This window comes from Neoarius graeffei, chromosome 10 (genome assembly GCF_027579695.1).
Source record: "Neoarius graeffei isolate fNeoGra1 chromosome 10, fNeoGra1.pri, whole genome shotgun sequence".
Taxonomy (NCBI): Eukaryota; Metazoa; Chordata; class Actinopteri; order Siluriformes; family Ariidae; genus Neoarius; species Neoarius graeffei.
The window spans coordinates 48,608,218-48,669,165 of NC_083578.1; the positions used below are offsets into that span (position 1 = coordinate 48,608,218).

The 60,948-nt window shown below is 41.4% G+C and overlaps 1 protein-coding gene across 1 annotated transcript; it reads right to left on the reverse strand.

Moving 5' to 3' along the window:
* Nucleotides 1-46,210: 46,210 nt before the first annotated feature.
* Nucleotides 46,211-60,440, reverse strand: znf367 (zinc finger protein 367). The gene is made up of 5 exons (XM_060931837.1): nt 59,864-60,440; nt 58,985-59,135; nt 58,790-58,909; nt 58,427-58,565; nt 46,211-47,984 (listed from the first exon to the last, which is right to left on the reverse strand). Exons 1-5 carry the CDS (start codon nt 60,140-60,142, stop codon nt 47,738-47,740), a joined length of 936 nt encoding a protein of 311 aa, XP_060787820.1. The 5' UTR covers nt 60,143-60,440; the 3' UTR covers nt 46,211-47,737.
* Between the last annotated feature and the right edge of the window lie 508 nt (nt 60,441-60,948).

Genomic DNA, 60,948 nt, shown 5'->3' on the forward strand with positions numbered 1-60,948 from the left:
AGAATAACAAACGAACGTCCAGGCTGATTAAGTTTAAGCCTTATACAAGAAATCAAAGCTAACATGAACCTGAGTAAGCTATCGATAGCTGGCTAGACTCCAAACTAACATTCATTATGATAGCTGTGTTGTTATCCGCCGCCCACAAATTAGGCTACATATCGGTAACCTTACAGCATGATAGTGGGCTCACAGAAAGTGTGACTGATATTCGTATCTGTGAAGAAACTCAGTCGTCAAGGTACATAGTAATCTGTGGTTGGTTGAAGAGAGCAACTGGACTTGCTTGACGATTCTTGAAAACGTTTCGCCTCTCCTCCGAAAGGCATCCTCAGTTCTGTCTGACTACTAGGGAGTATCCAATATTTATTCTCTCATGGATCATCATAGAATCCGAATCAGAATGCTGATGGCTGCATTGTGGGTGGCTGATAAGATGTCATAGACACCCACCTCTGTTCAATGATGGTCGTTCCAGGTTGACAAAGATGAACGATCCACTCTGGCCAAGATGTCTGCCAGTTTTCTGGAAGTCCTCTCATACTCCCGCACCAGTCGAAGGGATCTCATCCCAAAGTGCGTAGAAACATATCTGTGAAGAAACTCAGTCGTCCAGGTACATAGTACATAGTCCAGGTACATAGTAATCTGTGGTTGACTGACTGATATTCATAACTCTTGACTTGCCTCCTGAAATGTTTTTTCTTGCGATCTTAAATCCGAACTTGCTTAGGTCTTGCTGTCCACTCCGCTTGGCCATGATGCTGCAATCCGCTGCTGTCACTGACGCCGAATGAAATAAAAAATAACGGAACCCCAACTGAATGTCACCTCCTCAAACGCTTCACTTGCGCGTGCCCTCTCTCGCAGTAGCTTATTGTATGCTCAGTTTCAGCAAAGCTATGTGGAATGGCATTTCTAATTCCAATGTTAAATAGAAGTAATGTCCACATTTATTGATAAAATTGCTCAAGGGAAGGATCCCCGTTTTAGAGGGGGGATGATTTTGACCATTTTTTATTTCAGGGGGGGATGGCATCTCCCCCATCCCCCCTCAACTCGAGTACAGTGTGCTACTTTGTGTTGGTCTATCACATAAAATCTCAATAAAAAACTTTTAAATTCGTGGTTGTAAGGTGGAAAAATGTGAAAGTTCAAGGGGTATGAATACTTTTGCAAGGCACTGTACATTCTGTAGATGGCTATATTGAAAGTCATGTTCTCCAGATTTTTTTTAAGGAAAGAAAAGTACATTTTCCTTAAATAGTGGAAAGTATTCACCACCCTTGAACATTTTTCCATTTTATAACATGGAACTGAAATGGATTTTACTCGGCTTATATGTCATGAATCAACACTGATAACAGTCCTAATAATACTGATGTGGGCAGAGAAACCTATATAGAGTGCAATAATTATTTTTCCTTTGAAAATTAATTTACAAGTTGTGAAAACCCTAAATTAGTTATGGTGAGCCAATTGCCAACAGAAGTCAGATGATTAGTTGAATGGAGCCAAGTTTGTTAGAAAACATCTCATTCTCATCTCATTATCTCTAGCCGCTTTATCCTGTTCCACAGGGTCGCAGGCAAGCTGGAGCCTATCCCAGCTGACTACGGGCGAAAGGCGGGGTACACCCTGGACAAGTCGCCAGGTCATCACAGGGCTGACACACAGACACAGACAACCATTCACACTCACATTCACACCTACGGTCAATTTAGAGTCACCAGTTAACTTAACCTGCATGTCTTTGGACTGTGGGGGAAACCGGAGCACCCGGAGGAAACCCACGCGGACAACATGCAAACTCCACACAGAAAGGCCCTTGCCGGCCACGGGACTCGAACCCGGACCTTCTTGCTGTGAAGCGACAGCACTAACCACTACACCACCGTGCCGCCCGTTAGAAAACATACCCCAAAAAATCATGAAAACCAAGGAGCCATCAAAACGAGTCCAGCACAAAGATCTGGAAAAGTATCAATTAATGTTTATCAAAAAATCTCAACCTTTGAACATCCTGCTTAGTACCATTAAATCTATTATTATTATTATTATTACCACCACCTGGGGGTAAATAGATAAATATAAAAGGATTTGTTGCAGCTACCTAGTTAATAAAGCCACAACCAGGAGTCTCAGTAATGAACGTCTTACTAGTAACTATAACTTCAGTGGTCCATATCACACCAACTGCAAAATAACTTTTTTCAATTTCTGAATTTATTTTTTCCATTTTCTTTTGCATGATTCTAGCTGGGTGTGACTTTTTGGTAGAAATGATGCCAGATCTACAAAAGTACCCAGTCAGAATTAGTAATTTGTGTCGTCAGCTTTACCCCAACACAGGAACAGGAACTTTTTGTGCTCGAGATTGAACAAAATTGCATCTAGTTTGATCTAAATCACTCAATCAAACAAACCATTTTATATTCACTATTTTAGAGGAGTGAGCTTATGTACGGTAATAGATAGATCTCACAGCCTCAATTTTTTTTTAACAGTAGAAAGAATGAGAAATAGGCTAGTGACTTCAGTTTCTGATAATGTAGTTAGTGTTTGGATGATAAAGGCTCACTACACAGCAAAACTCCCAACCCAAAAAAGTTAATAAGTTACTTGCAGCTGCCTGAGAATTGACAGTTGAATGAGGGAACAGTAAAGCTAATTTTAATCTCTTTTATTAAACCAGATGCAATATGCGAGTGCTTCTGCACACTGCACTGCCATTTTCTATGTAGGAATTTAAACTAGCTGGAAGGAGGACGTAGCAGTGGAGTGCACATACACTTTATCTGCCCCAAGTGCTGTGCCACTACAAATTTGTACAAAATACAGGGTATTTAAAAAAATTTGATATAATTTCACAATCTAATAACTTTGCCAATTCTCGTTCAGTTAACCTCAAATTTTAACAGCATGTGTGGAAACAGGTCAAAAATTTATGTTTAATGCTTTTTGTTTTTATTTTTTAGGTATAGAAATGTCATTCACTGGAAAAGAAAAGGTGTTTTGTGTGTTAGAGTATGCTCGAACACAGTCGAACAAGACTGCAGAGTGCATTTATGAGAGAATTCTCAAAATGCACCAACTGCAATGCAGATTTGGACATAGCACAAAAAGTTCAAAGAGGAAGGCTGTCTGTGTGTGTGTCTGTGTCTCAGGTGGTGCACATATTGAAAATTTGTGAAATTGTTCATGGAATCCACATACCTTTTGAATTTCTCATTCAAATTTTGAGGAAAAAATCTTATATTGCTCAACATTAAGCCTGTTCAGTTTCATTTGCCTAGCCCTAGACTATGTAATTTCTGGGATATTTACATCACAAATAATATCAAATTTTTTGAAACACCCTGTGCATGAACATGCCACACAAAGACTTGTTTTCTCCATGCTTTTCTACCACTAACATTTCAAGAGTTGTTTACATTGCTGGAGAGATGCCACTCTCAATTAGTTTGTGATCTGACACATCCACATCGTTCTGATCAGACACAAAGTAGGACTTTTTATAGCTTTTGATTATAATTAAATTGTAGTTAGGGATGTACACTGATCAGTTATAACATTGAAACTAGACTAATATTGTGTAGGTCCCCCTTGTGCCACTAAAACTGCTCTGACCTGTTGAGGCTTGAACTCCAGAAGACGTCTGAAGGTGTGCTGTGGTTTAAAGCATGTCCTGTAAGTTGCGAGGTGGGGCTTCCATGGATCATGCTTCCTCGTCCAACACATTCCACAGATGCTTGATTGGATTCAGGGCTGCAGCACTGGGAGGCCAAGTCAACACCTTGAACTTTGCCATGTTCCTCAAACCATTCCTGAACAATTTCACAGTGCGTTAGAGCACATTATCCTGCTGAAAGAGGCCACTGCCATTAGGGGATAATACCATTGCCATGAAGGTGTGTCGTTGGTCTGCAAAAAATATTTTAGGCATCTCAAAGTAACATGCATGAATGCCAGGACATAAAGTTTCCCAGCAGAACACTGCCCAAAGCATCCCACTACCTCTGCTGGCTTGCCTTCTTCCCAGTGTGCATCCTGGTGCCATCTCTTCCTTCCTTCCTGTAAGTGACACAGCCATCCACATGTACGTAAATAAAAGAAAACATAATTCATCAGATCAGGCCACCTTCTTCCATTTCTCAGTGGTCCAGTTCTGATACTCACATACCCATTGTAGGAGCTTTCAGTGGTGGTCAGGGGTCAGCATGGGCAGTTTGACCAGTTTAAGGCTACGCAGCCCCATACATAGCAAGCTGTGATGAACTGTGTGTTCTGACACCATTCTGTCATAGCCAGCATTAAATTTTTCAGCAATTATAGTAGCTCTTCTGTGGGATTGGACCAGATGGGCTGGCCTTCGCTTCTCATGTGCATCAGTGAGCTTTGTTGCCGGGTTCACTGGGTGTCCTGCAAACTGGGAACACCCCATAAGACCTGCCATTTTGGAGATACTCTGGCCCAGTCATCTAGCCATCACAATTTGGCCCTTGTCACAGTCACTCAGATCCTTATGCTTGCCCATTTTTCCTGCATCCAAAACATCAATTATAAACTGACTGTTCTCTTGCTGCCTAAGACAGTGGTGCCTGAAAGTTTGTGAACCCTTTAGAATTTTCTATATTTCTGCATAAATATCAAGTCAAGCCAAGTCAACTTTATCGTCAAATATGCTATACATGCTCGACATAGAGCACAGATGAAATATCAGTCCTCTCTGACCCATGGTGCAAACATGACCTAAAATATGACCTAAAACATCATCAGATTTTCACACAAGTCCTAAAAGTAGATAAAAAGGACCCAGTTAAACAAATGAGACAAAAATATTATACTTGGTCATTTATTTATTGAGGAAAATGATCCAATATTACATATGTGTGTGAGTGGCAAAAGTACGTGAACCTCTAGGAATAGCAGTTAATTTGAAGGTGAAATTCGAGTCAGGTGTTTTCAACCAATGGGATGACAATCAGGTGTGAGTAGGCACCCTGTTTTATTTAAAGAACAGGGATCTATCATAGTCTGATCTTCACAACATATGTTTGTGGAAGTGTATCATGGCATGAACAAAGGAGATTTCTGAGGAGCTCAGGAAAAGTGTTGATGCTCATCAGGCTTGAAAAGGTTACAAAACCATCTCTAAATATTTTGGACTCCACCAATCCACAGTCAGACAGATTGTGTACAAATGGAGGAAATTCAAGACCCTCCCCAGGAGAGGTCGACCAACAAAGATCACTCCAAGAGCAAGGCGTGTAATAGTCTGCGAGGTCACAAAGGACCTCAGGGTAACTTCTAAGCAACTGAAGGCCTCACTCACATTGGCTAATGTTAATGTTCATGAGTCCACCATCAGGAGAACATTGAACAATAATGGTGTGCATGGCAGGGTTGCAAGGAGAAAGCCACTGCTCTCCAAAAAGAACATTGCTGCTCATCTGCAGCTTGGTAAAGATCACATGGACAAGCCAGAAGTCAAGTCAAGTTTATTTGTATAGCGCTTTTAACAATAAACATTGTCGCAAAGCAGCTTTACAAAATTTGAACGACTTAAAACATGAGCTAATTTTATCCCTAATCTATCCCCAATGAGCAAGCCTGTGGCGACAGTGGCAAGGAAAAACTCCCTCAGACGACATGAGGAAGAAACCTCGAGAGGAACCAGACTCAAAAGGGAACCCATCCTCATTTGGGCAACAACAGACAGCATGACTATAACATTAACAATTTTAACATGAAGACAGTTTCATTGATGTTATAACTCTTCATTGATGGAAACTTGAGTGCAAAACTGTTCATGATAACTGCAGTCTTAAAGATAGCAAGTCAACTGTAGTCCTCAGCCATAAAAGCATTACTGTAAGAGTCCAGAGCATCCTCCAGGTATAACCCTCAACTGTCCTCATGGGGCCATCCTTCACAGGAGCGATGCGATAAAACTCCGACCAGACACCGGGCACCAGGATGGACCAAGCAGGTCTGAGGGGCAGAAGAGGCCAGCATCTCAATCCCAGGACCAACATGTAACTCAGAGGGACAGATTGGGGGGGAAGAGAGAGAGAAAGAAAACACATGTTGTTAGGTATGCCCTAAAAATGACAAGTATTAAATCTGTGTGGTAGGCTCACAGAGACGAGAGTCTTTACATCAGGCATAACACACATGGCATGTTAATATGGTTAAAAAAATATCATGACCTGCTCTGGCTGGATGCTTGATTGGGTGATGGGAGCACACTCCTCACCAATGATGAGATGCAGATGGGACCCTTAGGGCTGGCCAAGACAATTCAGCTACATTTCACCGGGTCTGGGACATGCGGCAGAATGTCTGACGGCCGATTCCCTGCAGGCTACGATAGCCAGTCGAGGTCTCCACCCTCTCCACCAAAAGATTTCCTGTTGACTCCATGTAACTCAGAGAGACAGATTTGGGGGGGGGGGGGGGGGAATGCAGGTTGTTAGGTATGCCCAATGTCACCTGAATAAGTAGGAACAGTATGCATATTGCACCGAGTACAAGCAGGGACTCCGGCAACTAACTATGACAGCATAACTAAAAGGAGAGAGCCAGAAGGTAACACAGGCATGAGGGAGCCCCGGGACATAAAGCAGCCAGCCACTACACCATCAACAAACTCGAGTGAGCAAGCGAGTGGGGACTGACAGCATCCATACATCCCAGTTTACCAAAACACTCTATGTCTGAGGACCCTCTAGATCTACACCTTTACCTCATAAACACCATTAACAAAAGGCTTGACTAAACAGATATGCTTTCAGCCGAGACTTAAACGCTGAGACTGTGTCTGATTCCCGAACATTACTTGGAAGGCTGTTCCATAACTGTGGGGTTTTGTAAGAAAAGGCTCTGCCCCCTCATGTAGCCTTCACTATACGAGGTACCAGCAGATAGCCTGCACCTTTTGATCTAAGTAGGCGTGGCGGGTCATAGAGGAACAGAAGTTCATTCAGGTACTGTGGTGCGAGACCATTTAGTGCTTTAAAGGTCAATAGTAGTATTTTATAATCAATACGAAATTTGATTGGGAGCCAATGCAGTGTGGATAAGACAGGCGTGATGTGGTCATATTTTCTAATCCTAGTAAGGACTCTTGCTGCTGCATTTTGAACTAATTGGAGCTTATTTATGCACTTATTGGAACATCCAGACAGTAAGGCATTACAATAATCCAACTTGGAGGTAACGAAAGCATGGACTAGTTTTTCTGCGTCATGCAATGACATTAAATTTCTTATCTTTGCAATATTTCTGAGATGAAAGAAAGCTATCCGGGTGATGTTATCAATGTGAGTTTTGAATGAAAGACTGGGGTCAATAATCACTCCGAGGTCTTTTACTGCTGCACGTGAAGAAACAGAAAGGCCATCCAGAGTCACTGTGTAATCAGAAAACTTACTTCTAGCTGTATGTGGTCCTAGCACAAGTACTTCAGTCTTGTCAGAGTTAAGCAGAAGGAAATTAATAAGCATCCAGTGTCTAATGTCCTTAACACATTCCTCAATTCTATAAAGCTGGTGTCTCTCATCAGGTTTTGCAGAGACATACAACTGTGTCATCAGCATAACAGTGGAAACTAATACAATGTTTACGAATAATATCACCCAGAGGTAACATATATAGAGAAAAAAGCAGTGGACCCAAGACTGAACCTTGTGGAACACCAAACTTTACCTCAGTACATCTAGAAATATCACCATTTATATCAACATACTGATAACGATCAGTTAGATAAGACCTGAGCCAGGAGAGGGCCGTTCCCTTAACTCCCACAACATTTTCTAGTCTATCCAGAAGGATGGAATGATCAATGGTATCAAATGCTGCACTAAGGTCAAGCAACACAAGTAGCGAGACACAGCCCTGATCAGACGCCAACAGTAGGTCATTTACTACTTTAACCAGAGCTGTCTCTGTGCTATGATGAGGTCTAAATCCTGACATACATTTCATGGATGTTATTCCTATGTAAATATGAGCATAACTGTTGTGCCACAGCTTTTTCAAGGATCTTGGAGATAAAGGGGAGGTTTGATATTGGCCGATAATTGGACAGCTGACAGGGATCAAGGTCAGGTTTTTTAATCAGGGGTTTGATAACTGCTAGTTTAAAGGATTTGGGTACATAGCCAATCGTAAGAGAAGAATTTATTATTTTTAGAAGCGGTTCAATTACTCCAGGTATTATCTGTTTGAATAGACATGTAGGTAAGGGATCTAGTACGCAAGTTGAGGCTTTTGATGCCGAGATTAATTAAAGTAATTCAGTTTCTTTAAGGGGAGTAAAACATTCTACTAATGATCTGATAGTTATATAGTTTACTACAAGGTCACTTTCATTGTCTGACCTTAAATTAGTAGTTTGAATTTTTTGTCAGATATTCTCAATTTTGTCATTAAAAAAATTCATGAAGTCGTTGCTACTACATACTGCAGGTGTGCATGTGTCAATAGTGGACTTATTCCTGGTTAATTTTGCGACAGTATTAAATAGGAATCTAGGATTATTTTTGTTATCTTCTATTAGGGAGGAGAAATATGTTGATCTAGCAGCACGAAGAGCTTTTCTATACTTCAGGAAGCTCTCCTTCCACGCTAATTTGAACACTACCAATTTTGTTTGATGCCATTTACGTTCCAATTTTCGAGTGATCTGTTTTAAAGTGCGAGTGTCATCATTATACCAGGGTGCTAATTTTTTGTCTCTGACCATTTTCCTTTTTAGAGGAGCTACATTATCTAAAGTATGGCGGAATGTTGACTCTAAGCATTCAGTTGCCTGATCAAGTTCTGCAGGGGCTGACAGTGACCCAGTCAAAGTTGACAACTCTGGGAGATCATTTATAAAGCTCTGTGCAGTAGTTGACGTGAAAGTACGTTTAATACACCTTTTTCTTTCAATTACGTTCATTATGTCATATTAAATATAGTTAGTTTTTTTTTCTTTTTTATCAGACATCTAGTTTTTAGGTTTGTTTACCTGACATGTTTCGACGTACGACTGTCATCTTCCTCAGAGTGGGTGACACTCTGAGGAAGACGACAGTCATACGTCGAAACATGTCAGGTAAACAAACCTAAAAACTAGATGTCTGATAAAAAAGAAAAAAAAACTATACATTTAATACAGTAGTGTGGTGAGGTGCATATATTATTACTCAGACATAGTTTGAATGAGATGAGATAATGATCTGAGATAACTTCAGACTGTGGAAGTATGACTATATTGTCTACGTTTAATCTGAATGTTAGTATTAGATCGAGGGTGTGACCACCATTATGGGTCAGTCCTATGACATTCTGATTAATCCCTACTGAATCTAAGATGGACACAAACGCTGTTTTTAAAGGGTCTTCTGGGTTATCAAAGTGAATATTAAAATCTCCGACAACTAAAGCTTTGTCTAAGGAAATAACCAGATCTGAGATAAAATCTGCAAATTCAGAAAGAAACTCAGAATATGGCCCCGGGGGCCTGTAAATAATAAGCAATGGAATTAACTGGGTAGACTTATTTTTCGAGGCTACATACATTATATGAGTATGAAGAACTTCAAATGTATTAAATTTATAACCAGGTTTTTGTGTTACACCTAGATAATCGTTATAAATAACCGCAACGCCTCCTCCTCTGCCAGTTAGACGAGGCTGGTGTATATACCTGTATCCAGGAGGACTCGCTTCATTTAATGCTATATATTCATTTGGCTTCATCCATGTTTCAGTTAAACAAAGTACATTAAACTCCTGATCAGTAACGAGTTCATTAACCATTAGCGCTTTAGATGTAAGAGATCTAATATTTAATAGCCCCACCTTTAGATCAAAGGTGCTGGCAGCAGCTGTACAGTCAGTATGATCTAATTTTATATTGATTAGGTTACTGGAACAAACTCTCTGAAAATTTCTACCTTTTTGTTGAGCTCGGGGAACAGACACAGTCTCGGTGTAGTGGACCCTGAGTGGCGACTCTGTGCAGCTAGCAGACAGTCGGTTTAGCCTGTTCGTCTGCTCCCTGGCCTTGGCTCTGGATTGTCAGGAATTAACTAGGCCTGTTCTGAGACTATGACCTATGCTGCAGGAAATGAGAGCAGCACCTTCTCGAGTGGGATGGATACTGTCCCGCCCTAACAGGCCAGCAGTGTCCTCAAAATTAGCCCAATTATCTATAAAGCCCACACTGTTTTCAGAGCACCACCTGGACAGCCATCTGGACAGAGTATAAATCATTGTGCAGTGAGCTTTCACCAATAGACCCACATTCTGACTCAGTTTCATAGTCCATGTTCTCCACCTGGTTCAGCGACCATAACCTGCTGTAAGCTACATCGCCACGCCGCATTGGGATGGGGCCAGAGCATACTACAGCATCAGACATCACCTTCGCTAATTTAAACACCTCTACAAAGTTACTCTTAGTAACCTCAGACTGACGAAGGCGTATATCTTTAGCTCCTGCATGGATAACTATCTTTGAGAACCTGTGCTTGCCTAGGACCCTAAGATTACCTGCTATGTCCGGCACCCTGGCTTCCGGTATACACCTGACTAAAGCTGCTGGTGCCCCTAAAGGCTGAGCTAATTTCACATGCCGTATGATAGAGTCCCCTATAACCAGAGCTCTTTCAGGTTTCTCAGTGGGTGCATCACTAAGGAGAGCAAACCTGTTCGACACGTGATGCAGAGAGGAGTGGTGCTCCCGTGGGTGAGCCTCAGCGGTAGCTTTGGCTCTACGCTTATGCCGCCGAGCTGTCACCCATTCACCCTGCTGTAAGGGCTCTAATGCCGGAGTTGGGGGATTACTAACTCCACCTAGGGCATCCAGACTTTCCCCTACAGAAACTACACTGTTCTCATGCTCACTGGCCTTCTCTAAAGCCTGGACACGCGCTTCTAGCACTGTAATCTTCTCCATCAGAGAGCTAACTAATCTGCACTTATCACAAATAAAGCTATCGCTAGTGACGGAGGAAGAATGACTAAACATCCTGCACTCAGCACACTGAACAGGCTGAAGGTGTGCCATGATGAAAAGATTCATGTACCTTAAACGAAGATCTGTTTATATTAAAGCAGATCCGATTTGGATGGCCTCCGCTTGTGGTCTTTACACAGGAGGAGAGAAAAAGAAAGCTTCCGGTCTCTGCATTCTTCCGAAAAAAGAGAGAGAAAGGGGAAAAAAAACAGAAAAAGGAAAGCGAAAGTGAAAAGTACAAAAAGGAAAGCGACAGTACAATAAAAATGAAGAGGATACTGGAAATTTATTTGTAGAAAAAAGTTTAAAAAGGATCTGTGGAAGGCTATTGGAAAAAATGTTTTGTGGACGGATGAGACCAAAATAGAACTTTTTGATTTAAATGTGAAGTGTTGTGTTTGGAGAAAGGAAAAACACTACATTCCAGCATAAGAACCTGATCCCATCTGTAAAACATGGTGGTGGTAGTATCATGGCTTGGGCCTATTTTGCTGCATCTGGGCCAGGACGGCTTGCCATCATTGATGGAACAATGAATTCTGAATTCTACCAGTGAATTCTGTAGAACAGGATAAAGCGGCTAGAGATAATGAGATGAGATGAGATGAGAATTCTAAAGGAAAATGTCAGGACATCTGTCCATGAACTGAATCTCAAGAGAAGGCGGGTCATACAGTAAGACAACGACCCTAAGCACACAAGTTGTTCTACCAAACCTTGCCATGCACACCATTGTTGTTCAGTGTTCTCTTGATGGTAGACTCATGAACATTAACATTAGCCAATGTTAGGTTAAAGAATAAAATTAATGTTTTGGAATGGCCAAGTCAAAGTCCTGACCTTAATCCAATTGAAATGTTGTGGAAGGACCTGAAGCGAGCAGTTCATGTGAGGAAACCCACCAACATCCCAGAGTTTAAGTTGTTCCGTACAGAAGAATGGGCTAAAATTCCTTCAAGCCTTTGTGCAGGACTGATCGACAGTTACCGGAAACGTTTAGTTGTGGTTATTGCTGCACAAGGGGGTCACACCAGATACTGAAAGCAAAGGTTCACATACATTTGCCACTCACAGATATGTAATATTGGATCATTTTCCTCAAAAAATAAATTACCAAGTATGATATTTTTGTCTCACTTGTTTAACTGGGTACTCTTTATCTACTTTTCGGACTTAACATATAAAATTCTAAAGGGTTCACAAATTTTCAAGCACTACTGTATATCTCACTTTAACAGGTACCACTGCAATGAGATAAACAATGTTATTCACGTCACCTGTCAGTGGTTTTTATGTTCTGGTCGATCTGTGTGTGCTCTGTGAACCTAGCATTGGTATATGTTAATGTAATGACAGATACTATCAAGGTGGTATGGTGGTGTAGTGGTTAGCGCTGTTGCCTCACAGCAAGAAGGTCCGGGTTCGAGCCCTGTGGCCGGCGAGGGCCTTTCTGTGCGGAGTTTGCATGTTCTCCCTTTGCCCGTGTGGGTTTCCTCCGGGTGCTCCGGTTTCCCCCACAGTCCAAAGACATGCAGGTTAGGTTCACTGGTGACTCTAAATTGGCCGTAGGTGTGAAGGTGTCTATGTGTCAGCCCTGTGATGACCTGGCGACTTGTCCAGGGTGTACCTTGCCTTTCGCCCATAGTCAGCTGGGATAGGCTCCAGCTTGCCTGCGACCCTGTAGAACAGGATAAAGCAGCTACTGATAATGAGATGAGATGAGATCAAGTTTAAAAAAAGTTGCTAGAGACTTTAAGAATACTGGTTAAATGTAGGATTCAGGCTTTTTATGTTCTTTGTATCCGATTAACATGTCACTTCTGTCCTGCAGGTTTGGAAGTAGCTTGTATCATATGGTATGGTATGTTATTTAGGATATCTGCAGATACTTACCCTTTAGAGTCTAAATGTATTTTTGTGAGTGAAGAATTGAAGCCAGAATTTTCTGATAGGTCCTGGGAGTTTAAGGGTCTTACTTTGTTTAAAATTGCATTTTATAGATTGCCTTAATGCCTTCATGAGCATTAAGTTTCTTATATACTTGAATATTATTGAACATGTTTTGAAAGTTTTTCACAGCAGATCTAACAGACATGCAGTATTGTGGGGTACAATGCACTGGTATGTATAATAATACAGTGGTATGTATAAAATATGTTATGGGAAAATTTAGCCAAAAGTGGATGGAGAACAACAAATATACTTTCACTGGAAAAGCTGGTGTTTGCCAACACATTGACGCTCACTGCATGCATACTATGCCACAAACATTTTTGAAAAGAGCCGTATTTATTACATGATTGAACAAATATAAGCACACATACCCTCAAAGACGACATTTAGCACATTAACTTCATAGTCACCATTTTAAATACAGTGTTCTACAAAGTTGAGTCAAAATATCGTAAACATTTAAAATCACAAATTACAGCTTCAGTAAAATACCGATATAAAAAATAGACTGTAAATTTAGACTTTACGTATACTATACATCAGTATTGTCTTTTCTCAGAGATATTATGGGGCTCCTCAACATCATGTTTCAGTTCTTCCTCCTCTTGGTTTGCTGTCTGGAGCTACTGCTGCGCTGAAACGTCAAGTATGAATAGAATAGGCCACCAGAAATACTGATGAGGTGAAGCAGAATAATTTTAAAAATTGTGTTCAAACTGAGTTCTTACCATATATTCAACCCTACAAAGTTTGGCAAGGAAAATTAATAATCCCCTCCGATGAACATACCAATGTAACAATTCTTTCAGAAGAACAAGTAACAAATGAACCATGAGAGTGAGTCATGAATGTCCAGTCAGCTCTTTACAACCCCGATTCCAAAAAAGTTGGGACAAAGTACAAATTGTAAATAAAAACGCAATGCAATGATGTGGAAGTTTCTAAATTCCATATTTTATTCAGAATAGAACATAGATGACAAATCAAATGTTTAAACTGAGAAAATGTGTCATTTAAAGAGAAAATTAGGTGATTTTAAATTTCATGACAACAACACATCTAAAAAAAAGTTGGGACAAGGCCATGTTTACCACTATGAGATCCCCTTTTCTCTTTACAACAGTCTGTAAATGTCTGGGGACTGAGGAGACAAGTTGCTCAAGTTTAGGGATAGGAATGTTAACCCATTCTTGTCTAATGTAGGATTCTAGTTGCTCAACTGTCTTAGGTCTTTTTTGTCGTATCTTCCATTTTATGATGCCCCAAATGTTTTCTATGGGTGAAAGATCTGGACTGCAGGCTGGCCAGTTCAGTACCCGGACCCTTCTTCTACACAGCCAAGATTCTGTAATTGATGCAGTTTGGCATTGTCATGTTGGAAAATGCAAGGTCTTCCCTGAAAGAGACGTCGTCTGGATGGGAGCATATGTTGCTCTAGAACCTGGATATACCTTTCAGCACTGATGGTGTCTTTCCAGATGTGTAAGCTGCCCATGCCACATGCACTAATGCAACCCCATACCATCAGAGATGCAGGCTTCTGAACTGAGCGTTGATAACAACTTGGGTCGTCCTTCTCCTCTTTAGTCCGAATGACACGGCGTCCCTAATTTCCATAAAGAACTTCAAATTTTGATTCGTCTGACCACAGAACAGTTTTCCACTTTGCCACAGTCCATTTTAAATGAGCCTTGGCCCAGAGAAGACGTCTGCGCTTCTGGATCATGTTTAGATACAGCTTCTTCTTTGAACTATAGAGTTTTAGCTGGCAGTGGTGGATGGCACGGTGAATTGTGTTCACAGATAATGTTCTCTGGAAATATTCCTGAGCCCATTTTGTGATTTCCAATACAGAAGCATGCCTGTCTGTGATGCAGTGCTGTCTAAGGGCCCAAAGATCATGGGCACCCAGTATGGTTTTCCGGCCTTGACCCTTACGCACAGAGATTCTTCTAGATTCTCTGAATCTTTTGATGATATTATGCACGGTAGATGATGATATGTTCAAACTCTTTGCAATTTTACACTGTCGAACTCCTTTCTGATATTGCTCCACTATTTGTCGGTGCAGAATTGGGGGGATTGGTGATCCTCTTCCCATCTTTACTTCTGAGAGCCGCTGCCACTCCAAGATGCTCTTTTTATACCCAGTCATGTTAATGACCTATTGCCAATTGACCTAATGAGTTGCAATTTGGTCCAGCTGTTCCTTTTTTGTACCTTTTAACTTTTCCAGCCTCTTATTGCCCCTGTCCCAGCTTTTTTGAGATGTGTTGCTGTCATGACATTTCAAATGAGCTAATATTTGGCATGAAATTTCAAAATGCCTCACTTTCGACACTTGATATGTTGTCAATGTTCTATTGTGAATACAATATCAGTTTTTGAGATTTGTAAATTATTGCATTCCGTTTTTATTTACAATTTGCACTTTGTCCCAACTTTTTTGGAATCGGGGTTGTACAAAATTGAGCCTGTGTTTGAGTTAAAGATTTTTCATGTAGGCTTTACAAGAATTTCATCTCATAAGGCAGCCTAAAATATAGACCATTCTGATTCAGTAATGGCTAACAATTTGGGGTTAATGCAATAATATTTAGAAAACACAATAACAATGTTGAAATTTAGTGAATTAAGCAATTAGGTTGCAGTTTTGACAAAATATTTACAGTACCACCACAGGCCAGTGGGTGGCAGCTGCCTACATGCTGAAAATCACAGCTATACTAGAAAATACATTGTCAAATCAATATCAAAAACACTTGCAAGCATAAGTACACTCGTGTGAGCGAAATCACACATGTGCACAGAAACGCATTTATGCTCATGGAGGAAAAACAAAACAAAACACTGAATCACTTTCAGAACTTGCAGGAGTTGCACCAGGGCTTGTGTCTCAGTTGGGCCCTGGTAAAAAGCTATTTTGTGCCACTAAACACGTTTTGCTTTTTGCTTTTATTTTACCTTAAAAGTGGCATTATGACAGTTACTACTTCTAAAACTTTTACTACTACAGGGTGTTTCAAAAAATTTGATATTATTTGAGATGTAAATATCCCAGAAACGGGGCGGCACAGTGGTGTAGTGGTTAGCGCTGTCGCCTCACAGCAAGAAGGTCCACGTTTGAGCCCCGTGGCCGACGAGGGCCTTTCTGTGCGGAGTTTGCATGTTCTCCCCGTGTCCGCGTGGGTGTCCTCCGGGTGCTCCGGTTTCCCCCACAGTCCAAAGACATGCAGGTTAGGTTAACTGTTGACTCTAAATTGACCGTAGGTGTGAATGTGAGTGTGAATGGTTGTCTGTGTCTATGTGTCAGCCCTGTGATGACCTGGCAACTTGTCCAGGGTGTACCCCGCCTTTCACCCATAGTCAGCTGGGATAGGCTCCAGCTTGCCTGTGACCCTGTAAAACAGGATAAAGTGGCTAGAGATAATGAGATGAGATCCCAGAAACTACATAGTCTAGACAAATGAAACTGAACAGGCTTAATGTTGAGCAATATAAGACTTATTCCTCAAAATTTGAATGAGAAATTAAAAGGAAGGTGGATTCCATGAACGATTTCACAAATTTTCAATATGCGTACTGCCCGAGACACAGACACACAGAGACACACAGACAGCCTTCTTCTTTGAACTTTTTGTGCCATATCCAAATCTGAATTGCAGTTGGTGCATTTTTAGAGAATTCTCTCATAAATGCATGCTGCACAGTCTTGTTCGACTGTGTTTGAACATACTCTAACACACAAAACGCCTTTTCTTTTTTATACCTAAAAAGATAAAAACAAAAAAACATAAAACATAACATTTTGACCTGTTTCCACACATGCTGTTAAATTTTGAGGTCAACTGAACGAGAATTGGCAAAGTTATTAAATTGTGAAATGATATCACTTTTTTTTTTAAACGCCCTGTACTACTACTTCTTTCAGGATGATACTGACTGATGATGAGTCTTGATGATATTTTCACAGTTAAATGACAATGAACAGTTCCATAAAACATTAACAGTTTACATTAAAATTTTTAAATAGTAAACAAATTAACAAAGTAGTTATGATGCATAGCCTTAAATACCTACTTACTTACTTATCCCGTTAACGTCTGTGGGACACCTATGGTATGTCAGACGGTGCATGGAAATTATGAAGCGCACGCTTCCAACATTTTCTATCAAGTGCATCTTCCGCCTGAAAACCCCAGGCTCGCAAATCGCTAGCCACTAACTCCTCCCATGTCTTCCTGGGCCAACCCCTCTTTCTCGTGCCCACAACCTGATGGCACCGGATGGTGTTGATGGCATGTGGACTGCATTTGACATGGCCAAACCATCTCAAACGCCTTAATCTGAGTACAGTATCAAGGTCAGTAAGACCTAAACTCCGGCGAAGGGCTTCTGTGCTGATGTTGGTTGACGGGTTAACGTGGCACATCCATCTGAGCATTGATCTTTCGTTACGCTCAAGGCGTTTGTAAGGATTTATTCTTAATTGTAAGGATTTATTCTTAATGATAATTGTAAGGATTTATTCTTGATCTCAGTTTAACCAAGACTGACATGTGCAAATATTTTGTTTAATCTTATGTGGAACATTCTGCTTATTATTGATAAGAAAAGGCCTTTGATATCTGTCTGAACATTCTATCAGAACATTCTGCTTATTATTGATGTAGATAATTTGACCTGCCCAGACCAAGGTCTCTTCACTTGCACGTAATCTTTCTTCCTCCCCCCACACTCACTCTCACTCTCACACACACACACACACACACACACACACACATGCATATAAAATCTCCTGTTTTCTCTTTGCCTTTTGGCAAAGCTGTGAATAAAAGACAGTGAAATTAATTTCTGGGTTCCTGTCTTTTTCACGAATCGCCCCAGAATTCTGGGTGATACGAGGGGACCTATCTGCGAGAAGTGTGATCACTCCGGTTGGGGGGCAAGAGGGAGAGACAGTGGATCTCTGTCCTAACAGCTTTGGGGGCTCGTCCAGGATACTCCTGATCAGGTAAGAAAGCTCTTTTATTTTAAGGGACTTCCGCCTGGTTGGTAGTATCCGAAAACCCATTTATCTCCGTGTGAGTTGCCACGGAATGATTAGTATATCCCCATGAAGAGTTGCCACGGGATGATTAGTGCGCACGCGTCTGTGTGAGTTACCACCGAATATCTCAAGACGGTCCTTTCGTGTCACCATGGGGGGGAAGTTGTGTTAAGGTACCCAGACCGGACCCCGAAGAAACTCCACAGGATTGGATGAATCGCTGTGGTTTAGCATTCTACACCAGTCTGTGGTTAGACAATTTGGCCGGCTGGACCGAATCCCAGCCTCAGCTTTTGACTCATCCTCGCGCAGGCACTTTTAAACCAAAATACCTCGCTTCGGTACATAAACAAATATACAAGGGACTGGGTGACCCAGAATGGGATTATGATTATATGATTAAAGGCTATTTAGAATGGGTCAGAATGAAATCAATATGGGATGATTTTCATGGAATTAAAGAAACTAAGGAGCAAAAAAATCAGTACCATGCCCTAAGCCTGAAGATAAGGCAAAACCCGTTTCGTCTACATCTGTTACTGTTACACCTGTTATCACACCACTTACAACCTCTGCTCTACCGCCACTGTATGAGGGATCAAATAACGTTCCTGCATCCACACCGGTCCCAAAACTATATCCGGATTTAAGTAATCATTCATGCCCTGCTGATAGCGCTCCCAGCGTGCCTGCGTCTCTTGAGACAGGTGCTAAACCTGAGAAACCCAAGGCTGGTAAAAAAAAAAAAACTCTCTGTATTTACAAATGTAGTCAGCGTTTTCAAGATAAGCTAGCGTATGCTTTGTAACATTATTAGAAAGTTAAATTTATCCAATCGTGTTTTTAACGGCAATCAAACGGGCCTGTAATTTCATCATTATTATTACCGTATATTTGGGACTATAAGGCGCACTTAAAATCCTTAAATTTTCTCAAAAATTGACAGTCCACCTTATAATCCAGCGCACCTTATGTATGATTACTTGTTGTGCTTACTGACCGATTTTATGTGGTACAATGCGCTCAAAAATTTGTCGAAATGTGTAAGTACGACTTTGGTAAGCAACGAAGCCGCTCCGCTCAATGGATATTCGGAGCATTACGGTACGCTGTGTCACTACCTGATCGGCCTCGTAACAGTACCCCTGAGCAGTCTACAAGACTGCCTGACTGTAATGTCTAAACTAGAAATGCATTCATGTAAGGCAGCCCAGGCCTGGAGTATACACTAGCAATAATAAACCAATCAGAGATATTACAGTACATTTGTGTGTATGTAAAAGGACCCCCAAAATGGCACCTGTTAAGAGGCATGCTTACGAAGTGTGTTTCAAGCGGGTTGGAAGAGGAATGAATCAATAAGTGAGTGTATTTTTCTGTACCGGTATTTGTTGTTACAACTGAGTGGAATAAAGTTTGATTTACCGGACTGTGTAGTTTTGCTTAATGCGCCTTACAATCTGGTGCACCTTATGTGTGAACATAGACACGTTAATTCAAACAGGCAGGCAGACCTGAAAACAAGCAAACGAAAATTCTGAACATATAATAGGCTAATCCTAACTAGCTCGTGTTCATGGCGATTTTTTTAATTTACTGAAAGTGAAATAACAAGGATGGAGAAGTGGCTGACAGGTTCAGTTAGTATGCATCAGCACCACTCCTCCCATTAAGAAAAGAGTCAGTTTTGAGCAGAAGACAAGTAAGTGTAATCTGTTAAATCTAAAATTTTTGTTCATTTCAGTTCATTCATGTTCCTCCTAATTTTGAACAATTTTGAACTATTGATATGAAATGTTCTGATTAACTGTTTGCTGAATTTTAAACCTCCATGCTTTTGTCTTTAAAAACCACGGAGGATATGGAATGGATAGGCCTTTAATGTATTTAGTTAACCATAATTTTTTCAGCAAGAAACAGAGTTAACAAACGTTTACTTGAAGAATGTTGAAAAAATATATATTTTGTCCTTCCAGTGGTGTTTAAGAACATCATAAATTATCATGAAATCACAATTTATTATGATACATTGGCTTGTATAAGTATTCATTGTCCTTGAACCTTTCCACATTTTGTTGCACTGCAACTTAGAACTGAAATGGAATTGACATGAAACTACACAAAACATGATTCAATATTCATGTGCATCCTGTTTATGTTAAACAGTACCCTCTCTCTGAAACTAAGGCTCAGGGGATTGATGGCATCCTACAGTCTCTTCTCGAGCAAGGCGTGGTGAGACCGTGTACCAGCTCGTACAATACACCTGTCAATCCAGTACCTAAACCTGATGGTACCAGGCGTTTTATGCAGGATTTATGTAAGATTAATGAACTGATTGTCCCTGTTGCACCCATTGTACCTGACGTTTCATCTGTAATGTCACAGGTTCCTGCTCATCATTGCTGTTTTTCTGTTATTGATCTCTGTTCTGCCTTTTTCAGTGTTCCTGTTGAAGAGCAGACACAGCCTTTGTTTGCCTTCACGCACAGGGGGAGACAGTATACTTGGACACGTTTGCCTCAAGGTTTTATTGACTCTCCTGCTGTTTTCTCAGCCGTAGTTCATGACGCACTCTGTGACCTCTCCCTCCCCCAGGGCTCTGTGGTCCTGCAGTACGCAGACGATCTTCTGATATCTGCTGAGTCACCAGAAATCTGCCAAGACGCTTCCTTACGCCTGCTCCAACATCTGGCGCACAAGGGCTTTAAGGTTTCCAGGACCAAGCTGCAATATTGCATGGACACTGTTAAGTATTTGGGGTTTGAACTTTCACAAGGTTGTCGTAAGCTGTCATCTGATCAGGTGCAGGTGATTCTAGACACAAAGCGCCCTGCAACTAAACATGCACTGATGGCTTTCCTGGGTCTTATCAATTACTGCAGACAATGGATCCCTGACTGCTCTTCATATGACAAGATTCTCCGTTCTGCAATCTCTCATCACGATCCACTGCAGCACCCTTTGACCTGGACTGACGCTATGGTGGACGCTTATCACTCCCTCAAAAGCGTTCTTTGTTCCGCCCCGGCCCTGGGTTTACCTGATTACTCCATGCCCTTCCATCTCTATGCCTGTGAACACCAAGGCACAGCCTCTGCGGTGTTGGCCCAGGAGCATGGGGAGGGGATGCGTCCTTGTGCGTTTTTATCTAAAACGTTAGACACTGTTGCTCAAGGCTTACCTGCGTGTCTAAGGGCTGTCGCCGCATGTGCTCTGATGGTTTTAGATGCGGAAAAATTGGTTTTGTCTCACCCATTGATTTTACACTCGTCACATGAAGTTAAACAGGTGTTGCAAAATTTACAGACCCAACATATGACTGTGCAGCGCCACTCCGGATACGAAACCATTCTCTGTTCTACTAACAATCTCAAAATTCGTGCCACATCCTTTTTCGATACTGTGGGTCACGCTTTCGCACGCATCCTTAATTCTCAGGATGACACTTTAGATGACATTGACCATGATTGTCTGTCTGAAATCGTACATACTCCAACCCCGATTCCAAAAAAGTTGGGACAAAATACAAATTGTAAATAAAAACGGAATGCAATGATGTGGAAGTTTCTAAATTCCATATTTTATTCAGAATAGAACATAGATGACATATCAAATGTTTAAACTGAGAAAATGTATCATTTAAAGAGAAAAATTAGGTGATTTTAAATTTCATGACAACAACACATCTCAAAAAAGTTGGGACAAGGCCATGTTTACCACTGTGAGACATCCCCCTTTCTCTTTACAACAGTCTGTAAACGTCTGGGGACTGAGGAGACAAGTTGCTCAAGTTTAGGGATAGGAATGTTAACCCATTCTTGTCTAATGTAGGATTCTAGTTGCTCAACTGTCTTAGGTCTTTTTTGCTGTATCTTCCGTTTTATGATGCCCCAAATGTTTTCTATGGGTGAAAGATCTGGACTGCAGGCTGGCCAGTTCAGTACCCGGACCCTTCTTCTACGCAGCCATGATGCTGTAATTGATGCAGTATGTGGTTTGGCATTGTCATGTTGGAAAATGCAAGGTCTTCCCTGAAAGAGATGTCGTCTGGATGGGAGCATATGTTGCTCTCGAACCTGGATATACCTTTCAGCATTGATGGTGTCTTTCCAGATGTGTAAGCTGCCCATGCCACATGCACTAATGCAACCCCATACCATCAGAGATGCCGGCTTCTGAACTGAGCGCTGATAACAACTTGGGTCGTCCTTCTCCTCTTTAGTCCGAATGACACGGCGTCCCTGATTTCCATAAAGAACTTCAAATTTTGATTCGTCTGACCACAGAACAGTTTTCCACTTTGCCACAGTCCATTTTAAATGAGCCTTGGCCCAGAGAAGACGTCTGCGCTTCTGGATCGTGTTTAGATACGGCTTCTTCTTTGAACTATAGAGTTTTAGCTGGCAACGGCGGATGGCACGGTAAATTGTGTTTACAGATAATGTTCTCTGGAAATATTCCTGAGCCCATTTTGTGATTTCCAATACAGAAGCATGCCTGTCTGTGATGCAGTGCCGTCTAAGGGCCCAAAGATCATGGGCACCCAGTATGGTTTTCCGGCCTTGACCCTCACACACAGAGATTCTTCCAGATTCTCTGAATCTTTTGATGATATTATGCACTGTAGATGATGATATGTTCAAACTCTTTGCAATTTTACACTGTCGAACTCCTTTCTGATATTGCTCCACTATTTGTCGGCACAGAATTAGGGGGATTGGTGATCCTCTTCCCATCTTTACTTCTGAGAGCTGCTGCCACTCCAAGATGCTCCTTTTATACCCAGTCATGTTAATGACCTATTGCCAATTGACCTAATGAGTTGCAATTTGGTCCTCCAGCTGTTCCTTTTTTGTACCTTTAACTTTTCCAGCCTCTTATTGCCCCGTCCCAACTTTTTTGAGATGTGTTGCTGTCATGAAATTTCAAATGAGCCAATATTTGGCATGAAATTTCAAAATGTCTCACTTTCGACATTTGATATGTTGTCTATGTTCTATTGTGAATACAATATCAGTTTTTGAGATTTGTAAATTATTGCATTCTGTTTTTATTTACAATTTGTACTTTGTCCCAACTTTTTTGGAATTGGGGTTGTACTAGTATCAGGTCCGACCTCTCCTCCAGCCCTCTAGGAATGGGGGAAATACTTTTTGTTGATGACTCTTGTTCTAAACCCTCAGACGGTGTTTTCCTCTGTGGTTACTCTGTGTGCTCACTGCCTGATATTGTGCATGAGGCATACGCTCTTCCTTTCTCCTCGGCTCAGGCAGCTGAGTTGTATGCTCTTACGCGTGCCTGTATTTTGTTTCAGGGTAAGGATGTCACAATCTACACAGACTCTCGTTACGCCTTTGGTGTGGCTCATGATTTTGGGAAGATTTGGCAGTCTCGAGGCTTCCACGCCGCAGACGGGAAGCCCATTTCTCACTCTACCTTAGTACAAAATCTCATTGATTCTTGTCATCTCCCTAGGTCACTCGCCATAGTTAAAACTAAGGCGCCTGCCTCGGGAAACACACCTGAAATCATGGGTAATTCTCTTGCCGATCGTATTGCAAAACTTGCTGCTGCCTCTGGTGTCATGTCTCCTGGCCTAGATCCTTCGCCGTGTAATACCTCTTGCCCCCCAACGTTTTCTCTGTGTCCCTCTCTAGTCTCTCTCTCCTCTCTAAACTCTGTACAGGGATCCTGTAGGAGCTGAGGATCTTCAGATCACTTCCTGCAAGAAGCCGTGAACAAAGAGGGGAAGAGATCTCGTGCCCCGTCTGGGACCAATCATCCTCACTACAACCATGAAAATCCTCATCACGAGCTTCGTGGCCACTCTACTGCTGCTCGGAGCAGGGTTACCCGCTCAAGCTGGACCTCGAGACAACATCTTTTGGCAATTTGCTAACTGGACTGCACGAGCGCACACAAATGAAAGTTGTTATGTATGTCATCTGATGCCATCTTCTACTATTATTACACGTCCACCTTTGCCTCTATGCTCTGAAGCTCTGTATTATGCGTTATCGGAGAATCACAATCCAATTTTTAACGTTTGGGGCCCCTTCTGTAATTACTCTCCACACCCCTCTGTGGCAGCAATGTTAAACCAGACTTCTTCAGTATCTAGCAAGGAAACCCCTGGCATTGTCTTACAGGACTCTGTTCTCACTACTCTGCAGGTCGATATGCCCTCTAATTTCATTTTCCCGCACTGTTTTAGAACAAATTACTCTGAAGGAAGTAGCGTGTATTTGGGACAAATTAAGAGGTTTTGAGTTTCTCTAAGCTCCGGTGAGGTGGGACAAGGGCTGATAGGGCATGCCCACCCTCTCAGCACCAATACACGTCAAGAAGAGCAAGGATTAACTCAAGCATACATCTAATCCTAATTCTCGATGTAATCACATATATGATCAGAATTCCACCACCTCTCCATGTCCTCGCTGGGTCCCAAATTCATGCCAATGTAACCCTCCACTAACTAATTGCACACGCAACAGCATCGGGTATGTCAATAATACGTGTAGGGCTCATCCTGCTTGTGTTCCACCGCACCCTAATAATTATCCTGGTGTTAAATTAGCATTAAACTGGTACTGCGGTAATAGATCTGACCTCTTTGTTTCGTTTCCCACCAATTGGTCAGGCATTTGTGCTCCCATACAACTCAAGAACGCGATCACTGCTTTCCATCCCCTCTCTGCTCGTCGCTCAAAACGAGATGTCTATAGTACTTTCCTACCCCCGGCATATCAGCTTACTTCTAAATGGCACCGTTTCTGGACATCGCTGTTTCCTCAGTTTGGCATATCTGATCTGTGGAGGGAAGTAGAAATAACACATTATCACTTAGCCAGCTTTGTTAATGAAACCACTAGAGCTGTAGACGGTATTAGGACTGAATTAACTGCCCTGCAACTAATGACTACTCAAAATCGTATGGCCCTTGATATTTTGTTGGCAGAAAAGGGGGGTGTTTGTGCTATGGTCGGAGAAAGCTGTTGCACCTTTGTCCCTGCTAATGACAGCCCAGATGGCGAAATAGGTGCAGCCGTACATCAAATGAAACGGATCGCTCAACAACTGGAGCATGACGAGCATGGAGACTCAGCTGGGTGGATATGGTTCTCTAAACTGTTTGGGAAATGGACTGCAACTTTATCTATGTGTGTACCAGTGATTGTGGTTTTCCTTTTGTTTCTTCTTTTTGGACCCTGTATTTTTAGATGCTTGGTGGATAGGATATATAATATGATGAATGTTTTTACCTATACTCCCCAGCGCAGGGAAAACCCCAATGTACATTATCGTGCTATTACACAGAATACCGGGGTGTGATACTAGTTGTAATTTCTAGTATCAAAGAGGGGAATTGTAAGGATTTATTCTTAATTGTAAGGATTTATTCTTAATGATAATTCTAAGGATTTATTCTTGATCTCAGTTTAACCAAGACTGACATGTGCAAATATTTTGTGTTTAATCTTATGTGGAACATTCTGCTTATTATTGATAAGAAATGGCCTTTGATATCTGTCTGAGCATTCTATCAGAACATTCTGCTTATTATTGATGTAGATAATTTGACCTGCCCAGACCAAGGTCTCTTCACTTGCACGTAATCTTTCTTCACACACACACACACACCACACACGTGCATATAAAATCTCCTGTTTTCTCTTTGCCTTTCGGCGAAGCTGTGAATAAAAGACGGTAAAACTAATTTCTGGGTTCCTGTCTTTTTCACGAATCGCCCCAGAATTCTGGGTGATACGAGGGGACCTATCTGCGAGAAGTGTGATCGTTCCGGTTGGGGGGCAAGAGGGAGAGACGGTGGATCTGTCCTAACAGCGTTTCATGTCTTCTTTTTTAATTGGTCAGCATTCACTTGCATACAGCATAGCACTTCTCACATACGTACTGTATGCCTGACCATGAGTGCCACACGAAAGTGCCCTGTACGAAAGGAGGGGTAGCAACTCTTTAAATTTCTTCCATGCTGACCTTGTTCTAGTTATTGATGCAATCTTACATCCACCACCAGCACAAAGATGATCTCCCAGGTAACAAAACGAGTCAACTGTCTCCAGCTCATGTGGACCAAGAGCCACCTGGTCAAATTGCCTGCCGACAATAGGGTGAGCCAAGCTAAGACAATGGTCACATCTGAAGGAGGGATCTGCAGAGAGCCTGCCACGGGTTCTTGTACACTTCTTATGTACCCAATGTTGGCATCCATTGCAGAAGATGGAGTTGCAGCCAACACCTTTTCTGCAAACACCACAAGGATGTTTACCAGAGTCCCTTAGAGAATTAAGGTTTGTGCCAGATATCATGACCTTCGTTTTAAATGGAAAAATAAAAAAAGAGGGGTAGGGAAAGGCCAAGGCTTGGATTTAACCATATCTCTTGCCAGCCAATTAACAATAAAATGTACTTAAAAATAATTATTAAAAATAATTTGATTAATATGATATGACAGTCTATGAATAATGTGGAATTTATATTTTGGACAAATATCCATTTTTTTCCCTAAAAGAAAATCTGCAATAATGCTATCATGGTCAGCTCCTATAACAGTTATATTATGCAATGACATTATTGGACTATATTCTGCTTTGTTTGTAATTTGTTGTTGATTAAAAAAACCTGCCAAACAAACAAAAAAATAACAAACAAGTACTATAAACTTTAATGGCACCAACAACTGTAGTGGTTAAGTCACTGTTATGATGATTGCATAGAACAGTGGAGTACATCAAAATGAATCTGTAATAATAAAAGATCAGAGATCTAGGATCAGCATTATTAAGGTTCAGTCAGAAAACTGTGAGACTTTCTCTTAAAACTTACTTCAGACTTACTCCATAACACAAGACAAAAGAAAATAAAAAATGAACCCTAGAGATACCCATCCTTTAAAAGCAATAGCCTAAAAGGAAAACATACTGAATTGAATCTATTCGTTTTATGCAGCCTCATACCCTCTTTCAAAGATGTATTGAAGGATTAACATGCGTATGTCTGTTAACGTTCACGAGCTCTCAAAAGGATAGTTGCATAGTGGCGTGGTGGTGCTGCATTCATGAGAGTATGCACCTAGTTGTAATGCGTACTTTTGGAAAACATGCTTATTCTTCTTATTATTTAAGGCTATTTGTCTAGCTTTAACATAAATATTACTCATTATATTGAAGGAAATTAGCTTTATTTGTGATTAAATTATAATGATGCTGCATTTTTAGAGACTCCCACAGATATATGATTTTACTGTTTCATGGTAAATAATTCAAACCATGAAAATAATTAACTTTGTTGCTGACCCATAATTTTTTTTATTTCTTACATGTTATACAGTTGAGGTCAGAAGTTGATATGGACATAAATGTCATGGCAATATTGGGCTTTCAATTATTTCTTTGAACTGTTCTTTTTCTGTGGCACAATGACTGTACAACCTATATCTTTAATAGAAAAAAAACCTTAGGAATTTGAGACACAAGTTTTTAATTTATTTATGGTTTTCCAAAATCAATGCAGGATCAAAATTATACTTACAGGGTCAAAAATTTACACATGCCCACTTAGATTACTAATTCAGTGGTGCTGACACATCCAAAATGACTTTTAAATTGCCAATACTTTTTAACTTCCTGTTAGTGATTGTGATTGACTACACATGGTAGCTCTTCTGTGCCAACATAAAAAAGGGTTTGTTTGACAGTACTTATTGGACTCACCAACATACGGGACAATGGGAAAGTCCAAGGATCCCAGTGCAGTTCAGAGAAAGAGGATCATAGATTTACACAACTCAGGAATGCCTCTTGGAGCCGTTTTTAAACAACTGCAGGTTCCAAGATCAGTAGTTCAAATAATTTTATCTAATTACAAGTTATTAGGAGGTGTAGCCACTTTGCCAAGGCACTTTGCTGGCAGAAGACCAAAATGTCACCCTTGGCTGAAAGGAACTTGGCTTAGATAATCAGAAACAACCCAAGAACCACCAATGTACAGGCCTGACATGAACTGGAAGCTGCTGGAACACTGTCTACAGTCAAGTGAGGTTTACATTGGCATGGACTGAGAGTCTGCCATCCAAGAAAGAAGTCCTTGCTCCAAAACCAATACATTCAAGATCAATTAAAGTTTGCAGCTGACCACATGGACAAAGAAAAAGCCTTGTGGAGGAAAGTTTTTTGGTCAGAGGAGACAATGATTGAGTGGTTTGGCCTCAATGACCTGAGGAACACTGTACCAACTGGTAAACATGGTGGTGGTAGCATCATGGTCTGGGGCTGTTTTGCTGCTAGGGGGACTGGTGCATTGCACAAAGTGGATGGAAAACTAAAGGAGGACTACCTCATAATTCTTCAGCATAACCTCAAACCATCAGAAACTTGGACACAATTGGGAGTTCCAACAGGACAATGACCCCAAATACATATCAAAGCTGATTGTGGAATGGATAAAGCAGGCTTAAAACAGCATTAAGCTTAAAACAAGTCCTGACCTCAACCCGACTGAAAATACACTGCCTAGCCATAAAAAGTTGCACACTAATATTTGATTGCATCACCTTTACTTTTGATTACAGTGTGTATTCACTGTGGCATTGTTTTGACAACCTTATGCAACATCACAACATTTATTTACATCCAGAGTTGGATTAATTTTTTGGTCAAGATCTTGTATTCACAAAAGGAGAGTTGAACCATGCTGTATAACCTCTACATCCCATAAACTTTCAATGGGGTTTATTGTCAGGACTCTGTGGTGGCCAATTCATGTGTGAAAATGGTTCCTCACGCTCCCAGACCACTCTTTCACAATTTGGGCCTGATGGCATTGTCAGCATTGTGAAGTCATCCTGGAATATGCCCATGTCATCAGGCAAGAAAAAAATCCACTGATGGAATAACCTGGTCATTCAGTACATTCAGGTAGTCAGCTGACTTAATTTTATTGCCACATAACATTGCTGAGCCTAGATCTGACAAACTGAAACAACTACAGATCATAACACTGCTACCAGAGTACAGTGGCCACTATGCATGATGGGTTCATCACTTCTTACCCTGACATAACCATTGCTTTGATATAGGGTAACTCTGGTCTTATCAAACAACATGATCTTTTTCCATTGCTCCAGAGTCCAATTGTTATGCTCCCTAGCAAATTGAAGCCTTTTCTTCCAATGTGCCTCACTAACAAGTGGCTTTCTTATGCCCACACAACTGTTTAGTCCCAATCCTGTGAGTTCCTGTCACACAATATGTGTGCAAATTATCTTACTTTTACTATTAAACAAAGATGTAAGTTCTACTGTTGATTTTTTTCCAACTTGACTTCATCAAGCATTTATGTGATCTCTGATTACAGTCAGTCAAGATTTGTTTCTGACCACATTTCTTCCGCAAAGTTGACGGTTCACCACTATCCTTCCAGGTTTTAATAATGCATTGGACAGTTCTTAACACAGCTACAGTAATTTCAGCAGTCTCCATAGTTGTTGTCTTTGCTTGATGCAGGGCAGTATTTTGACCCATCTGAAACACAGTAACATCTTTTCCATGACCATAGGAGATGTCTTCTGACACGATTGTTGAAGAGATGAGAAGCTACTCACTGCAACATCACACACATCACATCACATTATCTCTAGCCGCTTTATCCTTCTACAGGGTCGCAGGCAAGCTGGAGCCTATCCCAGCTGACTACGGGCGAAAGGCGGGGTACACCCTGGACAAGTCGCCAGGTCATCACAGGGCTGACACATAGACACAGACAACCATTCACACTCACATTCACACCTACGGTCAATTTAGAGTCACCAGTTAACCTAACCTGCATGTCTTTGGACTGTGGGGGAAACCGGAGCACCCGGAGGAAACCCACGCGGACACGGGGAGAACATGCAAACTCCGCACAGAAAGGCCCTCGCCGGCCCCGGGGCTCGAACCCAGGACCTTCTTGCTGTGGGGCGACAGCGCTAACCACTACACCACCGTGCCGCCCCCTCACTGCAACAGTTAGGATTAAAAGATTTTTGCCAACTGAACCATATTAATCACTGCAGTAATTATCTAATTAAAGGCTCTTAAGTATTTGCCTAGTTAAACTCAAATGCCAACTTTTTTCTTGGTCAGGCAGGGTTTGTTGACTGTGCTTAAAGGGGTACAAAATATAATATATACGGTTGCTGATGTAACAAAGTAACGTATTCTTAAGTATTCTATCAAATTTATGTACTAGAAAACAACGAAATATCTTGGTAATTGTAAATATAATACTTTATACGCTAAACCGCACAAGAGTCGCCATTTTTAAAAGACCGTGACGTCAGCGCTACCCACTGCACTAGCGGAACTCTCCGAAATAGAGGAGAGAAGCGTGTAATCATGGCGTCAGGCGCATCAAGTGAAAGCGACAGCTCTGTTGAATCATACGAAGAGATCCCGCAAGACACACTGCAAGCAGGCTATGGCTTAGAAGGGTACTCTCGACTCCGGTGATGAAATAAGAGAAGAAAGCTCGGATGATGGCGAGGATGAGACTGATGCTGACCATGGGCATGGCGAGCGTGGGGCAGAGCGTCTGCGTGCAGGTGACACAGCGTGGTGCTCGTGCGGAAAATGTAATGTGGAGTTGCTCACGAGTCCAGCAGAATTTATTTGCTGCAATGAGATAGGCGCCACCCGTGGACTTGCGAAATCGTCGCAAGAGGCAGAAACAGGTATTTCACACGTGCTATTCCCAACCTCAATGAACCAACACAACTGGGCACATACATACGTCATGAGTGTTACGCAGAGAAAATGAACGTGCATTCTGATTGGATAAAATTAATATCATGGCGGGCTGTTCAAACTGCGGAAATAGTTTGCTCAAGCTATTTTCAAAACACTATAACTTTCCAACCTTAGAACAAAAAACTTTTGTAAGTCTTGAATAAGGTTCATCAATGTGTGTTTTATTGTTATATTTACTCTATATATTGCCCTCTGTTCCCCTTTAAAAGTTGGGTCAGTGCCAGAAAACACACATAAACTCTACCAATTTTTACAAGAGTGGTCAAATATCCAACCAGCATTCTGTCAGAAGCTTGATGATTGCTACCAAAAGCATCTGGTCAAGGTGAAACTGGCTAAGGGATCTTCTTCTTTTGGCTATTCCTGTTAGGGGTCACCACAGCGGATAAAGTCCCTCCATCTCCTCCTGTTCTCAGTATCTTTTTCTATAGCACCAACCATTCTCATGTCCTCCTTCACTGTATCCATAAATTTCATCTTTGGTCTTCCTCTTTTCCTTCTGCCTGACAACTCCATCTCCAGCATTCTTTTTCCAATATACCCTGGCTTTCTCCTCTGTACATGTCGAAACCATCTCAATCTTGTCTCTCTCACTTTGTCTCCAAGCCATCCTACATGTGCTGTCCCTTTAATATTCTCATTTCTAATCCTGTCCAACTTTGTCATTCTCAGTGAAAATCTCAACATCTTCAACTCTGCTACCTCCAGTTCAGCCTCCTGTCTTTTTTTCAGTGCCACTGTCTCTAAGCCGGTGGCACAGTGGTGTAGTGGTTAGCACTGCCGCCTCACAGCAAGAAGGTCCTGGGTTCGAGCCCAGTGGCTGGCGAGGTCCTTTCTGTGTGGAGTTTGCATGTTCTCACTGTATCTGCGTGGGTTTCCTCCGGGTGCTCTGGTTTCCCCCACAGTCCAAGGACATGCAGGTTAGGTTAATTGGTGGCTCTAAATTGACCGTACGTGTGAATGGTTGTTTGTCTGTGTGTCAGCCCTGTGATAACCTGGCGACTTGTCCAGGGTGTACCCCATAGTCAGCTGGGATAAGCTCCAGCTCGCCTGCGACCCTGTAGAACAGGATAAGCAGCTACAAATAATGGATGGATGGATGTCTCCAAATCATACAACATAGCTGGTCTGTCTTGTACATTTTCCCTTTCACTCTTGCTGGCAACCTTCTGTCACAAATCACTCCTGACACGCTCCTCCATCCATTCCAACATGCCTGCACTGTCTTCTTCACTTCTCTTGCGTACTTGCCATTACTTTGTACAGTTGACCCCAGATATTTGAACTCATCTTCTTTGACCACCTCTGTTCCTTGCAGCTGTACCATTCCACTGTCCTCACCCTCATTCATGCGCATGTACTCCAGCTTGCTCTGAATGACTTTCATTCCCCTTCTCTCTAGTGCATACCTCCATGTCTCTAAGTTTTCTTTCACTTGCTCCCTGTTCTTGCTACAAATCACAATACCACCTGGAAATATCATTGTCCATGGGGCATCCTGTAGTCTGTCAACCTGCCCATGGTGGTGTAGTGGTGAGCATTGTTGCCTCACAGCAAGAAGGTTCTGGGTTCAAGCCCAGTGGCTGACAGGGGCTTTCTGTGTGGAGTTTACATGTTCTCCCCGTGTCTGCGTAGGTTTCCTCTGGGTGCTCTGGTTTTCCCCACAGTCCAAAGACATGTGGTTAGGTTAACATGGGGCAGACTTGGGCTGAAGTGCCCTTGAGCAAGGCACCTAACCCCCAACTGCTCCTGGGTGCTGTAGCATACCTGCCCACTGCTCTGGGTATGTGTGTGTTCACTGCTTCAGATGGGTTAAATGCAGAGGAGGAATTTCACTGCGTGCTTAAATCTGTGCTTGAGTGTATGTGTGATAAATAAAGGCTTGTTCTTCCATTGCAAACAAGAAAGGGCTTAGGGCCAAGACCTGGTGTTTTCCAACATCCACCTTAAATGCCTCCATCATTCCTACTACACATCTCACTGCTGTCACACTGTCCTCATACATATCCTGCACCAATCTCACATACTTCTCTGCCACTCCTGATTTCCTCATGCAGTACCTCCTCTCTTGACACCCTGTCATATGCCTTCTCTAAATCCACAAACACATAATGCAGCTCCTTCTGGCCTTCTCTTTACTTTTCCATCAACATTCTGAAAGCAAATATTGCAACTGTAGTACTCTTTCCGGGCATGAAACCATATTGATGCGCACATATCTCTACTTCTTCTCTTAGCCTAGTTTCCACTTCTCTTTCCCATAACTTCATGCTGTGGCTGGTCAACTTTATGCCTCTACAGTTATTACAGCACTGGACCTTGCCCTTGTTCTTGTATATTGATACTAGTATACTTCTTCTCCACTCCTCAGGCATCCTCTCACTTTCCAAGCTCTTGTTAATCTAGTCAAAAAGTCATTTGCCATCTCTCCTAACTATCTCCATGCCTCCACTGGAATATCATCTGGGCTAACTGCCTTACCCCTTTTCATTCTCTTTATAGCTCGCCTGACTTCCTCCTTGCTAATCTGCTGTACTTCCTGATTCACAATCTCCACCTTCTCTCTCTTTCATTTTCTTCATTCATCAGCTTCTCAACACACATTCTTCACTTGTCAGCACATTTCCATCTGCATCATTTATCAGCCTAACCTGCTGCACATCCTTCCCAGCTTGATCTCATTGTCTTGCTAATTGGTACAGGTCATTTTCTCCATCCTGAGTTTCGAACCTTTCATATAGTTAATCATATGCCTTTTCCTTCACCTTTGCCACTGCTCCCCTTGCTTTCCTTTGCATCTCCTTGTATTCTTCTCTGCTCTCTTGATCTCTCTTTTTATGTAGTTTTGCTTTGCCAACTTTTTCCTCCTTATACTCTCCTGGACTTCCTCATTCCACCACCAAGTCTCCTTGTCTTCCTTTCTTTGTCCTGATGTCACTCCCAGCATCTTCCTAGCTGTTTCCCACACTACTTCTGCCATAGTTGTCCAATCATCCAATACCTCTTCACCCAATATCTGTCTCACCATATACCTAAATTCTGACTTAGAAACTTTCTCCTTCAACTTCCACCATCTGATTTTTGGTTTAGCTTTCTCTTTTTTCCTCTTTTTTTTACCTCTCAACCACCATGCCATGCTGCTTAGCTACACTCTCCCCTGCTATCACTTTGCAGTCTCCAATCTTCTTCAAATGGCATCTCCGACATAAAATATAGTTGGAGAAATATAAAAAAATATATAGACTGAGAACACCTTCCACGGGCGGCACGGTGGTGTAGTGGTTAGCGCTGTCGCCTCACAGCAAGAAGGTCCTGGGTTCGAGCCCCGGGGCTGGCGAGGGCCTTTCTGTGTGGAGTTTGCATGTTCTCCCCGTGTCCGCGTGGGTTTCCTCCGGGTGCTCCGGTTTCCCCCACAGTCCAAAGACATGCAGGTTAGGTTAACTGGTGACTCTAAATTGACCGTAGGTGTGAATGTGAGTGTGAATGGTTGTCTGTGTCTATGTGTCAGCCCTGTGATGACCTGGCGACTTGTCCAGGGTGTACCCCGCCTTTCGCCCGTAGTCAGCTGGGATAGGCTCCAGCTTGCCTGCGACCCTGTAGAAGGATAAAGCGGCTAGAGATAATGAGATGAGATGAGAACACCTTCCTTCACCCTTATGTTACTCTGTGCTCTTCTTTCTTCTTAAAGTATGTATTCAACACAGCCATTTCCATCCTCTTTATGAAATACACCACCATCTACCCTTCCACATTTCTCTGCTTCACTCTGTACCGACCCATCACCTCCTCATCACCCCTGTTCCCTTCTCCAACATGCCCATTTAGGTCTGCTCCAATCACCACTCTTTCCTTTTTTGGTTTACTTTCAACCACTTCATCCAACTCACTCCAGAAATTCTTCTTTCTCCTCCATCTCACACCCCACTTGAGGGGCATATGCCCCGACAATGTTCATCATTACCCCTTCAATTTCCAGCTTCACACTCATCACTCTGTCACTCTCTTTACCTCCAACACTCTTCATTCAAGACTACACCATTTCTCCTCCCATCCACACCATGATAGAAAAACTTGAAACCACCTCCAATGTTCCTGGCCTTACTTCCCTTCCACTTTGTTTCTTGTACATGCAGGATGTCAATCTTTCTCCTCTCAATCATATCAGCCGGTTCTCTTCCTTTGCTAGTTATAGTGCCAACATTTAAAATTCCAACTTTCAATTCCACTTTCCTGCCCTTTCTATTCTCACGTTTCTTCCAAATTTGCCTTCCACTTCTCTCACCAGTACCATAGTTTCCACTGGTGCCCTGTTGGGAAACAGTTCCAGTGGTGGTTGTTGCTGTTAACCCGGGTCTTGACCAATCCAGTATGAAAGTCCTCTTCATCATCTGCACAGTTGATTTGGCATGAGTTTTACACCGGATGCCCTTCCTGACGCAACCCTTTCCATTTATCTGGGCTTGGGACTGGCGCTAAGAATGCACTGGCTTGTGTACCTCAGGTTCTGGATGCTAAGGGATATTTAACCAGAGATGTATAAAGTACTAGAGTAGAGGAGTGGAGTAGAAGTACTATATCAAAAAAGTGACTTGAGTAGAAGTTGAAGTGTTCTTTAAACACCATACTTAAGTGGAAGTACTAAAGTATTCAAAATGTTTTGTACTTAAGTATTGCAAGTCAAAGTATTTTAAAAATTACTACTCAAGTACTGAAAGTAAAAGTACAAGTATTGTGTATATTAAAGAAAGCAGCCAAAAGTTTGAATATCATATTGTTTATATTATTTCAAACATTTAAAGTTAAGGGCACAATTTCTTTGGCTGAAGCAGCAGTACAAGGAGACAAAAGGCCATGTGTTTATGAAAATAAAAAACCACTATTAAAACATCTCAAAGGCTAGAGGGGTATTCCAAGAATATGGCGAAGTGACAAACCTGGGTAAGTTAAGCCCAATGGTAAACCTTATAATAGAACAGCCTGGAAGCATCCTTCTCACAAAGCCAAAGGGCTCTTCCATCATCAGGTTAACCACTGCCTCCAGGTTAACTTACTCAGGTTTGTCTCTTAATCAACTACTTGCAATAGCCCCCAGTAGGCCACATACAAGTATTTATGTAAAAACACATGAGTAGAGCACCTTACAACACTGAGCTCTTTGTAAACACACAAATCAACTATCTGCTGCCCCCCTGCTTATTCCCTTCTTAAAACTAGTGCATACAGTAAAGCAGTCTTTTTTTGGAAGACAGACATTTTTTCAATCTTAACTTGTCAGGGCAACTAAAACATCTCAAAAGGCCAGAGAGGTATTCCAAGAATACGGCTAAGTGACAAACCTGGGCAAGTTAAGCCTAATGGTAAACCTTATAATAGAACAGCCCGGAAGCATCATTCTCACAAAGCCAAAGGGCTCTTCCATCAACAGGTTAACCACTGCCTCCAGGTTAACTTACTCAGGTTTGTCTCTTAATCAACTACTTGGAATACCCCCCAGTAGGCCACATACAAGTATTTCTCATGTAAAAACACACGAGTAGGGCACCTTACAACACCTGAGCTCTTTGTAAACAAAAACAGATCCCCCCCACAGCATCCCTCCCTTCTCTTCCCTGCTTGTGCTTTTTTTCCCCTCCAGTGTATTCCCTTCTTAAACTGGTATGCATAAAGCAGTCAGTTAGGGAGTTAGAAATCCTTTGTTTAATCTCAAAAGTAGTTGGTTTTCAAAATTGGAGTCATTCAGTCTCGCTCTTCTTTGGCTAAAGATTAATCCTGCGATACTAAAAAGCCTCTTGCAGGCTGCTGATGCTGGAAGGGGTGTGTTTAACCTAACAGACATCTTACACACAGCTGGAAAAGACTTGAGCAAGTCCATGTTATCTGCTGAACAGGATAAGTACGCATCTAGCTGTTTGGCGCCGTCTTGTGCCTTTGAACCCCTCATGCCAGAAAAAAAGTCGTCTTCATCAGATGAGCTCGACCTGTTGACCTCACCAGACTGCAACGAGAAGTCTTCAATGTGTTGTTTGATATAGTCCATTCCTAAAATATAAGAGTACATTATAAATAATAATAGTTTCAACCAATCATGACCGTAACCACAGATTTAACATGACAACATTGTCAGTAAGAAATAATGATTTTAATGGAAATGACGGCTTTATACAGGCTAAGAAAGGGCTAATGCACTACTAATATCCATGTTAGTAAGCACTTGGTGTATGATTAATATGCGAATCTTAACTGAAAGTGTTCCCTTTCTTACCTATTTTGATTGTCTCATCTTCCTGTGTCCAATTTGTCTGGAACTTTGGAAGCAGAATAGCAGCGGCCACTAGCTCTGGGTCTTCCATCATAGGGCCAAAGCGATCCTCAATGCCCACCTGCAGAGCATCAACAAGGGGCTTGCAGTATTTTAGTGGTAGCTTGATCCTGTCCAGCTTAATTTTCAGGAGCTTGATGGTTGGGAGCAGCCACCCCATCTGGACATTGGTTTCAGCTTGCAAGATGTTAGTTGCTTGGGCGACTAGAGTCATCACAACAGCAAACTCTGACAGGAATGCAAGTTCGGCTAGATTAAACCTGTGATGAAGACAAGAACATATTTCATTAACACACAGGATTAGTTGTTAGGTGATTAGGTGTAACAATAAGAGACAAAAAAAACAGCATTGCTACATGATCGGCTCATTATCATGCAATGGAATGGTTCATCATTCAATGTTAATCATTCAGTTCAATTGTTGTACAAGTAGACAATATGTACCAGAATTGAGCTTGAGAGAAAGAGTACAATATGATTTTTTTTTTAACTTACATTGGAACATTCAAATCTGTGCAGACAACTCTCATGGCTGCCTCTCCCTTGTCTTTGACAATCCTGAGCAGTCTCTCCACAGCCATGAACACAGAGTTCCACCTTGTTGCAACCGGTCGCACAAGCTGGAGGGGGCAAGCATCTTCCACAGTTTCAGCTGCTATTGAGGATCTTGACCACTTATTCCAAAGTGCATTGCACTTGCCAAATGTTGAATAGTATAATTTCTTGTACGCGTCATTGGACACTGCCTTGCTGGCATTGGTAGTGGCTATTAGGTTAAGAATGTGGCATGCACAACGCTGGTGCTTTGGAAGCTGGAACTCAAAACCATCATCCTCATCCAAAAGTGAAGATACGTCAACAAACTCTACCTCTTCCTCATTTTGGTCTGCTTCCTCCTCCTCCTCCTCCTGAACTTGAGCACCAGCATTGTTATTTTCATCTTCAGTGAAGACTTTGAAGGCTTTGATGAAGTTGGAGCCATTGTCCGTGGTTGTTGTGGCCATTTTCCCCCAAATTTCAAACTCAGCATTAAGTGCGTTTGCCAGAAGGTCAAAAGAGTGAGAGCCTCTTAATCTTTTACAGGCCAGGGCCACAGAGACCCTTTTTAAACTTTCGGGGTCCAACCAATGGGCCGTGACCCCAGTGAAACTACGCCACCTGGCTGACCAGCAGTCAGTGGTTGTTGCGATGTGGTCCACAGTTTTCATGGCCTCAATCATTTTGATCTTCATTTGTTTGGCAGCATCATCAATTCTAGATGTGAGTGTGATTCTTGACATTATTTTGGTATTTGGCACCAGGTCGAACACAAAGTCCCGGAAAGGTTCTTGCTCTATGATGCTGAAAGGCTGAAGTCCTCGGACAACATAATTCACAATGGCCTTGTCAACGGATCTATGGGGCACTGTCCAGCTCTCTAATGTGGGCTGCTTGATGAAGGGGGAGGGAATTGCAGTCTTCCTCATTCGTTTAACTGATGTGAGGTCCTCATATCTTTTCAAGTGGCAGTCATGCTTGCTCTGAAACAAGACAAACATATACAGTGGGGCAAAAAAGTATTTAGTCAGCCACCAATTGTGCAAGTTCTCCCACTTAAAAAGATGAGAGAGGCCTGTAATTTTCATCATAGGTACACTTCAACTATGAGAGACAGAATGGGGGGAAAGAATCCAGGAAATCACATTGTAGGATTTTTAATGAATTAATTGGTAAATTCCTTGGTAAAATAAGTATTTGGTCACCTACAAACAAGCAAGATTTCTGGCTCTCACAGACCTGTAACTTCTTCTTTAAGAGGCTCCTCTGTCCTCCACTCGTTACCTGTATTAATGGCACCTGTTTGAACTCGTTATCAGTATAAAAGACACCTGTCCACGACCTCAAACAGTCACACTCCAAACTCCACTATGGCCAAGACCAAAGAGCTGTCAAAGGACACCAGAAACAAAATTGTAGACCTGCACCAGGCTGGGAAGACTGAATCTGCAATAGGTAAGCAGCTTGGTGTGAAGAAATCAACTGTGGGAGCAATTATTAGAAAATGGAAGACATACAAGACCACTGATGATCTCCCTCAAGCTGGGGCTCCATGCAAGATCTCACCCCGTGGGGTCAAAATGATCACAAGAACAGTGAGCAAAAATCTCAGAACCACACGGGGGGACCTAGTGAATGACCTGCAGAGAGCTGGGACCAAAGTAACAAAGGCTACCATCAATAACACACTATGCTGCCAGGGACTCAAATCCTGCAGTGCCAGACATGTCCCCCTGCTTAAGCCAGTACATGTCCAGGCCCGTCTGAAGTTTGCTAGAGAGCATTTGGATGATCCAGAAGAGGACTGGGAGAATGTCATATGGTCAGATGAAACCAAAATAGAACTTTTTGGTAAAAACTCAACTTGTCATGTTTGGAGGAGAAAGAATGCTGAGTTGCATCCAAAGAACACCATACCTACTGTGAAGCATGGGGGTGGAAACATCATGCTTTGGGGCTGTTTTTCTGCAAAGGGACCAGGACGACTGATCCGTGTAAAGGAAAGAACGAATGGGGCCATGTATCGTGAGATTTTGAGTGAAAACCTCCTTCCATCAGCAAGGGCATTGAAGATGAAACGTGGCTGGGTCTTTCAGCATGACAATGATCCCAAACACACCGCCTGGGCAATGAAGGAGTGGCTTCGTAAGAAGCATTTCAAGGTCCTGGAGTGGCCTAGCCAGTCTCCAGATCTCAACCCCATAGAAAATCTTTGGAGGGAGTTGAAAGTCTGTGTTGCCCAGTGACAGCCCCAAAACATCACTGCTCTAGAGGAGATCTGCATGGAGGAATGGGCCAAAATACCAGCAACAGTGTGTGAAAACCTTGTGAAGACTTACAGAAAACGTTTGACCTCTGTCATTGCCAACAAAGGGTATATAACAAAGTATTGAGATGAACTTTTGTTACTGACCAAATACTTATTTTCCACCATAATTTGCAAATAAATTCTTTAAAAATAAAACATTGTGATTTTCTGGATTTTTTTTTCTCATTTTGTCTCTCATAGTTGAAGTGTACCTATGATGAAAATTACAGGCCTCTCTCATCTTTTTAAGTGGGAGAACTTGCACAATTGGTGACTGACTAAATACTTTTTTGCCCCACTGTATGCTGTACTCGAATTGAGGGGGGATGGGGGGATGCCATCCCCCCTGGAATAAAAAATGGTCAAAATCATCCCCCCTCTAAAATGGACAATTTTATCAATAAATGTGGACATTACTTCTATTTAACATTGGAATTAGAAATGCCATTCCACGTAGCTTTGCTGAAACTGAGCATACAATAAGCTACCATGAGAGAGGGCACGTGCAAGCGAAGCGTTTGAGGAGGTGACATTCAGTTGGGGTTCCGTTATTTTTTATTTCATTCGGTGTCAGTGACAGCAGCGGATTGCAGCATCATGGCCAAGCGGAGTGGACAGCAAGACCTAAGCAAGTTCGGATTTAAGATCGCAAGAAAAAACATTTCAGGAGGTAAGTCAAGAGTTACGAATATCAGTCACACTTTCTGTGAGCCCACTATCATGCTATAAAGTTACCGATATGTCAGTGGCGGCTGGTAGTCTTTCAAACAGGGGAGGCTGGTCGGTTACGATATTTCCAGATTTTAAAAGAAAAAACATCAATTTTGCCCATACTCTTGCCTCTGATCTGGCTGATTGTTGGCAGCGTCACAAACTGTGAAATAACAGGTTCTTTTGGCCCATTAGCCTACTGTCCAATATACATGATGGTGGTGTTGGGGGGAGGGGTATATTTTAACATTTTATATTTTAAAATTGTGGCATGTTGTTTAAAAATTGATCATTACTGAAAGCAGTTCTTTGTCAGGAACCTCAACAGTAGAGCTGGGTGCCACACATTTCATTCAATGACACTTTCCCTATATTTTACTTATTTTGACTGAGAAATGTTTTATTGACAATTTTGATAACTCTTCACTTTTAATCCAGGTCTGTAGTGTGAAATGTTCTCGGCTGTGTTTTTGTTTAAAAATGTTTTCCAAATTGTAGCTGTGTTTAATTCATATGCAGAAAAATATATATTCCAATATAATATACTCAGCATAAACATTTTAAATAGATTCTATATTTTTGGTCCATCCATGACATATTACTAAAGTAGCCTATTTACTGTTGTTGATGTGGGTCACTTGCTGTTAGCCAATTCACTTTCTCATACCAGGAGAGCTGAAAGGAACGAGTATTATTCCCTACCTTTTTCACCAAGTCAATTTGAGGCGTTGGTCTACCCTGCTCTTTAATTTTAATTTTTTCCTCGAAAGGAAGACTGGCAAATGGCTTCGCCAAAATTAAATCAGCAATGCTTGGCATCTGTGCGCAGCTTTCTTGCTAGCTGACTAGCCCCCTCAAGTTCAAGTTCAGTCACTCAAATAAACGAAATTTCTGGAACTAAGATAGCAAACTTGACAACACTATATTTACACTTTATTTACAATGAAAATATATACAAACTAAAAAAGCTGGTAGAAACCGTATGTAATGAATGAAATCAAAATGTAAGCTGATCTCTTACAATACACCACAGCACTTGCGAATCCGCATGGGACTGAACTGAGATTCACCGCTGCCTGTCTATAGTTGAAACGAGCTGTCAATCAAAGAAAATATCCGGCCGCTTTCACCAATCACCAGTCTCCTCGCGGAAAGCTTTGCCATGTCCCTCCCACTGTGAGGCTGGGAGTCCGTAGGCGGGCATTTTCGCAGTATTTGTCCAATAACCGTCTTGCATTTTGAGATTGAAAAGCGCATAGCTCCCAAATGCCATTGAAGTCCCCTGAGGCTGGGAGTCCGTGAGACTCCATGGGCGGGCGTTTTCGCAGTATTTGTCCAATAATCGTCTTGCATTTTGAGATTGAAAAGCGCATAGCTCCCAAATGCCATTGAAGTCCACTGAGGCTGGGCTGCATCGCGCTGTCACGAGGGGGAAAAACTCACGCACACATTAAAGTTATAAGGGAATGATTTTGCACTGTAGTGGGTTGAGCACATTATATTTCTATGATTCTGGATCTGAAATAGCAATGTTATAAGGTCGGCTATAACATAAGCCTAGCGCAATTCATCCTACACGATGTTCGTCATTTTTAGAGGAGGCTGAGCCTCCCTCGTTGTCTTAGACCAATCGCCTGTGCGATATGTAGCCTAATTTGTGGGCGGCAGATAACAACACAGCTATCATAATGAATGTTAGTTTGGAGTCTAGCCAGCTATCGATAGCTTACTCAGGTTCATGTTAGCTTTGATTTCTTGTATAAGGCCATTAACTTAATCAGCCTGGACGTTCGTTTGTTATTCTTCAGGCAACAAAAAGTGTTATTCAAGACAGGAAGGCTAAAATAAACGACACTAGCAGTTTTGAAGGCTTCATTGCCTCATTAGAGAGCAGGTCACAACATGTAAGGCAGAGCAGGATTGGTGTAGGACTCGACAAAGTGTCTGCTAAAATGCAGCTTTCTTTTTCTTCGTCATAGGCTCTTCTTCTGTCTCCTCAATGGGCCTTTTCCCCTTTCCAAAGAAACTTTCCAAAGATGCCTGCTTTTAACTCATTTTGCTAGCTTGTATCCAGTATGTATCAAAGTGCTGGTATGTATCGAAGCAAAGTATCAAAGTATCCAAGGCAGCTCCTTGGTAAGCGTCAACGTTAAGGTGTCACGTGACCTAGATAACAGCGGGAATCAATGTTACAGAAAGAATCCGGTCATTTTTCAAAGCTCAAATCCTCGTTCAGATAATAAATAAATCAGAAATAACATTATAATTATATTTAATTAAATTATCTTATCCACTGCTCTTTATTCCAGATGACAGTCAGCAGCAACTGCAACACAGTGCGACAGGAGCTGGAGGGGACCCGGAGTGTGAGACAATACAGGAGCAGGAGCAAGCAGGAGAACCAACAGCTGAAGAGCTGAAGATTTACAATTTACTGTTGCTTGTTTTAGCTTATTGGTTACCTACCTACCTCTGTATTTAACTCAATGTTCAGCTTTGAATAAAAATTCTATTGACTTGATATGAAAAGATTCAGTTGTTCATTTACATTGCCTGCTGAGGTTTTAATAAATTCTTTACCAAACGATTTAAAAGGAGCCTACCATGACTATGAAGTTACACTTCAAATTTGTCATCTGCATTTCACCCTAATATGGAGAATGTGGTAGGTATGTCAGCCAGGAGACAGACTAAATATGACACATGACATCCACACTGTGCATGTTTTACAGTAAAATACCAGTGTATTATGTTTTTTACAACAATAAAAAGGGTACACAGTGTGTACTACACACTTTATCAGCACAAAATACTGTATGTCTGGTAAATGAACAAGGTCCACACACCTACGTTGTGTGCAAACCCTCCTAAAAGCAAACCAGTTTCCCACCAACGGACCGACCGATGGGTCGACACGCGACTAAAAATTTCACCATCCCCCCTGGTTTGATTTTACAACTCGACCACTGGTAGCACATAATTGTGAAGTGAAACAAAAATGATGAATGGTCTTCAAAATTTTAAACAAATAAAAATCTGAAAAATGTGGTGTGCATTAGTATTCAGCCCCCGTACTCTGATACCTCTAAATACAATCCAATGCAATCAATTGCCTTCAGAAGTCATCTAATTAGTTAGTTCTACTGTGTGTAATTTACTCAGCATAAATACACTTGTTCTGTAACACATGCCTGTGTTACCTTCTGGCTCTCTCCTTTTAGTTATGCTGTCATAGTTAGTTGCCGGAGTCCCTGCTTGTACTCGGTGCAATATGTATACTGTTCCTACTTATTCAGGTGACATTGGGCATACCTAACAACCTGTGTTTTCTTTCCCTCCCCCCCACCCCAAATCTGTCCCTCTGAGTTACATGGAGTCAACAGGAAATCTTTTGGTGGAGAGGGTGGAGACCTCGACTGGCTATCGTAGCCTGCAGGGAATCGGCCGTCAGACATTCTGTCGCATGTCCCAGACCCGGTGAAATGTAACTGAATTGTCTTGGCCAGCCCTAAGGGTCCCATCTGCATCTCATCATTGCTGAGGAGTGTGCTCCCATCACCCAATCAAGCATCCAGCCAGAGCAGGTCATGATATTTTTTACCATATTAACATGCCATTGTTATGCCTGATGTAAGGACTCTCGTCTCTGCGAGTCTACCACACAGATTTAATACTTGTCATTTTTAGGGCATACCTAACAACCTGTGTTTTCTTTCTCTCTCTCTTCCCCCCCCAATCTGTCCCTCTGAGTTACATGTTGATCCTGGGATTGAGATGCTGGCCTCTTCTGCCCCTCGGACCTGCTTGATCCATCCTGGTGCCCTGTGTCTGGTCAGAGTTTTATCACACCGCTCCTGTGAAGGACGGCCCCATGAGGACAGTTGAGGGTTATACCTGTTAAAACTGTGAATTGGAAACATGCACGAGTTCTAAGTTAAATTCTCAGAAGCATCCTTTGTGATATTTGTGTGAGTGTGTATGTGTGCGTGACAACAGAATGTAAATCAAGTTGTTCAGTCTGTAACATGGAAAAGTAACTCATTGCAACTCATTTGTTGTTGCCCAAATGAGGATGGGTTCCCTTTTGAGTCTGGTTCCTCTCGAGGTTTCTTCCTCATGTCGTCTGAGGGAGTTTTTCCTTGCCAGCGTCGCCACAGGCTTGCTCATTGGGGATAGATTAGGGATAAAATTAGCTCATGTTTAAGTCGTTCAAATTCTGTAAAGCTGCTTTGCGACAATGTTTATTGTTAAAAGCGCTATACAAATAAACTTGATTTGATTTTGTGAAGGCCTCAGTGGTTTGTTAGAGAACACTGAAGAACAAACAGCATCATGAAGACCAAAGAACTCACCAGACAGGTCAGGGATAAAGTTCTGGAGAAGTTTAAAGCAGGGTTAGGTTATAAAAAAATATCCCAAGCTCTGAACATCTCAAGAAGCACTGTTCAATCCATCATTCAAAAATGGAAAAAGTATGGAACAACTGCAAACCTACCAAGACATGGCCGTCCACCTAAACTGACAGAGCGAGCAAGGAGAGCACTGGTCAGAGAAGCAGCCAAGAGGCCCATGATCACTCTGGAGGAGCTGCAGAAATCCACAGCTCAGGTGGGAGGAAGAGTGGCAAGAAGAAAGCCATTGTTGAAAGACAGGCATAAGAAATGTAGGGGACACAGCAAACATGTGGAAGAAGGTGCTTTGGTCAGATGAGACCAAAGTTGAACTTTTTGGCCTAAATGCAAAGCGCTATGTGTGGCGGAAAACTAACACTGCTCATCACCCTGCACACACCATCCCCACTATGAAACATGGTGGTGGCAGCATCATACTATGGGGAGGCTTTTCTTCAGCAGGGACAGGGAAGCTGGTCAGAGTTGATGGGAAGATGGATGGAGCTAAATACAGGGCAATCCTGGAAGAAAACCTGTTGGAGGCTGCAAAAGACTTGAGACTGGGAAGGAGATTCACCTTCCAGCAAGCCAATGACCCGAAACATACAGCCAGAGCTACAATGGAATGGTTTAGATCAAAGAATATTCATGTGTTAGAATGGCCCAGTCAAAGTCCAGACCTAAATCCCATTGAGCATCTGTGGCAAGACTTGAAAAGTGCTGTTCACAGATGCTCTCCATCCAATCTGGCTGAGCTTGAGCTAGAGCTATTTTGCAAAGAAGAATGGGCAAAATTTTCAGTGTCTAGATGTGCAAAGCTGGTAGAGACATACCACAAAAGACTTGCAGCTGTAATTGCAGCAAAAGGTGTCTCTACAAAGTATTGATGCAAGGGGGCTGAATACTAATGCACATCACATTTTTCAGATTTTTATTTGTTTAAAATTTTGAAGACCATTTATCATTTTCGTTTTACTTCACAATTATGTGCTACTCTGTGTTGGTCTATCACGTAAAATCTCAATAAAAAACTTAAGTTCGTGGTTGTAAGGTGGAAAAATGTGAAAAAGTTCAAGGGGTATGAATACTTTTGCAAGGCACTGTAAAAAACAATAACCAAGTTATTGTCAGTCTTTTATGGTGTTTATTGAAAACCAGCAGTACTAACCAGGATAATCCAAGAAAATGCCTGTTGTGTACATTTACAATGTCCCTTTTCAAACATCAAACTTTTCCATGTTACAGACTGAACAACTTGATTTACATTCTGTTGTCACGCACACATACACACTCGCACAAATATCACAAAGGATGCTTCTGAGAATTTAACTTAGAACTCGTGCATGTTTCCAAATGACTTGGTGGAATATATTATTCATATATACACACACATAAGAACACAATTTAAAAAAAAATAGGTGTACATTATATAATCTGTTTTCATTTTAGATGTTCAGCAGTAAAGATACTTTCCAGTTTTGTATATTTTCACCAGATTAGGCTTTGGAGATCATATAATTCTACCAAATGTCACTGTACTGAGCATCTAATTTTATCAGCATTGGGAGGTGTTTATAATTTTCAGAGATACAATGAAAAGAAAGCCAAAAGATGGCAAAGGTTTTTGGGCAAAACAAAACAAAAAACCCCAACCTAATGTAGTGTTAAACTGTAAATATGCCATCATCAATACAGGAGGGGGAAAATAAAAATAATAAAAAAAAACCCTCTTCTCATTACCAAAACAAGTGCTGTCTGTATGATTTTAAGTGGAAAATCTTTTTCCAGTCATACTTTGAAAGCTGACATAATCATTAATGAGGATCCCACTGCCAAACTGCTTTATGTAGAAGTAATACTAAATAATGTGAATTTCCTTTAATATAACTCAAAACACTGGCTGCTAAAAGCTAATATATTTGTGCATGTTGGAAAGGATATGGAGCTTTCTATAGTTTCACTGAGCTTGTGTTAGTTAATGTTACTGCGCAGTCTAAACCTCAGGCGGAATATAACATACACATGACAAAACAGTGGACTGAGTATGTTTTTTAAAAAATGCTCTATTCTATTAACTCAGGTGCAGCTTATCAAAGAGTGCTGTCCTGTCACACAGAGCCCATGCTGGTTTCTCCTGACTGAACTGATTATTCCCACACCACATTACAAGTGCAGCATCTTAATGCACACCAAATCTCTCTCTCTCTCTCTCTCACACACACACACACACACACACCTACCTAAGTCCATCTATGTAAATGATATAAACATGCTCAATTCCACACGCAACTGAAAGAGAAAAACTCATTACCGCATAAAAGTGCATGACAAAATCCAAACAAAATAATGATCGTCTTTCTCTTTGATAAGCTGAAAAAAAAATAATAATAAGTAAAACAATCTTCATATAAACAAATCTACTATAGCAGCCTAAGGTTAAAACTGGAAGCAAAAATAAGGTGCTTTTTAGCTTATGTCGGCCGTCACAGGCCATAAATCCGAGGGTTGCAAACGTGGCAAACTTGCTTTGCTATGCCAATTAGTGACCAAAATCCTAAATGTAGATACAATTTTTTTTAGATCATTCACTCGTCATGTTTGGACATAAGCTAGAATTTAACCAGCAGTATGCAACCCCAGGGTTTCATTTATGGAGACAAGTTGTTGGCGAGCTCAATAAGAGCCAGTGCTCCATGGAGCCGCTCTCTCTGCTCCTGGAGGCGTCGCCGAGTGGCTCCTCCTCCACTCTTCTCCTCATCCTGCTCTTCCTCTTCACCTTCGTCAGAGGGCAGGAAGTCCATGGGGTCCTGCTGCTCCTGATCCTCCACTGTCACTTTGTTCAGGGTTTTTCCTTTACTTGGCACTGGGGTTCGCTGCACACGCATCTGCCAGTACCTGCAAACAAAACCGCTACTCAATATTTCGTTTTTCATTCAATATTTTATTTTTTCAAATTCCATTTTATTTGATCTGTTGTTAATTTTACTTTTGTATTCATCAGTTTCTATTTCCTAGTTGAACTTACTTGTAGCAACTTGTCTCTTTATTAAGTATAGCTACCAGATAAATCTTTAATGTCTAAATGTAGTTCAATTTTGCCATGCACAGGACCACACAATTTGACGGGTGGAATATTTTCACCACAGAAGTGGCACTAACAGAAATGGAGTGTATGCATCAGGCACATTCGAGAAACTGGCCATGTCCTTTTCCACTGATGGACAGATAACTTTGATTTACAACGAATGGGCTTTTGTCAGTAAATGAAAACCTACATTTCAAATTGAAAGGGATCCTCCAACAGATTTACTCTTAAACTTAAGTAAAAGTATTTGTAGATTTCAACAGTTAAACATTCATTTTCAGAGACCAAATTGTGTTCTAGAAAAATGAATTTTTATTAAAATACCAGATGGGCCTCCCACAGAAGTGATGTAAGCAATGACATGGCATAGTGGAAGCTTGTAGCAACTCTGCTGTTTATATTCTCAGCTTATAATGTGTTTTTGCTAGTTTTAGAAGTATTTTTTACCGAATTTATATGTTTTTAAATAAGCATCTCTCATTGCGCAGCATATAAATTCCAAAATAAAAAGAAGGATGAGAACATATCTTTTCACCATTTACCTGGCCAGAATCATCCGACTATCTGCAAGAAATGGATCCATGCCATCAGAAGACCTCAAAACAATTTGCCTGTGGTGCCCTACTTTTGACCCGAACATTTTGAATCATTCTGTTTTGATGAATTGACGGAATTAAAAGCAAGCTTAATGAGGGCTTCCAGAATAAAAAGAAAGATAAAAAACGATGCTGTGCAAGCAATATTTGCCCACAGTTCAGCTCCAAAAGTCCGCCGATGCAGTGTTGAGCAACAACAGAGACAACAACACCGGGAGGTTAGTTTTGACTTTGTTCTACCATGATTCTTTGTAGTATACAGGGACAGATCCTGCCCAAGAATCTGACAGATGCAAATTTGCAGAAATATTTTCACTAATTTTACCAGATCACTATGGATTTTCACAGGGGCTTAGAGCATGTCGAGCCCTTTCCGAAGAGGGTAGCTATGGCCCACTATGACCATGGCTCGGCCCATTATTCACCCCTGAACCCCCTACGTGAGTGCGACTCACTGAAAACTTTAATACGAGTCCTGGTTCCAGTCGCTCATGGGGATTTAAAAATTCATGACTCAGCCACCGAAAGTCCTAGCCCCACAAAACTTTACAGGCGCCTCCCTCTCCCCGAGACCTTTTGAAACAGCCCAGATCCAGCTTGCTATGACCGCGATTCAGCCCATTATTCACAACAAATTTCAATCTCTTTCTGAAGCATTTTATTGGTTTGACCTAGATTCTTTGTCTCAGGTCACGCTATACAAAGGATCGTGAGAATACAGGTAATTAAGTCAGGTAAGCATCACCGCTTACCACAGGTGGTTGGATCCTGAACCATTGGTCTGCTGATTGAGCATGGATATAGCCCATGTAACCAGCTAGCAGTAAAGTAAACAAACACCCCGAGACCGATGCCAAGTGGTGCACATATTTCTGACTGATGCATGTGCACTGGTTGCATCAGTCTGGATCCGTCTCTGGTATATTACTGGTGTCTTACCTGGTGAATTGTAATTGGTATTCCAATTCATTGTAGGTTCTTCAGCATAATACTGGAAGAAAATACGGGTAACAAAGAAAACACCGATGTTAAAGAACAATCACCAACGGATCAAGAGACATTCAATTGAGCTTCAGGTACGGTCGACTATACTCCAGATAAGAGAATTACTCAGAACATTTTGCATGAAACTCACTCATTTGAAATTTCCAAAGTTTTATTTAACGGTAGTTTCAGTTATGTGCGAGGAACGTGAATTGACCGGAAAGAGGGATATTACTGTGCAAACAGATGAACCAGTCAGTGTTGAAATCCAGACAGAGACAGTTGTCTTCAAAGAAAAGATTATCCAGTGTTCTTTGTTGGGAGATGAAAGTGTGTCATTAGATGATTCATTCGAACTCTACTAGCAAAACCACATTGTAGGCAGAGGATATAAACAGCCAAGTTGCTCCAAGCTTCCACTGTGCCATGTCATCACTTCCGTGGGAGGCCCATGTGGTATGTTATTAAAAATAAATTTTTCTAGAACAATATTTGGTCTCTGAAAACAAATGTTTGACTTTTGAAATTTATGAATACTTTTACTTAACATAAGTTTAAGAGTAAATCTGCTGGAGGATCCCTTTAACTGATAATTTTTTTAGATTCAGTAGGGATTAATCAGAATGTCATAGGACCGACCCATAATGGTGTTCACACCCTCGATCTAATACTAACATTCGGGTTAAACATAGAAAATATAGTCATACTTCCACAGTCTGAAGTTATCTCAGATCATTCTCATCTCATTCAAAATATGTCTGAGTAATAATATATGCACCTCACCACACTACTGTATTAAACGTACTTTCACGTCAACTACTGCACAGAGCTTTATAAATTATCTCCCAGAGTTATCAACTTTGATTGGGTCACTGTCAGCCCCTGCAGAACTTGATCAGGCAACTGAATGCTTAGTCAACGTTCCACCATACTTTAGATAACTCCTCTTAAATGGAAAATTGTCAGAGACAAAAAATTAGCACCCTGGTATAATGATGACACACTTTAAAACAGACCACTCGAAAATTGGAACATAAATGGCGTCAAACAAAATCGGTAGTGTTCAAATTAGCATAGAAGGAGAGCTTCCTGAAGTACAGAAAAGCTCTTAGTGCTGCTAGATCAACATATCTCTCCTCCCTAATAGAAGATAAAAATAATCTTAGATTCCTATTTAATAATGTAGCAAAATTAACCACGAATAAGTCCACTATTGACACATGCACACCTAGTATGTAGTAGCAAAGACTTCATGAATTTTTTAATGACAAAATTGAGAATATCCGACAAAAAATTCAAACTACTAATTTAAGGTCAGACAATGTAAGTGACCTTGTAGTTAACAATATAATTGTATCAGATCAGCAATTAGAATGTTTTACTCCCCTTAGAGAAACTGAATTACTTTCATTAATCTTGGCATCAAAAGCCTCAATTTGTGTACTAGATCCCTTACCTACACGTCTATTCAAACAGATAATACCTGGAGTAATTGAACCGCTTCTAAAAATAATAAATTCTTCTCTTAGGATTGGCTATGTACCCAAATCCTTTAAACTAGCAGTTATCAAACCCCTGATTAAAAAACCTGACCTTGATCCCTGTCAGCTGTCCAATTATCGGCCAATATCAAACCTCCCCTTTATCTCCAAGATCCTTGAAAAAGCTGTGGCACAGCAGCTATGCTCATATTTACATAGGAATAACATCCATGAGATGTATCAGTCAGGATTTAGACCTCATCATAGCATAGAGACAGCTCTGGTTAAAGTAGTAAATGACCTACTGTTGGCGTCTGATCAGGGCTGTCTCGCTGCTTGTGCTGCTTGACCTAAGTGCAGCATTTGATACCATTGATCATTCCATTCTTCTGGATAGACTAGAAAATGTTGTGGGAGTTAAGGGAACGGCCCTCTCCTGGCTCAGGTCTTATTTATAGAGATGAAAGTGGAGCAAAGGAAAAAAATCCTGAACTTTTGAAAGTCAAACTAAGATTGGGGGAGCTACGTCCCCCGAAAAAATTTTAATAACATAACACGCAAAACCCTGCATTCTAGTGCATTTTAGTACTGACTTTCACTAAAACAAGTTATAACTTTTAAGCCTTTTTCTTTCATGTACATTAATGATTAACATGTCAAAAATATCAAATTTAATCCCCCTAGTTAGAAAACAAGGTGATTTTCCTGGCTACACAGTTAATTACTTTAAAAAATATCAGACAGTTGAAGGTAAACTCAGCAAAATCCCAAAACAGTACTGTTAAAAAGTAAAGGTCTGTTAGAGTTTCTAAAGCTTTCAGATTTCAATGCTGGGGACATTGAGCCTCGTTTATCAATCTTTTAGTAGAGTTGTGCATTTGCATAAGCTAAAGTGAACTAAAAATTTCCAGTTCATATTTATGCAAGTTGAAGCCAATTGTTTACATTAGTTCGTATTGTCTGTAAATTTAAACACACCAATGAATACCAAATTTCTCATGTAAATCAGGGGCGTAGCTAGGATTTTTCAGGGTGTGTGTGTGTCATACACTGACTGGCAGCCTGAGCACATTATGTAACAAAAAATAAATTACCATTGCTAGTTTTAGGTAGCTTAAAAACCGGCTCTTCCATTATTGCTGTTTCTTCCACTTTTTCCTGATGTTGTGTTCTAGAAACGGCACTAAAACTTAGCTTCGAAGCCACAAAATGCAACTTTGATGGAAAAAAATATATAATAAATTGCTTACCTCTCTTCACGTCAAAAGAAGGAGGAAAGTTTTGCTTGTTTTGACATGGCGAATTATTAACGCTTCTACTTAAATACTTGAAATGTGCAACTAAAAATACTGCAGCTTTATGGAATCAATTTTGTGCCAAAATGTTCATACAATACTTTTGAAATATCAAACAAAAACGACAAATCAAAATACAAAAAAAAAAGAAAAAAAGTCAATTTTTTTAGACTGGCAAACAAATTATTCGTGTAATCGTGCAAAATATCAGTCTATTACTCTTCAGAAACCTTTTATTTTTGTTCCGCGTCTTTCTCAGTTTTGTTTGACGTAATTTATTTTGGTTGCGATTCCAGCTTTCTCGTTTGCACTCCCTGACGTTTTGCTTGCAGTTTTGGCACAAACTTCACGTGTGGGTGGGCTGTCCAGGAATGCATTCCCACTGGGTAACTTGTGTTTGACTGACAGCTACGCTCAGCCATTCCCCCGGAGGCTGTTGCGGCCATTTCCTACTCGGATTTTGGCGGACTGTTTGACGAGTGACCGATCCATTGAAGGTAAACAAGGATAGAGTGGACTTCAGTGGCGACTATGATATTGAATTAATTCAACAAAGTGTAAATCAGGCATGCAAACTGGTCAGGGGTGAAAAAGGTGAGAAGGATGCACGGGGACACGGCACGCGCGCAAAAGTACATTTCGTAGTCTACGTTACAAAAATACGTATTACAGACATGTATATATACTGAATTTAATCACAGTTTGACGACAAATAGTATGTACACACTACAAAAGGGCACAGACTGCCATTTACAAACTCATACAGATAAACTTAATCTCATGCCTTTATTGTTCATGAAGAACACACATTCTCAGATGAGGTCTATACCGTTTCTGGACAGTTTTATACTGTATATGCAAAAGAACAGACACTAAAAAACAACAATAACAACACTGCTTCAAGTTCAGCATGATTTAAACCATTTACACCAGTGTCACATTTTATAGTTTTTTTCCTCACGCTTTGTAAAGGCTCACCAGTGAGCATAACATGAACTTGTCATGCCTACAACAGCTGAATGCGGCGATTTCCATGTTGCTCAGCAAAACGCTTCACAAATTTATCAAGATCTAATGCTTTTGTGCGCTTTGATTCAATGCTGTATACAGCCAAACTTGATAGTCTCTTTTCTGTCATAGTCAACCGCAAATAAGTCTTTATGAGCCTGAGAGATGAAAAACTTCGTTCACAGGATGCACTGCTCACAGGCAAGACAACCGCTATTTTACACAACCTGAACAACTCAAAAAAACCCAACATCATCATCTTGGTATGGGTCCAAAAACAGTGAACTCCATGAGAGTGGTAGGACTCTCCTGTTCCCCCTTTTTTCTGTCTAGTACTCTCCTCGTCTGATGTAACTCATGTTTAAGATCCTCAGTATTTGAATCATAAGCTTCAGCCAATAGCAATGTTTTCCTTGACAGACGGTGAATCAATATTAACTTTTGTGGCCGACTTTACACAAAACTAATGTCAGACCTAGCTAACATTAGGCCAAAAAAAAAAAAAGTGTGTTTCAGGTAACATGAAATACTAAAATAAGGTCGGTAGGTAGGAAATTTTTTTTTCTTAATTTGTTTTATTTTGTTCGAAAAAATTAACACAAGTAAACATCTTACAAAATAGTATTTTGGCACGGAATCCTTTATACCACACATCATAATAAAATAAGTGTTTTAAATCTTTAAACGAATAAAAAAAAATATCGCAAGAGTTCGAGTTATGATCTGCGGAAGCGTATTGCTGCCACACTCAAAAAAAAAATTGGCTTAGACTCAAGTAATAACGTGAAAAGATATTGTTAACAGAGTTATCACGTTTTTACAATATATTTATCATGTAATAACATAACACGTAATTTCATGATATTTTCATGTGATAATGTGAAAACACCTTATCAAGAAATAACGTGAAAATATGGTTTAACGTCCTAGGCTAGGCTACTTCCATTAAAAGCAGACGGCCTCGCCTAGCCTACTGTAGAACTTGGGTCGAGCAAAAACACGGAGCAAAAACATGGCTGAATCCTGAATGACTCCTATTTGTATAAATAGGGGACTACATAGGCGGCAAAATGTAGTGTTTTTCCCTGCCATGGAAGTGCACTTGTATACTGAAGAGGAAGCAATTTGCATTACAGCCAGGAGGGCTGATAGAAGTGGCAAAACATTTTACTTTTTATCGTTTCTTTCACAACTTGAATGCGTTGAAACAAAAAATTATGACAAACTAACGCCACTTACACTAAAATATCGAGGGAAATTTGTAATAAAAACTTTACGGTCGGCAATTTCGACGCTGAAATTCTCGATCGGTCGGGTTACCGGAAACACTTTTTTTTTGCCTTACATGTATAGTTAGCTAAATAACCTTCTCCAACCTGATTTTTATCCTCTCAAAATCAGCATCGCAACTATACTAGCACTGTTCATTCATTATAATTTCATTTTTTGATAGGTAGTTAATCAGCTTTTACCCCTTTCCTCCCGTGTCTCCTTTCCTCGCGACTCCTGGCTCCCTCGCTTCGCGCCTCTCAATTTTCCAAAACAACCAATCTCTGGCGTTATCTCGTGCTGCATTCGCCGCAGTCGGACATTGGAAATTCGCGCACGTAAATGTCAAATTGGCCGTAATTTTTCTTTGAATTCGTCGCTGCCAACTGGGGTAGCAGCAGGGGTGGCAAGGCTTTCTTTTAGAGTGGCATATGCCACCCCGGTAGATCTGCCCATGGTTATTCACCCCCGAGCGCGCTGGAAACTGTTCCATTGGTATTCAGATTCAGTTGCGAGATGAGGTTGCCAGATCTCTCTATAAAAAGGTGACTTTGCGGTCTGAATCTGTGGAATATTCGTAAGCGAGGACTGGCAACCAGCAGTGGGTTGTGCACCAGCTGATCAGAACTCCAATGGAAAAGAAGCGTGTTAGTAACTGTTTATCTTGATTGGCTGTAACCTTGTAAGTGAAATGTTTGGCAACAATAGCGTTGTAGCCTGCCTACCCCCCCCAAAAAAAAACTCTTCGGATCTACACGATTCACACAAGTGACCTATTTTGGGACCAAAACGGCGAATTTCGCCGAAAGGTGAGGAGTTTGCATGTGTGGTAAATTCAATATCATAGTCGCCACTGAAGTCCACTCTGTCCTTGGGTAAAGTCAATGGATCGGTCACTCGTCAAACAGTCCGCCAAAATCCGAGTAGGAAATGGTCGCAACAGCCTCCGGGGGAATGGCTGAGCGTAGCTGTCAGTCAAACACAAGTTACCCAATGGGAATGCATTCCTGGACAGCCCACCCACACGTGAAGTTTGTGCCAAAACCGCAAGCAAAAAGTCAGGGAGCGCAAACGAGAAAGCTGGAATCGCAACCAAAATAAATTACGTCAAAACAAAACTGAGAAAGACGCGGAACAAAAATAAAAGGTTTCTGAAGAGTAATAGACAGATATTTTGCACGATTACACGAATAATTTGTTTGCCAGTCTAAAAAAATTGACTTTTTTTTTTGTATTTTGATTTGTCGTTTTTGTTTGATATTTCAAAAGTATTGTATGAACATTTTGGCACAAAATTGATTCCATACAGCTTGAATATGCTTTCTAGTGCGATTGTGTTGCGCTTGCGCAGAACGGTGTCAGTCCTGCGCGTCTTAGCTCGTGCATCTGAAGGCGCACCTTGGGCGCGCGCGCCTAACGAGCTCCGGCACGCGTGCCGTTAACAAAGAACACCTATCTTTATTCAATGAACTGTGTTTGGGCTATTTAAGGACTGCGCCCATGCAAGGACGATGCAAAGTATTACACCGCGTCTAGGAACGCGAAAAATCCGAAAAATACATTTCTCCATTTGGGAAACCGGAGATTTTCAAGAGTTTTGTCAAATATCCGGACTTCCGGGTAAATCCAGAAGACTTTCACCTATATATTTAACTGATTGCTATCAGTATGTTGATGTAAATTGTGATATTTCTAGACATACTGAGGTAAAGTTTGGTGTTCCGCAAGGTTCTGTCTTGGGTCCACTGCTTTTTTCTTTATATATGTTACCTCTGGGTTATATTATTCGTAAACATTGTATTAGTTTCCGTTGTTATGCTGATGACACACAGTTGTATGTTTCTGCAAAACCTGATGAGAGACACCAGCTTAATAGAATTGAGGAATGTGTGAAGGACATTAGACACTGGATGCTTATTAACTTCCTTCTGCTTAACTCTGATAAGACTGAAGTACTTGCACTAGGACCACATGCAGCTAGAAGTAAGTTTTCTGATTACACATTCGAAACTCATATTGATAACATTACCCAGATAGCTTTCTTTCATCTCAGAAATACTGCTAAGATAAGAAATTTAATGTCACTACATGACGCGGAAAAACTAGTTCATGCTTTCGTTACCTCCAGATTGGATTATTGTAATGCCTTACTGTCTGGATGTTCCAATAAGTGCATAAACAAGCTCCAGTTAGTTCAAAATGCAGCAGCAAGAGTCCTTACTAGAACTAGAAAATATGACCACATCACCCGTCTTATCCACACTGCATTGGTTCCCAATCAAACTTCGTATTGATTATAAAATACTACTATTGACCTTTAAAGCACTGAATGGTCTCGCACCACAGTACCTGAGTGAACTTCTGGTCCTCTATGACCCGCCATGCCTACTTAGATCAAAAGGTGCAGGCTATCTGCTGGTACCTCGTATAGTGAAGGCTACATCAGGAGGCAGAGCCTTTTCTTACAAAGTCCCAAAGTTATGGAACAGCCTTCCAAGTAATGTTCGGGAATCAGACACAGTCTCAGCGTTTAAGTCTAGGCTGAAAACATATCTGTTTAGTCAAGCCTTTTGTTAATGGTGGTTATGAGGTAAAGGTGTAGATCTGGAGGGTGTAGATCTAGAAGGTCCTCAGACATAGAGTGTTTTGGTAAACTGGGATGTATGGATGCTGTCAGTCCCCCACTCGCTTGCTCACTCGAGTTTGTTGATGGTGTAGTGGCTGGCTGCTTTATGTCCTGGGGCTCCCTCATGCCTGTGTTACCTTCTGGCTCTCCCCTTTTAGTTATGCTATCATAGTTAGTTGCCAGAGTCCCTGCTTGTACTCAGTGCAATATCTGTACTGTTCCTACTTATTCAGGTGAAATTGGGCATCCCTAACAACCTGTGTCGTCCCCCCCCCCAAAAAAATCCGTCCCTCTGAGTTACATGTCGGTCCTGGGATCGAGATGCTGACCTCTTCTGCTCCTCAGACCTGCCTGATCCATCCTGGTGCCCTGTGTCTGGTTGGAGTCTCATCGAATCGCTCCTGTGGAGGACGGCCCCATGTGGACAGTTGAATATCACACCTGGAGGACGCTCTGGACACTTACAGTAATGCTTTTATGGCTAAGGACTACAGTTGACTTACTAACTTTAGGACTGCAGTTGTCATGAACAGTTTTGCACTCAAGTTTCCATCAATGAAGAGTTTATAACATCAACAAAACTGACTTCATGTTAAAACTGTTAATGTTATAGTCATGTTGTCTGTTGTTGCCCAAATAAGGATGGGTTCCCTTTTGAGTCTGGTTCCTCTTGAGGTTTCTTCCTCATGTCGTCTGAGGGAGTTTTTCCCTTGCCACAGGCTTGCTCATTGGGGACAGATTAGGGATAAAATTAGCTCATGTTTTAAGTCGTTCAAATTCTGTAAAGCTGCTTTGCGATCATTTTTATTGTTAAAAGTGCTATACAAATAAACTTGACTTGATAACTGATCAGTGAGTGCAGCTCTGAGTTACTTATACCCAATAAAACAGGAACCATCTGTATTTATTATTTCTTTCCTGATAGTTACTACTGCATTCTTACATTGTAATATTATGGCACACCATTAAACCTAACACCTTTTTAAATCTTACTTTGTTAACCACTCAGCCACAGCCTTGTTGTCAGCCCCTTGTGATTTCCCAGGCTCACTACTGGGCTCCTCTCTCCTCAGCCTGGCATATGGGTGCTTAGGGCAGTGTCGATTAGCATGAGTGAAACGGCTACCACAGCCTAAGGAAAGCAGAAAGAAAAAATATTTCTGAATAGTAGAAATGCCTATATGCATTTGAAACAAATCTAAACAAAAGGAAACAAACCCTAATCTGTAGTAAGAACTATAAATAATTAGTAATAAGTAAAGTAATCAATACTAGTCTTTAAATACAACACATCTCCACATTTGTTGCTCCAAGTTCTTCTCAGTTATACTTTATTCTCTTATTGCTTCTCCTTACCTTTCTCTGAGCAAACAAAGGGCTTTTCCCCAGTGTGGAGTCGCTGATGGGTTTTCAGCTGACCACTCTGAACAAACGCCTTCCCACAGTCTGGATAATCACACAGGTACGGCCTCTCACCTGAGATGACAATGAGAACGGTTTTATTTACTGCTTCTGGCAGATGTTAATACAGTTCAGTAGAGTGTGACTTACCTGTGTGTGTGCGTTTGTGTGCCTGCAGTGATTTCTCTCGGGGGAAAACACGGTTGCACACGTTGCAGCGGATACGGCTAGTGGAGTTCTCGCCCTCACTGATGAGCTCTCGCACCGTCTCGGCACGGGGACGGCCACGACGGATTCCATCCTAAAACAAGGTGAGACGTAAGTGTCAGTGATCTGAAAAGGTACTGTTTATTATACAGTAATTTTAACAAACAAACAAAGTTTAATTCCAAAATAGCTGCAAGTACAAATGACACACCCATAAGTAGCAGTCAAACAGGAATAAGCCTAATTTATAAACAAGGAGAGAAGCATATGTAGTATGTGATGTATGGAAGAATAAATGCCCATCTGTTGAACGTTAGTCACAAAACAGTAGACAAACATATTCAGACAAACATAACATGAGCATAAAACAAGTCAGAAATAACTTTTAGATCATGTTTAATTATGATAAACTGTTCTGTATTCGCATGTCTGTAATAACCGGGGATTTTTGGCGCGCAGAAGTGACGTCACTACGAAGGCCAGCTGCCTCAGCCGGAAGCGGAGTTTAAAATCCATCATGTTCGCGGGCGTTTCACAATTTTTCTGTCCTTTTCACCCTAACAGAGCAAATTATTCAAGCTACCGAATCCAATGTTACAAAGTCGGCTTCATCCAGCTGCTACAAAGAGCCACTTCAGCTAAAGACACTGTTTCCACACGACCCGGTTATTCCTTTGTCTTTACACGGTAACTAACATACTACAGACCGAATTGCTGAACAATGCGGGAGTGTTTACAACACTTTAAGGATCCACGTGGAATAATTCACTAAAAGACAAAACAGATTAACTGCCTTTTTTAAAATAAACTAAACAATGTTACCTTGAGGTGCTCTGTGCAGGACGTGATGTCCGGCTCTGTCACCGCGCTGTTTCTAGGGGGAGAAGCGGCTCCGTTTCCTGATCCGGGACTCAGAGTTACATTGTGTGCGTTTTCTCCCCATCGCCACGGATAAACCATAAAATCACTAAAACCGGGACTGGTGGGCATCACCGACTCCACAGCCTTTGGCTTGATTGGGGTTGTTTTGATCACAGAAACCAGCACTCTTTTAGGAGAATCGTTACAAAAAATCACATGAGGGTGCTTGGTGTCTGTCATCGTGGAAAAATACCTCAGGATTTCAAAACGACCTATATAAAATATTCTACAAAATCCTTCCGGATATCAAAGTAAGTTTCATGTAAAATTATCCTGAGCCAGGAAAAAAAAAGCTTGCAGTCCGGTCACTTTATCTGAAGTATGGCCTAAACTACACGGCTCGGTCCTGAAATAAGATATTTTACAGAAAGAAAAGTCTAACAATTTCTCTGTGCTTGCGTCGGTAAAACTGGGTACTTTCCGCGAAACTCACGGTGGTACTTGTTCCAGGTAGTCGAGCCGATTACACTTTTTCCCGCGTCAGAAATCGCGCCTGAGCGGACCCAGCCAATCAGACAACAGGATATTAAAAGACCGCTCACCGAAAACATGAGAAACAACCAATAAGACAGGAGGAAAAGCGTCAACGACGTGTACACGAGCCAATCACACGACTCCTGTTGGATGGGTTTATCGAGTGACTCTCAGCCAATCAATTTCAAACACTTCAGAGCGCGCTTCTTCTGATAGACAAGAACCTGAACCAATCACTGAACAGCATTCATAGGCAGCGCGCTGCAGTTTAACGGCTCCCGCGCGCGCTGTTTACACTTCTGCTTTTTGAGGTGATTTAAAGGGAGCGAGGAAAGGCGAGGAGGCGGGAAGGTTACGTAATCTTAATTAAAAAAAAACGCCAAAAAGTTAAAAGTAACACAGATGTATTTTGCCTGCTGCACGACATGAACGTTAGTGTGGCAAGCACACTATTGTTCTTAAGTTTACTTATTCTGCCTTATTCCGACACGTTTTTTGGATCCAGTACTCCT

Excerpts from the sequence above, each read along its gene's own strand:
- znf367 (XM_060931837.1), bottom strand. The coding sequence starts at position 60,142 with ATGACAGACACCAAGCACCCTCATGTGATTTTTTGTAACGATTCTCCT. Across the intron at positions 58,910-58,984 it reads ACACAAACGCACACACACAG|GTGAGAGGCCGTACCTGTGT; the intron begins GTAAGTCACACT and ends TTGTCATCTCAG. Across the intron at positions 58,566-58,789 it reads CTTTGTTTGCTCAGAGAAAG|GCTGTGGTAGCCGTTTCACT; the intron begins GTAAGGAGAAGC and ends TGCTTTCCTTAG.